Here is a 67,191-nt window from a genome sequence, read left to right as displayed (position 1 = left end):
CAATAAATCAAATAAACTTGTGATTAGGGCAATACTGCCAAATAAATCCATTAAACAAATAAACAATATGGTCAAATACATTGAAATTAACTGAAAATGCATCAGATAAATCATAAAACAAATAAAACCACAAAATAAAAAACAAAAACAAAACAATCTGATGCATTTAAAATTATAACCAAATGGCCAATGTATTTGGCAAAAGAAAAAAAACTTAACAAAACCAACCAAATACCAAAACAAAACAAGTGCATTTAAAATCAACTAATTCTTTAAAAACAATTCAAATTCATTTTTCAAATCATATTTTAAAAACAATTATTCATTAAAAGTGGTTAAAAGATCTTGGACTCGGGCTCCAGCAGGGGGGGATGAATGTCCCCGGAGGTGGGTCCCATCATGGGATCCTGAGCTCCCCCAGATCTTGTATTTGCCAGTTCTTGAAGGCTTCCTCCTTGCCCCTCTAATGGACCTCCAGATTGACGTAGTCCCTGACTAGTACCATGCCCCTCCGCGCGATGACGATTGGGTCCAGCTCCTGCTTGTTGAATAAACAGATGTTCCGTCCCTCCCACAGGGCCTGTTTCACTGCGCAGACAACACGCCACCAGCACCTCAGGGTTGTTGATGTAAGTCCCCTGGCTGGACCATATAGGATCTGCTGGGCGGTCGCCCTTACAGGAACGGCAAACCTGTGGAGGAACGGCAAAAACAGGAGCCAGACCCTGCAGGCGGAGGGGCAATCCCTAAAGATGTGAGCCTCCATCTCCTTCCCCAGGCAACCCTTGTAGGGGCAGATGTCATAAGGGGCTAGGCCTCTTCTGTGCATGAACACTCGGGTGGAGAGACACCGACTCACAGCCATCCAGGAGACATCTTTCTGCGTATTTGTGAGGCAAACGTGCGTAGCGTTAGCCCAGATAAACCGGCAGGGAAATCTTCTATCCGGCTGGTCTCCTGGGTAGATCTCATCTGGCTACAGATGGTCTTATAATCCCAGGAGGCCAGCACGACTTTATGGAGGCCTACTTCGAGCGCAAAGGCTCGGAGCGCCCTGTAGAACGGCGGGGGATCCCACAAGTGCGGCCTGGTGTTATCCATGGCGCAGAGGCAGAATGGTCTCAGGCTGCTGGCAAAACAAAAGCAGTTCATAAAACTCACCTTCTTGCCAGCAGCCTGGATGTTCTTGACCACATATGCCAGCCCCTGCGCTTTTATAAGCCGCACAACGTCCGGGACCCCCCTGCCTCCATCCAGGGTACCCTTCACCATCTGCACTCTTTTCAGCCTCTCCATTTTGCTCCCCCAGACAAACCGACTGATAAATGCACGCATCCCCGAAGGTCAGCGCTAATACTGGTACTACTCCAGTGGAAAGACAATGCCACAGAAATACACAATATCCCTCTGTGTGGACATCAGCCCCCTGCCCTGCTTTGGATAGACAAGTACCTGGGGGTGCAGAGAGAGGGGGGGGGGGTTACCATAAATAGTAGCAGGTAGAGCAGACAGTGTGTAGTCTGCAATGTAGAGAGATCACACGTCACCACTCAATGCTGAGTCTGTTATTGGTTTTGTTGTCATTAAACCTGAGCCCAGTATAGATGCAAACTGTGATGCTGTGCTGTAGGTGTGAAAGCCAACCAGAGAGACTGTGTGAGATATTGATAAACAGCTCATTGAAACTGCAGAGAGAGAGAGAGGGCTGTGGGCTGCAGGCGGGTCAGTGTGATGTTTCAAACTGCAGGGCTGGGGCAGCGCTATGGTTTCATATCCTGTGTCTGGTGTTCTGAACAACCCGGTCACACAGTTAAGTGAGCTGGACCAGTGAGGTTGGTTGAATATGAATTTTCAACTGTATTCCACGAAGAGCAAATACTGAATATCAACCAGGCTGTATAAATATTTATTTACATATGCCAAACTGACAAACTGTCTAGGTTAACTGTTCATCCTGGATGAACTCGACTTTCTTCTCTCCTCTCTCCCCTCGCTGTCCTCACCTACCATCCTCCTGGGAGACTTCATCCATCTCTCCAACCCTTCCCACTGTGCCAGATTTCTTCCTCTCCTTCACTCCTTTAACTTCTCTCTCTCCCCATCTCCCCCACTCACAGGGCTGGCCGCCAGCTAGACCTCATCTTCTCAAGAGGCTGCTCCCCTTCGACACTCTCCATGACACTCATGGACATCTCGGACCACCACTTCATTTCCTTCCCCTTTCCCTTCCCTCCCTCCCCTCTCCACCCACTCCCTCTGTCACCTTCCGCCAAAATCTCCGCTCTGTCTCCCCCTCCACCCTTGCTTCCACTGCCCTCACTCTTTTGCCTTCCATTGATTGTTTTTCAAATCTATCTGTCAACTGTGCTACCTCCTCTTTGTTCTCCTCCCTCACCTCCTCCCTTGATTTTCTCTGTCCTCTCACATCTCGTCCTGCCCGTCCCTCCCCTCCTCAGCCTTGGCTCTCTGCTGTTCTCTGCGCAACCCGAACTAGACTGCGTGCCGCCGAACAGAAGTGGAAAAGGACCAAACTACCAGCCGCCCTCGAACTCTACCGCTCCCTACTGTCCACGTTCTCGTCCTCTCTCATCTCAGCCAAGAAGTCTTACTATCAACAACCCTCGCAAACTCTTCTCCACCTTCTCCTCCCTCCTTGCCCCCCCTCCCCCTCCTCCTCCCTCATCTCTCACTGCTGATGATTTCACCTCCTTCTTCTCCTCCAAGATTGCAGACATCCGCAGGCCCTTCAATACTCCACCCTCATCTCCCATCACACCGAAACCTCCCACCGACCTAGCTTCCTTTTCTTCATTCTCACCGCTCTCAGATGCTGAAGTTTCTGCTCTCCTCCTACGTCACAAACCCACAACATGAGACCTGGACCCTCTCCCTTCTCATCTCTTCCAAGCAACCGCTCCTGATCTTCTCCCCTTCATCTCCTCCCTCCTCAACTCCTCCCTCCTCTCTGGCTTTTTCCCTCTGCATTTAAACAAGCTGCTGTCATCCCACTGCTCAAGAAACCAACCCTTGACGCCTCCTCTCCTCAGAACTACCGCCCTGTCTCCCTACTCCCCTTCCTCTCCAAGACTCTCAAGCGGGCGGTCCACTGTCAGCTCTCTGACTTTCTGTCCCAACACTCACTCCTTGATCCTCTGCAATCCGGCTTCCGCACAGCTCACTCCACTGAAACGGCTCACCTGGGTGTCACTGACTCCCTCAGCCGCGCTCAGGCAGCCTCCCTCTCCTCAGTCCTCATCCTCTCCTTCTCCCAGCACATCACCACGCTGACGCGCACCTGTAGATTCTTCCTGAGCAACATACGCCGGATCCGTCCCTTTCTCACCGACTACTCAACTCAGCTACTCGTCCAGTCCCTGGTTCTCTCCCGCCTGGACTATTGCAACTCCCTCCTGGCCGGCCTGCCTGCATCCACTACCCGCCGCTCCAGCTCATCCACAACTCTGCGGCTCGTCTGGTGTCTCTCTGCCCCGATTCACACACGCTACTCCACTGCTCCGCTCCCTCCACTGGCTCCCGATAGCGGCACGCATTCAGTTCAAGACATTGACCCTCACCTACCGCTGTCTTGACCACACTGCACCAAGATACCTTCAGACCCTCGTCTCTCCATACATCCCCTCCAGACCACTGCGCTCTTCTGCCTCCTCTCCACTCTCCTTCCTCCAGAGCCGCTCCTTCTCATTCCTGAACCCTAAGTGGTGGAACGACCTGCCCACAGAAGTCAAAACAGCAGAGTCCTTGACCTCATTCCGGCGCTTACTCAAGACGCATCTCTTCCGACAGCACTTGTAATATTCGTCCTCTATCCCTGCTAGATAGCACTTCAGCTTATTATGCTCCTCGCGTTCTTGATTGTTTTCCTCCTTGCTCCCTTTCCTGTAGCCCTCGTCTGTGACCCTACATCTTGGCAGCACTTAGCTTTCACCGTCCAGGATGTAGGAAGTCTCTTACTGTACTTGTGTAAATTGTAATTGGAATTTGTAAAATGTATTATTTTGAATTGCTATGTTTTAGCTCAGTTGAATTTGTAATGATTAATGCCTTGTACTTCTCTGTATTTTTGCACTTATGTTGTAAGTCGCCCTGGATAAGGGTGTCTGCCAAGAAATAAAAATAGTAATAAATAATAATAATAAAAAATAATAATACAGTTAGAGAGAAATAAATATTTACCTTATCTCTGTCATTGTTACTTTGCTGGGGAGAACAACTATCTATAAAGAAAAAGGAGATACAGTACCTTTATGAACATCTTTAAACAAAATATAATATGAGATTTACTGCAGCATTCAAAACAAAACAGGAATAGCTTTTTAGGATGTTGTGAAAGAAACATCGTGAGACTGAAGTCTGGTAGTTTTACACACTTAGTGGGTTTGAAAGAGCCATTGTAAATTGTGTTGCATGTATAGTTATGTTTAAGGAAACACAATAATCTGTAAAAAAATCAAATAAACTTGCTCAGAGTTTTACACTTATTTTATTTTAATCAATTCCACTTAATGAGATACATCAACATTTTAGTTTATTTTAAAACTAGAGAAATGAAAAAGCTCTCAGTGTTTTAGTGGTAAGAGCATTGGCAAGTTTTCTCAGGACAAAAACATACAAGAGAGTGTAATGAGTATCATACCAACCTTTTCTTATCTTAACACAACAATATATGGCAATTCCACTGCAGACTGAAGCCACTGCTGATGATAATATGAATCCATACAGATAGAGCTTTCCCTCTAAAACCAGACAGCAGCAATGTTAAAACTACTGGTGCCGGGTGACGTTCGCTTAAAACACCAATCAATCAATCAAGTAATAATGCATGCATTACATAAAATAGGATTAAAACCAAAATGACTTCTAGTTCTAAGCATGTTTTGCAGAGTATTGCAAATCAGTGAGAGCAGAATGGATATGGAGATATTTTTTATTTTGTTCAACATTTCCAGGGTTATAAGAAAACAGATGGGGCATGATAGTTATTCAGAGTTTATAATTGTTGTCATTTTCTTTTTTGAATAATTATTAAAAAGACAAACTATTTGTATATTTGTATAGTAAACCCCTAATAAGCTGACATATTATAAGATTATCAAAACAGCAAAAATCCATGTAAATGTTATTTATTATAATTATAATGAATATTATTATTATATATGGACAATAAATGCAAATCAAATCACAACACAAAGGCTCAGATTAAAATGTAGTTAAATAGTTCACCTTCTGTGCAATTGCCTGTGCAGGGATCATTGCTTCGGCTATTAGCTGTAAATAATGCACATCACTCTTGAACTCAGCCTTATGCTTCAAAACTACATTTAATTTTAAAATTATTTTAATTCCCAGTAAACCCATGTTGCTCCGTTGCCTATGGTTTGTCCTTCTCAACTTATGTGTGTTCAAGTAAAACATATTAAACTGCAGAATGAAGTGTACTGATCAAAACATATATTAGAATTACTGAATTTCCCAAATATTCTGCTAAAACAGTCTAAGCAACGGCCAGTAAAGTCAGTTTATTTCAATGTAGCATTTTTTTCTTTCTTTCTTATGTATTATGATATGAAAAATCCAAATATAATCAGTTCTTACATGATAGTCAATTAAATACATGATATTAATTTCATAATTGAATACTACATTATTTTTTAAAATTTCTCCACTGATCTTATTAAATGTGACAGACCTCTGAAGTTCAGAAGAATTCCTTTCCCGGACAGCAGCTCTCCACTCTCCTCTGTGGCACAGTAGTAAGTTCCTGAGTCTTCCTCTGGGACATTAACAATCATTAAAACTTTAGATCCACCTTCCATGGAAGCCCTGGATTTGGGGTAATTAAACCCACTGTAGTATTTGGGAGGCAGAATAGAGGTAATTAAATACCGCAGGATGGTCTGTGGAGGGTGACCAGGCTTGTGTGGGTACCAGGTCACCACAGAGGCAGGTAGATCACAGGGAAAAGTACTCACAATTTAATCACACTGTAAGGATGAAGAGTGATGTAATCATGTCTGTTTTACTCCTCTGATGCTCCGGTATGACTAGGAATTACAGATGTTTCTACCTCTGAAGTGCAGGAAGCTGTATCAGTGTGACACAGAGCATGTGCGGACTCTTAATGTTGGTTCATCCAGCGCCAGCAACTGTGAAAAAAACGCATATCATGGACACACTGTAACTGGGCAGTTCTATTTGGTCACATACTGTCAGTGTACAAAAATGGTGATCAGACAGACCTTGAAAAACATACTGATTTATTTTAGCATCTGTTTTTTGTACAGGCATGACCGCCCGGTGGGGATAAGTATAAAGTACAATCTATACTACACTGATGTTCTGCAGGAGGGTCGACGAGGATTCTGTGGAGGGAGTTCTCACCCGCCCCATCTCTCTCTCATTATATATATACATACACACACACACACATATGTCCAGACAGCGTTCAGGCCCATGGCCCGGGGGTGGAGCGGGTGTTCAGGGTGGCGCTGTGTGTGGCTGTCGTGGTGGCAGCCTGGACAGGAAGTCCATGAGGAAGTTACGGACACGGACAGGTTCCTGCGCCCTGTGCAGCACCCGCACTGCAGCAGCAGCTGGAGAAGAAGGAGCTGCGCCTGTGTGTCAGCTTGTGAAAACTGTGCAGGTCGAGCCCTTCAGTCTAGAAACCAGTGACACTGAAATGGCAGCTGTAGAGAAAGAACCCAACCCTCACACACTCCACAGTGCCCATCAAAACTAAATAACGATCACAATCAAAATGAAAACCCAGAACAACATTTTCCTTCCAATCATTTGTAGCTTTATTACATAAGTGCATCTAGCATCGGTGAGAAGATTTCATATTTTGTGTGACTCTTTAGTAGATATTTAATATCATTTATTTTCAGTGAATATCACAATTTAAAAATACTCAAATTAAGTGCATCAGAAAAAACTCTCCATCAGAGAGTTGGGGCTGCGGGGCCGGAGAGTCGGGCCGCGTGGAGCTGGGGCCTGTGGTCTCTGCGCCTGGCCTGCTGGGTCTAGTCCTCCGGCACAGCGCTCACTCTGTACAGGTCGTGCCGGCGCTGGCTGTGGATGGGGATCTGCTGCCGGACCTCCGCCAGATACTGCAGGTCTGCGACACAGAGCAGACAGTGGGCCACTACAACACTATACTGAGGCTCACACTGAGACTTTAATATGAGGCCTCACACTGCTATTGTAGCACAAACTGGCTTGACAGTACTTTGTCACTACGACACAGACACTAATCACAGCAGACACACTGACAACACAATGCAACTCGGGGTCAATGCCTGATTATCTCAGTGCACACAGGGGCATCTGCACCAGCCCCAGGGCAGCACGGGAGCTCACCGATATCAGCATACACGATGGTCTCCTCTGCATCTGCCGTTGCAATCACCTCCCCCCTGAGAAACACACACAGTCAGTGACGCACAACCATCAGAGAGAGAGATACAGACACAGACACACAGATAGCTAGTGCTCACTGACCAGGGGTTGACCACGGTGCTGTGACCCCAGGCAGTGTAGGAGGCCGTCTCATCCCGGGCCGGAGAGGCTGTGGCCACGAACACCTGGTTATCCACCGCTCTGAGGAGAGAGAGGGAGAGAAAAGGAGGTGAGGAATGAGAGAAAAGGGGACACCATGAGATTCATTTGCAGAATCTAATTTTCATCAACACCGGCTGCTCTGAGTCGACTACCATGCACTTCTGCCACCGAGTTCAGTGGCCTCTACTGCCCTCAGCTGATCTGCACACGGTCTGCGATTAGAGTTGACACAGACTGTTTGTCACAGTAATCCCAGAAGGACTGTAGTAAAAAAAAAAAAACTAAAAAACACTAAACATCCATACAGGGCTGCCACAGTGATGTTGAGCCGGTCAGTACAGCAAACACAGCGCACACCAGCCACAGACTCTGATAGATAACACTGCGTTTTACTGACAACCCCTCCCCAGGCCCGCGATGGGACAGTCCTCAGGGCACTGACCTCCCCCTCTGCAGCAGCTCCCAGTGGGCCGGGCCAGTGGTCATGTTGAAAGCCCCAGGGTACACCAGCAGCTGGCAGCCTGTGGGCACAAAGAACCAGGGGGGGGGGTCAGAAGGAACCAGAGCACACAGACCTCAACACGCCTCACCTGAGCACAGGCGTGTGCAGAGCGGGCCTGCAGGTCTTACAGGAAGTGCGTCAACAGCACGAGTGTGCAGAACTCTGCAGGGATACCTGGATCTAAGGGTAGTTAACATGAATGCAGTTCCCTCTGGTGGTACACAGCGGTAGTGCAGGAAGGTTGAGCAGCAGGTATAAAAAGGAGCCCATGCTGACTTCTCAAGCAGGTGTGGCCCTTCTCTGCTGTGCCGAGCTGCTCCACTGGGGCCACATGCCCAGGGCCCTCAGACTCCCTTTACACATCTACAACCCCTGAGACTATTTGTATAGAAACACCTCAGCTCCTGCTAGAGCAGATGGCCATGTGATCAGAACCAGGGTGGCCCCCGCTGACCTCCCCCCGAACCTCCACCAGACCCCCGGCGCTCTCACCGCTCCTGGTGTAGATCTGGGCCAGCTCTGCGAAGCGCAGGTCATAGCAGATCCCCACGCCGATCTTGCAGAAGGCTGAGGATCAAACACAGGGAGCAGCTCTCAGACAGGAACCTAACCACCACGCCCCCTTCCCCTCGACAGAAGTCTACTGTGGATTAAAGGTGCCAATGTGACCCAAGACAGACTCTGTGCACAGTGTGTATGTGGGGGGGGTCCTCCGTGTCCGTCCTCAGCACAGCACCTGTGTCATTGTCACGCCACACGACGGATCGGTCAGCACTCACGCGTGTCGAACACAGAGAAGCTGCTTCCTGGGCTGAGCGTCTCCGACTCCTGGAAGCGAATTTTCCCAGGAACATCGATGTCAAACAGGTGGATCTGGATAGAGAGTGTGACAGAGTGAGAGAGAGAGAGAGAGAGAGAGAGAGGCATCGAGGGAAAGAGAGGGACAGAGAGCTGCTGTGTTCAGACAGCGGGGGACTGCACATCTGCCCTGACGCTGCAGGAAGTGTCTGCAATGCAGCTGCGACAGGGAGAGTCCGAGCTTTTGGCAGACTGTGTGTGTGTGCGTGTGTGCGTGTGTCTCTGTTAGAATCGAAGGGCCAACAGTGAGCAAGCGTGAAGAAATGTAGACAACGTGTGTCCTGCAGTAATCAGTGTGTGTGTGTTGCAGCGTTGCCGGTTCCAACCTTCCTGTGTTTGAGTAGCAGGGAGCCGTCGGGGCCGAACACAGGGCAGGTATTGTACAGCTTCCCCCCGTCCTCCTCAGGGATGGAGCCTGAAAAACACACACACACACACACACACACTTCAGAAAGCACGTCAGATCTGTCCTCAGAGCCACTGACACACAAACAGGCAGGAGAGACAGGATGCATCACCCTAGAGCAGGAGGCGTGAATGTGTGAACACCGCCTCACCTCAGCCAGGTGTTCAGTGCGTGAGGGCGGTGTGTGCGCGTTCAGGCGTCTCACCTCCTATCAGGTACACTCCGCTCTCCTTTGCCGCCTCTGACAGCAGCTGGCTGGACTCTCCGGGGATTCGCTCGGCGTACTCGGGGAAGAAGCTCGTGCCATACGGGGAGTTGAAGCACTCCTGAGAGCAGCGCGGACAGGCAGAGGTCACAGAGAAAGACGGACAGAGAGACGGAGACAGCCACAGAGGCCTCCCGTACAGTAAGGCGCAAGGCCTCGGAGTGTGACACTTTGAGAGGATAATTAGTGTTACATTATAGGATCGAATTGCTGTTTACTTTTAAATATGTGTAATTATAGCAATCGATCGTTATAGATTATAAAAACACTTGTGTGTACAGAATCAACGACGATACAATAATAGGAAATGAGTCTCCACTTTGTAAATTCCCTTCCACAGCAGCAAACCAGTACAGATTGACAGAGCGGTTCTCCATATCAGTCAACACTGATCCAACAGATCACCCCCCCAGACACACCCAACCCACCCGCCTGACCTCCGGGTCTGGGCTGACGCAAGTCAGGGCGAAACAGCGGCGCTCACCGGCAGCGTGACGACCTTTGCCCCCTGCCCTGCGGCCTCCTTCACCAGGGCGCGGGCGCGGCGCAGGTTGTCCGTCTTCACAGCGGACACATGCAGCTGCACCAGGGCCAGCCGGAACTCTGCAGGACAACAGCGGCTTCATCACCCGCTCCGGCAGCTGGTCTCAGCCCGGGGCTCGGGTCAGAACCGTCACAGACTACCGACACTCGAGCGCTTACCGAGTATCATCAGGTTAATGAGATCAATGTGAAGCAGTTTGTGTGATAAAATTAACTCTAAATAAACGAATCACTGCAACATTCTATATACATCAGAGCAGTAACGGATATATTTAGGTTTAGCCTTGACCACACTGCTAATGACGTGAATGAGAATGCTCCTATATTTGTCAGTATTTCACAAGACACGGCTGTGGGACAGGTGGGACAGGTGGGACAGGTGGGACAGGTGGGACCAGAGAGTGTGAGCAGAGAGCAGCTGGAGACTTCAGAGACAGCGCAGTGCAATATATAACTCACTAACAGAGGCCAGGACTCACTGACCGCAGCGTCCAAAGGTCCCGAGCCTGAGAGTCACTGGCCTGTTAAACCAGGATGCAGCTGTTACACAACCACAGCTACTGATACACTAGTAAAGGGGGGAGAGGGGGCATTAATTCTCCCAGCATATCCAGGGATCTCGCAGTTCATTACAGTATATCTCAATATAAAGTATTTCCTCACCTCTCAGGATCTACACACAGTCACCGAGAGCTGTGATTGGCTGCTCTCAACAGACTGTGTGTGTGTGTGTGTGTGTGTGTGTGTGTGTGTACATCAACCTGCACACGGCTGGGGCATTAGCCGCACATTATTTGCCCATGCATGCACACAGTTAACGCCTGTGTTTGGCTCCCTACTGCAGAGCCCGTCTCTGTGGGTGTGCAGGGTTGAGCTGATCCAGCAGCAGCTCTACTGTCTAGGATGCATCTGCAAAGGAACCGACAACGGCTCCACTTTACTTTACTGTACCTTTACTGAGCGCATCGGAGCAGCCTGCTGAGCAGCTGCAAACAGCGCCCAGGACTGCGGACCAGCATGTGTTAAACGTGTTTATCTGACCGAGTATGACCCACGCGTATATTTGTACCCTGTAGTTAACATGTGCATTAGGTCTTATTTTGGGAAAGGCAAAGGTACTTACTCGTCATTGCTTTTCCTAACGCAGACATACCCCGACACAGCAGACACTGAACGTCCAAGCCTCTGCCGGAAGTATATGATATTCGGTCGCAAAGCCTTCTGGGTCATGTAGTTTTATTCTCAACCGCCCACAAATATGGGAGAGTGGTGTGCTCCTGCAGGACCAGGGCTGGAGACCCTGCTGCACTGGACGGTGTCTCTCAGGACACAAGAAGAAGAATTATTATGCATGTGTGTTAGAGCGCTGACTTCGGTCAGTCGCTCTCCATCAGGTCCGCTGTGAAAGTTTCGTACAATCCGCCAGAAAGACTCAAATCACTCTCATTGGCTACTGTACAGCACAACCCGCCAATCAGAAGGCTTCCTCGGATTCCATCAACCCATCATTTGCATACCGATATAAATAAATAGGCATCAGTTTCAGCAGGCGACGCACCGCCAGTGTCGCCTCCCTGGGCTCATCGCGCAAGGGACGCAGAGATCCATATTGGTTTTATTTTGACTTTTGATGTGAACAATGCCCGACCCTGCCAAGCTGCCAGTGCCAAAGAAAGGCTCCAAAAAAGCCGTCACCAAGATAGCGAAGACGGGCGGAAAGGGGCGGAAGGGACGCAGGAAGGAGAGCTACGCCATCTACATCTACAAGGTGCTGAAGCAGGTGCACCCGGACACCGGCATCTCCTCCAAGGCCATGAGCATCATGAACTCCTTCGTCAACGACATCTTCGAGCGGCTGGCCGCCGAGGCGTCGCGCCTGGCGCACTACAACAAGCGCTCCACCGTCACGTCCCGGGAGGTGCAGACGGCCGTGCGGCTGCTGCTGCCCGGGGAGCTGGCCAAGCACGCCGTGTCCGAGGGCACCAAGGCCGTCACCAAGTACACCAGCTCCAAGTAGCATCCCCCGCTCCCCCTGCGCCGCCTGCGGGACCTGCGCCTCCCTCTGCGGCTGAGCGCCGCACTGACACCGACGCGCAGCTGCGGGACTGAGATGCACACAGGCGCCGGGGAAGGGGCTCTCGGTTGTCCCTTTAATGCAAACCGAGGACAGAATACTGCGTCGGTGTCCTGTGGGTATATATTGATTTATTAATAAATAAATATATATATAATTTTTTTAAGCATTGTACTTCGGAGACTGAGGTGCATTTTTCGGTTTGAGTTTAGTGCAATATAAACATAACCTTACAACTGAATTGGCGCTTGAATAATTTAAACAATGTAAGCATGCATCGTGCTTTGCTTGTGTATTGCTGTACTGATTCCCGCACCGGCTGTTTGTTTTGCTGCACATAGCGGGGGGTTGTCGCTCGTCTGAGGCTGCTGGCGGTCGGATGTGGCCCCTGCGCCCGGGATGAGCCGAGGCCCGCAGTGAAACTGTGTCTGCACGTCCTTAAGTCCAGGCCACATAATTGAGAGTATAAAAAGTGATTGCCTGTGATGGAGTGAGCTGTGGTTACTGTCCAAAAACTGGAGACTACTTTGTTGCAATTATCTTATTTTGCAATGAAGGCCAATGCAATTACTCCCCACCCCCCACTCCCCCCACCACACACACACACAACCTTCCCTACACAGGCAGAGCAGCACTTCAGCTGAGCAGCTCTTAAGAAAATTAAAAAACATGTTTCAGACAGACTGGGTCCCAGGAACTCACGACAGTGTTTAGACTTCAGCCTTCAGCCCACCGATGTGGTTGAAGAGACAATTTGGGAACATTCAAAATTAAGACTGGATAGGATGCTTGGATCACTTGGTTATTAATGGCAAAGGGTCTCCTCTCCACAATGTTGTCTTAGTCTGTGTGTCCTAAATGACCCAGCGCTGAGCAGTGGCCAATGTGTGAGGTCCAGTGTCCCGGCTCAATAGGACAGGGCTTATTTATCCCACCCTGCTGCAGGAATACAACCTAGATAAACTTAATTTCCCCATCAGGTGGTCCTTTTGTTTTCTGGTGCAGCACATAGTGCCTTAAACCCCCGAAAGGCAACTTGCTGTGTCAGGATGAATGGGCTGTACGCAACACTTCATTTCAGACTTTGTTTTATGCATCTGACCCCTTGGCTGTTTCTCCTGCCAACAGATGCTTGGACCAGTGCCTGAACTGGAGCACAGGAGATGATGGGAGTAATGATATGCGAGAGACCAAGGACTCTGCCAAAAGCGATGCATTTTCTCTGCATGGTGCGCATAAACCCCAGGCTCCCTTCAGCAATGCAAGACACCATGCAACAACTACCATGTTTTGGAGACGATATTGACTAGTTTGAAAAGAACCAGGAAAGCAAGAACAAAATCTGGGTTAAATTGTAGGTTTATTAAAATACAGAGACAAAAAAAAAAAACATAAGGTGCAGTTAACACAAAACAACTGTTATTACTACAAATAATTCAGGTATTTTTATCTCTTTACAGAATTAGAAAAGCTGAAGCATATTAATGAGGTCAATTCAAAAGACATGTTCCAGAGGATTTCCCCGTGTGGCACTACAGCCCCTGCACACCTCACCCCTCTCACCCCAAGTGGTTGTTTCCTTTTCGTTTGCATAGGAGCTGAAGTTTGAAGACCCCCTATAGTCTGCAGAGCGGAGGGGTGGGGGCGGATGGGGCAGCCAGGGCAACACTGTAGAGCTCTGGATTTCTTAGAGGCTATTTGTTGTCACATATGGCTGTGTTGACGTACCGCCTCACAATCGTGCACAAACACACAAAGTAGTGTTCCCGTCCCGAGAGAGAGAGCGTGCATGCGTGTGCGTGTAACAGTAGAGTTCGAGAGGAAGAGAGACAGAAGGTAAACCGCCTTACATGACCCTGTCCTCCGTGCCTATGGGCCCCCGTGCCGTGACCTCCCAGACGGGACAGGACAGCCGAGTTCGTTCCCAATCAGACCGAGACCCCACAGATTCCTCAGACAGACACACTGACCACACAGAGTCACAGGGAGGGGGCAGACCCTGGCAGTAGAGTAAAACACCTCTTACTGCGTCTGCCTGCCATCTCTCTCCCTCTCTCAAAACTGATGGGACACCAGCAAAACCTGCACTCATACCCTTCAGGTCCCACATACTCCAGCTCTGGGCCTTATGGGGTAACAACACAAGCATACGATATTTACAGGAAGTATTTGTAGTCACCGACACCCACAGCGTTTCAAGGTTAAGGCTACAAGCTGAAAATATTATGGGGCGGATATCAAAATAGAGATTTTTAACGAGGACATTGACCTTGGGGGGAGGGGGGGAAACAACAGACATAAATGTTATGTACACAGTAGCCAGACTGAACCGCAGCCATCAGGCAAACACCGAACTCAGATCCTCTCCCTCTCTCACTCATCCGTTTCTACGCCAAAGAGAATCGATACGAGGAAGAGAGACGCAGCATCCTCCACCAGGCTGGAGCTCCTCCAGGCAAAGCTGCCGACAGCATGGAGTCCAGCCCTGGAGGGATCCCAACATAAAGCAACTGAGAATGCGAGCCAGGGGGGCAGCCTGTGCTCTGAAACGCCCGTCCGGCGAAAAGAACCGTAATAAAGAAAAATCAAACCATTTGGTGCAGGCAAGCGCTGGATGTTTCCAATGAGTAATAACACCGTAGTCAGTTTCTGGTGACTGGTCCTATGAGCCGCAGTGTCTCTCAGATAACACCCTTCTGGCGCACAGTCCACGCCTCTCACAGCTGCTCTCATTAAGGCTAGAGGCAAACGCCAAAACAAAAGATTAAACGGGCCTGTAATAACATACTGCATCTTTTTTTAAGTATTTACAAAAAAAAAAAACGAAGAGGAAAAGAATAAAAAGTGGAACAGACAACAACGCGTCTCCGTCCCCACAGTGGCCGCTCTCTGCTGTGTATATCTGCCCCCCCACTCCGCGGCGGGGAGGGCAGAGAGCAGCGCTGCGGGCCACGCCCAGCCACTTCGCCGTCCCTCGGGGAGCGCCCCCCGTCCTCCACCTCCCGGTCATCAGCTCTCCAGGGCGTCCAGCACTTTCATGATCTGCTGCTTGATGGCTTTGGTGGCGTCGCCGGCATTTGGTATCAAGTATCTGATGGGAGGAGGAGAAGAGAGAGGGGTTATTGTGCACTGCATGATTCAGATACGGGTTCATTTCTATATAGCACTTTCAGGACAGGATGGAAATACAGTTCGAGATCGTCTCCCGATCACCTCTCCACGGCCAGGATCTCCACCCCTGAGGAGCTGCTGTTGCCGAACTTGAAGGTGATGAGCTCGGGGTGCTTCTTCTTGGACGTGATCTTCACCACGGAGTTCAGCGCCTGCCGGGATTGGATGTAGGCGAAGCCCTTCCGAGACGCGATCTCCCGCAGGCAGTACATGTGCGTGGCTGTCACCAGGAGATGACTGCGGGGGCGGAGAGAGAGAGAGGGAGAGAGAGATGGTCCTGTGAGTGCTGGGATGTGCTGGGCGAGGCTTACTTTAATTTCACCGAGATATTCAGTGGCACAATAGATTACTTTCACGAAGACACTAGTAATATGGTGGATTTCCCAGTAATTATCCGTAGAAATCTGTGCATATGCGGTTATTTTCTATCGAGTCAAACCCGTGCCAAGAGCGCGTGGCCGTGCCATTAGCCGCCCGTGTCGGGGGTGCGCAGGCTCACCTGGGGAACATGTGGCCCGTCTCCTTGACCTCGCTGCAGGGCACGTGGTGCTTGATGTCCGGCTTATTGATCCAGGTCTGGATGTTCACCACCTCCTTGCGGTCGTCGTCGGACATGGACGAGCTGTCGATCTCGTCTGCAGGACATTTCAGGTCAGGTCAGGTCAGGACAGGACAGGACAGGACAGGACAAGGGACAGACGTCAGTGCCAGCCAGCGTGCGCATTATTATACAGTGCAGTTTAAGGCATAATACATTTTACAATTTCCGAAAGTGTATACGAGATATACAGCTGCTGCAGTAGCTGCCATGTGTTCGGAGTCTAAGGCCGCTGCAGCTACACTGATGTCTGTCCTGCGGTCGCCCTACTGTCACTGAATTAATGCGACACGCTGCACGTTCACAGATCCGCAAGACACTAATTCCAGCTACATTAACGATCATCTGCAGAGCTGCTCTCCTACACCTTTGATTCTTCTTCATTTTAAATTTGACAGAGATGTAATGATTGTCTCGGCGCAGTGCAGGTGTGCCTGGGGGCTGGCTCCATGCAATGGGGGGCGGGGGTGCGCTCGGGGGACTCACCCGTGTCGTACTCCTCCTCATCTCCGATGCTGAACACCGGCTTCACCCCGCGGTAAGGCTTCCCCACCCGGTCACTGCTGCTCACGTGCCTGGACAGAAGCAGGGCAGACTGAGAGTGGGCCAAGAACATGCACTCACACACGCTTAACACAGAGAGCCACATAGAGGCAGGATGGACACAGTGTCCAGCCGGCAGACAGACAGAGCCACACGGAGGCAGGGCAGACGGAGCCCAGAGCATCCAGTTTGGACACTTGTGCCTTGTTGACCGTTTTACAAATGGGATCAGTCATCTTTTGCAGTGTCAGCTTTACTCTTTAGCAGACGCAAGGCAGCATTTTAATTAGGAGAAGAAAAACATTAAATAAATATATAGATGCGCCTCTCTAGGGATTCCCGTTTCAGGCTTGTAACCCACTTGTGATTGTCACCGAGTTACCCAACTCCCTGTCGGAAAGCAGAGCAGCAGGGTTAGAGCAGAAGTCGTGCCTCTACAGGACCCAGCCTAGCCTACACAGCTCCGGCAGGCAATGGGTTAAAGAGACTTGACACCCCCCCCCCGTCCCTGCAGGTGTGAACAGACCACAGACCCCCTCCCCTGGTCGCAAAACGAGGCAGTCAGCGGTTACAGACACCGGCTCTGCTGAGTGAGAATGAATGTTATTCAGCGCAGAGGGAGAAAAGTGAGATGTGTGAGAGGACAGGAAGGAAATCGATGGCTACAGGAAACAAGAGGACAACGGGGGCCCTGACTGGAGAGCTAACAGCTGAGGTGTCTGGAGTCTTTGCAAACCACGTGTAGACCCCGGATGGAGGTCCTGGTTTCCCTTCCCCTTTTCAGCACACCACAGACACACAGAGAAGAGACATTTCTCGCAGGTCCTATGTGAGGTCAGAGGACCTGGACAGCAGTGTAGACTAGACCCTTGGCTGTTACCCCTCCAGCACTACAGCGCTATCGCTACACTAGCAGGGCCCGGTGTGTTAGGGAAGGTGCGGTTAACCAGGTGGCCAGGGGGCACGCTCTGCAGCGCGGGACCTGGAGGTCAGAGGTTAAACACGCAGCAAGCAGCCAGGTCTGTGTTAGTGAGGAGCCGCGGTGAGGCAAGCTGGCGCTGGCACTGGGTCGCCAGGGTGGGCGGACGGACAGTGCCAGGCGGCGCAAGTGCTCATGCTCGGAGACGCAGGGCGGCTGGATGCGCCGCTCTTACCTCTCGGGGGTCTCCTTCTCGGGCCAGGGCAGAGTGAACGACAGTCTAGTGTGACGTGAAGCACACGACACAACCAGGGCAACAAGATCACAACGTTACAGGGAGTTCAGTGAGAGAGACAGCAGACACTCATCAGACACGGGGCACAGACACGCAGTCCTGCTCAGTAGTACAAAGTAAATACATTTTTCTGCAACACTTAACAGTACACACATTAGTGGAAAATAAAGTAACAAGACCCAGAACAAATGCATCCCAGTGCCCGTCCTGCTCAGGTGTGTGGGGAGCTACAGGGCTGTGTGAGAGGGGGCTGAGACCCAGGGCTGCACTGTCACAGGATTCACTGCAGCGCTTGGCCTGCATGCATCAAAACAAAGGAGGGCTGCCAAAATCGAGCAGACGGCCTCGCTCCAGGCTGCGACCTGCGTCAGAGACCGGCCACACAGCACCGCAGAGACGCACCCCCGCAGCAGGGAGCCTGATCCATACAGACACGCATCAGATCAGTTTTTAATTCACTGTCTGCAGACGCCCTTGTCCAAGGCCACTGGAAGGCTGGTGCTGAACAGATGCCAGGAAACCTGATAATGGGTGTTCTTGGGGAGGTTTTAATCTGACTGGACCTGCCCAGGCTTGAGTGGAGCTCGTGCAGCGGCCCCTCAGTGCCGTGGAGTCCGTGCGCGTCTCGGTGTGGGCGAGTGCGTTCGGTTCGGCTCCCAGCATGCCCCGCTCCCCACCCACCGGACCGCGCCAACAGCTCACCTGTCCACAGGTGTGGAGGTGTTCTCAATGAAGCTGATCACCTTCTCCTTCACGTTCACAGACTTGGACTTGAGGGCGAAGGTCATCTTGTTGACGAGGGATTTCACGCCCTTGCCATCACCTGCACCGTTCACAGACTCGCCCTGAGAGAGACAGAGAGAGGGAGTGAGAGAGAGACAAGAGGACAAGGTTGAGGCCACCATTGTAAGTAACTCAGGAATGTTTCCTCCAGGTGGTGCTACAAACGCTGCTGCAGAGAATTTCCCCCCCAGGGTCTCCTACACCCCCCATTGAGCAGGGCTGACACTCCCAGCCTAACGAGATACGAAGCTCTGCAGTCACAATGCCGTCTTCACCGAAAAATATCACTATTAACGCAAAGCCTGGGAAGCAGACGTCCTACCACCCTCCAGCAGGAACCCCCTGCCCCCGCCCAGCCCCGGCGACTCACGTCTGCGGAGCCGATGCTGCCGCGGGGCCCCGAGGTGCTGACGATCCAGTGCACGTACACATTGTCCGGCCCCTCCACGTTGATGTCAGCCAGGTGCTGCTGCAGAGCTGAAACACACGGGGCCACAAGCTCTCAAACTGGCACCGCCCAGCCCGTTTACACACTGGCACACGGCGCCGCGCTCTCAGACTATTTACACACCGACACACGGTACCACAGGGAGGCCCAGCACGGGGGACAGGCGACAGACACAGGGGCCGATTGGGGCGAGACCACAGTGTGAAACTGGGCCGATCAGTGTGACAAGTTAATCAAATGTTCTAATTTTAGGGGGCTCTCAGTTGTTCCAAGTTCAATTAATCACCACCCCCCTTCCCCCTGACAATGTGCTTATTAACACAAACTCACCCATGAACCCTCCTTTGGCGATGCTCACATATTCCTTGTTTTTCTGCAATGGAGAAAAATTAAATTAAATAAGGTTAATTAAGAACAATGTTCAGTTTTCACTGTGGAGAGGAACGTGCTTCTCTTCCCATCCTCCTCGGGTGCATCTTTATGAAGGTAAGTTGAGCGGTGTGTAGGGGGGGACGTTCAGTTTTAAGTGTCCTGACAAAAAGTCCTTCATTACTGACCTCAATCATTAATTAGGATCTTCAGCAGCAGGGAACAATTCGTCAATGGGCCGATTAAAGCTGTGATCAATTAGTCAATCACGGTCCAATTAAGAGAACAAGGCACTGGCTGGACGGACCCTGTGGCCATCTCCCCCCTGCTGTGCTTGAGAACCCCATCCCACCCTGCGTGACCCCTGACCCCTGACCTGCAGGAAGTGCGCGAGCACCATGTTCATGTACATGTCCTCCTCTTCGCGCCCGCTGCCCATGAAGCACAGGTGCTCCCCGCTGGCCACAGAGCCGGACTCCAGGGACTGCTTCTGCGCCTCCAGCAGGGACTTCACTGACAGCGCGAACTCGGAGGGGTTCTGCAGCATCTGCGGCACGAACACAGGGCTCAGACACCGAGGGACACAGACACACAAGGGCTGGGACCCCGGGGGACACAGACACACAGGGACACCTTCAGCCCTGAGAGACAGCGCCGGACACAGGGCACTCACCAGGTCCGAGTCCAGGTGGAAGGCGGTGGACAGGTGTCCGGCATTGTACTGCTCCGCTGGCCGGCAGTCCACCACGAAGAAGCGAACGCCCTCCTGCACCACAGACGGACACGGAGACAGTCAGACACATGGAAAGGCACCACTGTCACACGAGGGCTGGAGTAACTGTCCATCAAGCCCTTTCTGAAGGCAAAATGTGGACGCCTGCACGAGGTTAAGGCCAGGTACACAATGCGGGCTCACACTGTCCACCGTGTCTTCTAGGTGGCACTGTCATCTGGTAGGGATGTAACGTTATTATCAATTTCATGGTATCGCGATAGCAAAATTGTCTATCAACAAGGTCACATGACTGTATGAAACGATAAGTCTTCTGGGCAAAAAGTGTAGTTTTTTCAGTCCAGTGGAGCTGAGCGGAGGGAAGTGGGAACTACAATTCCCATCGACCCATGTGTGCCCATCATCCTTTGCGCTCTGCTGCCTCTACAGATCCAGTAGAGCGAAAATGGCGGATGCTGCTAGTGGCGAAGGAGAAGAGAGAGATTTAGAAATTGCGGATGCTAAAGCGAATTTTAAATCTGAAGTGTGGAAGCATTTTGGTTTCCCCGACAAGAAACGAGAAAGGAGAAAAGGTGACGGACAGACAAAAAACGATATGCAGACACTGCCAGACTGTGGGGGAATACGACTAACATGAAGAGCCACTTGTTAAATCATCACCCCGAAAAGTTTTGTGAATATACGAGGAACAAAATCCAGCCAGGCCAAAAGAATATAAAGGAAGCGTTTACAACCTCACTCCCCCATAACACCGCGAGAGCACAAGAAATCACAAGTTGCATCGGTGAATATACAGCCAAAGACCTACAGCAATTTTCGGTGGTGGACAACAAAGGACTAAGGAGTTAAGTAAATACGCTGGAGCCAAAGTGTAAAATCCCATCACGGCCATACTTTAGTCAAACGATATTACCAGCTCTCTACAAAGAGAGAGGGGCTAAAGTTGCACAGAGCCTCAAACAAGCTAGTGCATCTCGCTCACCACAGATGGGTGGATGTTAGAATGTTAGAAAAAAATAGATGTTTCTGTCAAGGTCCAACTGGTGCAATTATTTTATTTTATAAAAGGGACTTTTAGGTCATTTGACCCATCTCATACTATACCTCATACCTCTAAGCAACAGTTATGATTAGAGGATAAAGAAAAGGACAGGGTATGGCATGGTTAATTTGTACATCATTGTAATGTTCAATCATTGTTTAATAAACACTTCCAAGTCTTCATTTGTCTTTTTTTTTTTTTTTTTAATATCGCAATAAATATCGTACCGTGGACTTTATAGTGAGGTATTATCGTACCGTGAGATTTTGATATCGTTACATCCCTATCATCTGGGCACACGTGCTCATGTGCTCGCTTGGAGGACAGGGACAAAAATATGTTGCCAGACATTTGAGGCACAAAACCATGAAGAATTGCCTGGAAAGCAGCCCTGCCAATCCTAGCCCTGAGGGGGGACGGACAACTCACCGCCTGCAGCTGGTTGGCCTGCAGGATCTCGGGCACGGACACGGGCAGACACAGCGCCTGGCTCAGGTCCATCTCCTCCTCCTTCAGGGCCACCAGGCTGCTGCCAAACAGGTTCTGGTTCTCCTGTCGGGAGAGAGGGAGACGCAGGCCGGCCGGGTCAACACAGAGCAGCAGACCACAGCCCGGCACCGGCCCGGGGCTTTCCAAAGCTCTCCTCTCCGGCTCGGCGTAGGAACTGCTCACACACCTTCCTGAGGGACAGCGGGGTCTTGCTGTAGTAATAGTGCGCCAGGGAGAACAGGTCCTCGAGGTCCTCGCACTCCAGGTAGGCCGGGGAGCTCTCGAGCATCTCTGCAACACACGACAAGGGCCATGACTCCCACACACAGACAGGGGGGAGAGAGACGGAGTGGACACAGAACAGCTCTGTCCTCAAAAGAGCAGAGAAGAACAGGAGGAAGCTAAGAAAATGACTTACTGACGATTTCTTCTTTACCGTCTCCTTCCTGAGCCAGAATGCCATCTCTGTTTGGGGGGGGATCAAAGAGTCGAGACAAATTACATTGAAGACGCATTTAAACACAATTTACAATAATTAACATCAAAGCTAGCACATGTTATGGGCCTTAAGTCAATTATATCCAATATGATCACATGACCGATGAGTCATGTGGACATCATAAATGTTAAGCGTTTCTTTTAAGGGATGGGGGGGCGAGTGAGGGCTGGCGGGGTGCACCTACTTGGCATTGACGAGGATGATGAGCATCAGGAAGAAAATGAGGAAGGGGTCGGCCTGCTGCAGGTAGACGTCCCACATGGCCTGCGTGACCTCGGGGGGGCAGTGGCTGGAGAAAAGGCTGCCCAGCTGCACAGGAGACAGACAGACAGACAGGGGTGTCAGAAAAACAAACAAAATGGGAATCATCCAATTGGAGCACTGCAACCAAGCCCAGCGTAAAAGACTTTTTAAGGGGGGGATATTGTGAAGAGTCCCTTGGATGGATGGATGGATGGATGGATGGATGGATGGATGGATGGATGGATGGATGGATGGATGGACGGACAGACGGAGGGAGGGAGGATTACCCAGCTGATGGCATAGGAGTCAGGAGTGATCTTCTTGGTGTCCAGGAAGGAGCAAAGCTCGGGCTCGTGGTACTGCAGCAGCAGCCTGTACAGGTGGAAGGGCCGGCCCTTGGGCACACAGTCCCTGCAGAGAGAGAGCGCAGAGCACAGGGCACTCAGTCTACTATAGACACACACACACAGCACAGGGCAGTCAGCCTACTACAGACACACACACACACACACACACACACACAGACACACACACACAGACACACACACACAGACACACACACACAGCACAGGGCAGTCAGCCTACTACAGACAAGTAAGTAAGTAAGTTGCCCTGGGGAAGGGCCCCGCCTCCACTGTTGCCTGACCGCTGGAGGGGGTTTAGATGAGCCAGGCTGGTTATGCTTGTAACTCCTGTTTTCCATTAGTGAGACACATTCTGCGCGGCTGTTTGGCGACTCATGCCGGCGGTGGTGTGCAGGCGGGGGGGTTACCTGGGGATGTACTTGTTCATGATGGCGTAGAAGCAGTTGTACAGGTCGCTGCGGGGGAGCTGCAGGCCGAGCAGGGGCCGCAGGAGGTGCGGCCAGTTGAGGTCAGGGGTGAAGGTGATGTTGCGCGACTTGCAGTAGAAGGTGATGACCGCCTCGGTGTCGGCCAGGGCGGCGTCCCGGCTCTCCTCCGGCACGGACAGCTGGTCTGCAAAGCACAGCGGGGGCTCAGCACCAGCGGCCACAGCTCACAGCTCCCCCACACCCCAAAAACACACTGCTCCACTCCCAAGTCAGAGCTCGAAGCATGGCCACATTTGTGTCATCTTTGTGCCGAGGCAGTTTACTGTATTACAACAGGGCTTGGTACGAAAGAATCACAAGACACTCTGCACTTCCAAGAAAAGACAAGGAAGAAATGTCCAAAACAAATCGGACTACAACAACTGCAAAAGCTACATCAACACAGTCTCTGAAGTTCACTTTCTACGAAGACGTGTCAACTGGACAACAACATACAATATATACACACTCCCCCGACCCTCCCTGCTGCACAGCTGGCTTTGTGGGCACGGTTGTTTGTCAGTTTCTAAATGGGAACACATATTAATCAATTAAGGTAATTCTTCCCTCAGGAGGCTGCAGGTGTTGCATAATTGCTCCAATGGTTTCTAAAGGACTGAATTTACCAAACCACCGGCTTAACTGTTTAGAATTACATACACTCAGGTGTTTATAAACTAGTGCAAGAAGGGTGACCTCCAAAACCTGCTGGATAGGGACTCTCAGGGCCTGGGCTGCAGACCACTGCTCTACACTGTACTGTTCCTGTCTGTCTGTGCTGCTGCTGGTTATTTGTATTTATTTATTAGCAGACATCCAGGGCGATTTACAAAACATAAGTAGTGACGCCTGCATGTTGACAGGGTGAGGACTGTCGCCACCCCACCCCAATTGTACCATCGATTATCCATCCTGGATTAACACTGAGTAAAAATAGTTGTGCCCCCTTAGTTATTTCCAATGCCCCCTTGTTGAGTTAATCCTGCCACCGGGCCTGGGGTCAACCCTGGCTGGTTGTTACCGAGAATCGAAAATGTAACGTACTGCACACAGAACAGCACTGCATCATGGGTAACGGGATGGTCACCCAGCAATGGAGGACACTCACCGAGCAGCTGCTGGCACCGGCTGTGAATGAGGCTCTGCTCGGGCAGGTCCAGAGAGCCGTCCCAGGAAGCCAGGCTATCCCCCTTCCCGGCCACGTTTAGTGCAATCTGAACGCAGGCGAGAGACAGAGAGAAACAGAGAGAGAGTTGATACTCTGGTAGATATTGGTTAAGAAAGACAGTGACTGTTTACAGACATGACCTTATGCTGCTCAGCATAAATACTTATTTCCCTCATTAACATGCAAATCAATTTATAACTTTTTTGAAATGCGTTTTTCTGGATTTTTTTGCTGTTATTCTGTCTCTCACTGTTAAAATACACCTACCATTAAAATGATAGACTGATCATTTCTTTGTCAGTGGGCAAATGTACAAAATCAGCAGGGGATCAAATACTTTTTTCCCCTCACTGTACATATGTATGGCTATGTACTGTAGCCTCTGTATATACAATGAATATATTTGTATAAATGTGTTGTTAGGCTATAGATTAAAAGCCGGCTGAAGTACAAGCACAATTCTTGAACAATCAAGATTTAATATGTATTGGAAACCACAACATAATGGCAGTGGGTTATACACTCACCTAAAGGATTATTAGGAACAACATACTAATACTGTGTTTGACCCCCTTTCGCCTTCAGAACTGCCTTAATTCTACGTGGCATTGATTCAACAAGGTGCTGAAAGCATTCTTTAGAAATGTTGGCCCATATTGATAGGATAGCATCTTGCAGTTGATGGAGATTTGTGGGATGCACATCCAGGACACGAAGCTCCTGTTCCACCACATCCCAAAGATGCTCTATTGGCTTGAGATCTGGTGACTGTGGGGGCCAGTTTAGTACAGTGAACTCATTGTCATGTTCAAGAAACCAATTTGAAATGATTCGACCTTTGTGACATGGTGCATTATCCTGCTGGAAGTAGCCATCAGAGGATGGGTACATGGTGGTCATAAAGGGATGGACATGGTCAGAAACAATGCTCAGGTAGGCCGTGGCATTTAAACGATGCCCAATTGGCACTAAGGGGCCTAAAGTGTGCCAAGAAAACATCCCCCACACCATTACACCACCACCACCAGCCTGCACAGTGGTAACAAGGCATGATGGATCCATGTTCTCATTCTGTTTACGCCAAATTCTGACTCTACCATCTGAATGTCTCAACAGAAATCGAGACTCATCAGACCAGGCAACATTTTTCCAGTCTTCAACTGTCCAATTTTGGTGAGCTTGTGCAAATTGTAGCCTCTTTTTCCTATTTGTAGTGGAGATGAGTGGTACCCAGTGGGGTCTTCTGCTGTTGTAGCCCATCCGCCTCAAGGTTGTACGTGTTGTGGCTTCACAAATGCTTTGCTGCATACCTCGGTTGTAACGAGTGGTTATTTCAGTCAAAGTTGCTCTTCTATCAGCTTGAATCAGTCGGCCCATTCTCCTCTGACCTCTAGCATCAACAAGGCATTTTCGCCCACAGGACTGCCGCATACTGGATGTTTTTCCCTTTTCACACCATTCTTTGTAAACCCTAGAAATGGTTGTGCGTGAAAATCCCAGTAACTGAGCAGATTGTGAAATACTCAGACCGGCCCGTCTGGCACCAACAACCATGCCACGCTCAAAATGGCTTAAATCACCTTTCTTTCCCATTCAGACATTCAGTTTGGAGTTCAGGAGATTGTCTTGACCAGGACCACACCCCTAAATGCATTAAAGCAACTGCCATGTGATTGGTTGGTTAGATAATTGCATTAATGAGAAATTGAACAGGTGTTCCTAATAATCCTTTAGGTGAGTGTATACAAGACCCTTGTCATGTGATTTTGTAGGTGCTGCATCTGCGGGCCCCGAGCTGCCTCCTGTGGTCCCAGTCCCAGTTTCACTGAATCTGAATCTCTGCCTCTCCAGGGAAGAATAGCACACTGCAAGATCCACTGGGTATAGCCACAGCCATAGGCCACCCTGTTCTCTCTGTGGCCCCAGACCGCCCTGTGTCCGAGGCTGTGATCTGAGCTGCAGCCCAGGGGGAGGGGGCCAGTGCAGTGCGTGTGCAAACTGAGTTGGGCTTTTGCACCACTTCACTGAGTATTGATCTGCTGCTGCTTGGGGGGAGAGGCCATGTGCAGTGTGGGGGCACTCAGGAGTGTGAGGCGCAGTTAGGGACATTATCACTGGAAAACACTCTCTACACTGATACCACTTACCCTCTATACACTGAAATCGAGACCAGACCAGTCTCACCCCCCGAAACACACACTCACAGCCGGCTGGCCCCACCTTACCTTCCATATCTGGGCCCTCTGCTGGGCAGGCAGCTCCCGGCCCTGGATAATGTTCCTCACCGTCTCCAGGTCACAACCTCCCGAGTCCAGAGCCTCCGCCAGCTCCCGGTCCCTGAGAGAGGCAGGGGATACAGGTCAGTCCATGATGAGGGACAGCCTCAGCCCCAGCTCAGTGCGAGAGGCGTTAGGGCTGGGTGATATGGCCAAAATTCAGTATCACTGTATTTTTCACATTGTTGACGGTATGATGGTATTTTTTAATTATTTATACTGTTCGTAAAGCAAAAATAACTGACATTGAATTGTTTCCCTGCTGTGTGTCAGTTGTCTTGAAACCAAACCAGAATGCACCTTTCTTCGGGACAGATTCACTGGGGTCACTTTGCTGTGAAGTTTCACCACATTACTCTCCTCCATCTCGTCTTCATTCATTGGGCAATTATTACTTCTGTATGTTTATGTCTACACACAATACACATGGAATTATTTTCGATATTTGGCTGAGGCACATTCATTCCAGAACAAGGGTGGCGCTGAGAAGCGCAGTTCCGCACAGAGACTCAGAGAGGCGTGTTCTTGAGTGTTTCTGCGTGATGCCACTAAGCCCCGCTCACAGAAATCTGCGCAGAATCGCACAGCGCAGCTCTGAGAAGCTGCTGCGGGAGGTGAGCTGTGGCTGTGAGACAAGATTATACAGAAATCAAGAGGGACGTGCTAAGCTGAATGAAAACTACTGCTCCCCCTTGTTAGGCGAATGTCAACTTTCACTACACAATGAAGCTGTGAACAGCACTGTCAAAACCATAGATACAGAATTCTAGATTGACACTTGTCAATGCTTTATTAAATAATTACATCAATTATTTTGAAACATATCATGTAAATCTAGGATGCACAATAATTAAGTTGTTACTTAAATGATTGGCAATTCTATTTTTTGTAAATAAAAACTAAAATAATATAAAAACTAAAGTAATCCAATTACATCGATTTCTGCAGGGTTTGTGAAGAAAGGTGGTCGCGTTCTTGTAGCGCAGATTTGCGCAGTTCTGCAGGATCCAAAAGATCCCATTGGAGGAGCCGGGCAGATCTGCAGGATCCAACAGAGCCAATTGATGGAGCTGGGCAGATCTGCGCAAATTTGCATTCACGAACAGTATTGGCGTTCTTTGGTCAGATGCATCTCATGTCAGACAGCGCAGTCTCAAGCAGCCGGTGCAGCAAGTTGTGGGATACGCGAACACGATCCAGTTTATTGGTAGTTGAAAGTGTTTAGACTGAATGACACGGTAATTAGTAAATTATTTAATTTAGCATAGAAAACTTTAAAATACCGATATGAAGCTATAGTAAAAGTCCAAACCAGTCCGGTATACCGGCCAGCCCTAAGAGGGGTTGGGGTTAAACCCATTAAATCGCAGTTCTAAGTTCTCACAATTCTCATGCCCTTTCTGCATTTCCCAAGAGCCACATCGTAATAAATACTCTCTCTAATAGTAATTAATGTCCAGTTTCAGTGTGTGATCTCAGAGATGCACATATGTAGGAATCCTTGAGAGCCAGGAAGGACCAGTCAGCATGCAGTACATGACGTATGTAGGAGGGAGGCGTATGAGCAGACTGAGGAGAGAAGAGCGGGGGTCAAAGTCTCTGGGCTCTGAAGTCCCTTTGCACTCTGAACTCTGAACCTGAGCTGCCAGCTCACACACAGGAAGTCAGTAATAAGGCCTGTTATCTGTGGGGCAACATAGCACTCAAATGATCATATAAATACAACCTTTGACACTGTACTAAACACATTTTCATGGCACTGAAACATTACGATGACAGTCGTTCAAAGAACACAGGACCAGCTGAGAACACCCTCGTTATTCCTCAGCATGTGACAAGGTCTTGTTCTCTTGTGGGGACCTTTATTATTGTAATTATTATTTAAAAGTAAATTTTTCCCCTCTGGCTCATGGTTTTTAGATGCAAGAAGCCTTTCAACTTTCTAAATTGTGTGTTAAAAAGAAAGCACTACAAAATGCTTTTTATTCTGTTCCACTTTCGCCCGGCTCTGCCAAAATGAACAGAAGCTGGTTGATTGTACCCTGCTGCACTGTGTTGGCACAGTCGGATGACTTACAGAAATAAAGATGGCAACTCTACTCCTGTCCTGGTTTTCTGTTTTGCAGACTCCTTTAAAAACTTTAAATACTGGGAAGCTCCTCTCTGTAGACTGTACCATCGACCAGGACATCCAATACAGAATCAAACATGCCTCATCCTCTTTTGGAAGACTGAGAAAGAGTCTTTAATAACAACAATCTGCTCTTTCAGACCAAAGTTTCTGTCTGTCAGGCAGTGTTGTCCACCGTACAGTACAGATGTGAAACATGGACGCTCTACACCCGGCATCTGAAACTGCTTGAAGCCTTTCATATTAAATGTCTGCAATGCATTCTGACGTTAACCTGGTGTGACCATGTTCCACACTGAGATCCTACAGAGAGCCAACACCAGGAGCATTGAGGGCACCATCACTCTCCGCCAGCTACAATGCCAGTGGATCGCCTCCCGAAGCAGTTATTGTATGGACAGCTGCATACGGGGAGTCGCTCGGCTCCACAGGATCAGCAGTCACTGCCTTGATGGAAACTGCTGCAAATCGCTCTGCCTGTCGACAACAACAGTGCCATGAAGGGGTCCAGCTGTCTCAGGAGCAAAGGACCGAGAAACAACTGGTGTAATGTCTGAGGAGGTACATGGCCAGGGCTGCACCCACCCAAATGACTCGGCTCTTTGTTTGCCCTGTCTGTAGCAGACAGTGTGCATCCCACATAGGTTTATACAGTCATCAAAAAACTCACAAGCAGTAGTGGAAGTCATCTTCGGTTTATGAAGGACATACTAACATGGTCGCTAACCTACCCGGCTAACCTTTCCAGTGTTTGTTTGCGGTTTCGTGGTAGGGGTTTAGGCTTAAACCTATACACAATGATGTAGTCCTAAACTAGGAAAACTAGACATGGAGACGTGTATGCACTGATGACGTGTTTAATTAGTATTAAAGCAAAACATGGCTTGATTGGTGTTGTCTCAGTCCAAAAACGACTCTCCTGCTTTGCTGTATTGAGCCGAGTAAAGACCCTGTTGTTTAATTGCACTGCCACGTACGAGCAGAATTATATTGAAGCAGAATACGCGTTTGAAGCCGGATACAGCCAACATAGCCTGTGCACTGTACAGCACAAATCGGCACAATTGTAGCATAAAGGACATACACCACTCTTAAGTGATTAAAATATAAATGTGTAATATCTCAAGAATCATGTTGGTACAAACAATTATTTTTGCTACACAAACCAGCACAAACATAGCACAAACGAATTACACCACTTCGGATCGATTTGGAGTTTGATGGGGTGCTAGGTGACGCCATCGCTGATAATTAAAAAATGAATATCTAAAAAACTATAACTGCACTGATGAAAACAAATACGGCACAAACCAGCACTAACGTAGCACAAACAAAAGAGACTATCTTGGGGCGATTTGGACGTTGATGGGTTGCTGAGTGACGTCACAGCTCTTAAAATATAATCTTTAAAATCTCTGGAACCATACCGGCATAAACAATGATTTTTGCAGCACAAACCAGCACAAATGCAGCACAAACGAATGCATACATTTTTATTCATATTCTGAACACATGGGGTGCCAACTTCACGGAGGTTAATTTCCCTATTGTCCCTATTCCCTATAGGAAAATGCCAGAGTGAGGGTCTCCAGACGTGGGGTCTATTAGCTCTGTCAGCTACATTAACCACTCATGAACAAGTACAAGAGCCAGGGAACTAAAGTGCCACGCAGAAAACATGCCGGCCGTTGCTTGTCTGGGGAAGCCAATATATCACAACAAATCAATAAACGAGCACAATAACAGCCATGCCCATTCAGTCCCAGGTAGAGTTTTAGTAGGACCAGTTACATAATTCAGTTAATTATGTTGTTAACCAAATAATGAAAAGGACAGGGGCTGGTGTTTGAGAACAAGGTGCTCGAACAACACTTGCCAAAAGCTGCAGCAAAGAGCGCAGGGCAGGACAGAGGGCACTTTGCTGCAGGTACATGCGGGTGCACAGGGGCTTACAGTGGAGGTAGTGTTGCACAGGAAGGGGATTCTGGGTACTCCGTGGGCCGTCCTGACCAATGCAAAGACCAGTGCAAAACCTCCCTCACCAGCAATGTTCGTGTCAGCAGTTATCCTTTCAGAAATCCAACGTTCACAATCACATTTGTAATTCTTCCCCTGCCTCCAGCAAAAGAAAAAGACAACACTAATACAGCAGCATGCGTGAGATTCTTCCAAGCAACAAATATGCCAACCGTCCCAGCGATCACATCTCACTAATACGGTGCAGAAGAGTGTGAGTGTGTGGCAGAGATTCATGTCCAGTAATCATGGTAGCACAGACACAAAGGAGGGAAGATGTGGGCATTGCACTGACACACTGTCTGCCTGCTAAGTGATGGCTCCGTCCTCGCCTCATCGACCCGAGAGGCATCGAGTTACCTCTCTAATGCAGCATCCCCCTCTGCCTCTCTCAGCGGGGGCAGTGCTGTACGCTACACACTTTCATGGAATTGACATGATAAAGCCTATAGGCACAGTCCTAATTTAATAATTTAATAACATGTCCTATATGAAATATGCAAATAACATCCATTCCCACCACTATAATCAATTAAGCATTTTATACTTCAAATTACTACAAACAGAAATGCCTACAACTAGTGAAATATACACTCACCTAAAGGATTATTAGGAACAACATACTAATACGGTGTTTGACCCCCTTTCGCCTTCAGAACTGCCTTAATTCTACGTGGCATTGATTCAACAAGGTGCTGAAAGCATTCTTTAGAAGTGTTGGCCCATATTGATAGGATAGCATCTTGCAATTGATGGAGATTTGTGGGATGCACATCCAGGACACGAAGCTCCTGTTCCACCACATCCCAAAGATGCTCTATTGGCTTGAGATCTGGTGACTGTGGGGGCCAGTTTAGTACAGTGAACTCATTGTCATGTTCAAGAAACCAATTTGAAATGATTCCACCTTTGTGACATGGTGCATTATCCTGCTGGAAGTAGCCATCAGAGGATGGGTACATGGTGGTCATAAAGGGATGGACATGGTCAGAAACAATGCTCAGGTAGGCCGTGGCATTTAAACGATGCCCAATTGGCACTAAGGGGCCTAAAGTGTGCCAAGAAAACATCCCCCACACCATTACACCACCACCACCAGCCTGCACAGTGGTAACAAGGCATGATGGGTCCATGTTCTCATTCTGTTTACGCCAAATTCTGACTCTACCATCTGAATGTCTCAACAGAAATCAAGACTCATCAGACCAGGCAACATTTTTCCAGTCTTCAACTGTCCAATTTTGGTGAGCTTGTGCAAATTGTAGCCTCTTTTTCCTATTTGTAGTGGAGATGAGTGGTACCCAGTGGGGTCTTCTGCTGTTGTAGCCCATCCGCCTCAAGGTTGTACGTGTTGTGGCTTCACAAATGCTTTGCTGCATACCTCGGTTGTAACGAGTGGTTATTTCAGTCAAAGTTGCTCTTCTATCAGCTTGAATCAGTCGGCCCATTCTCCTCTGACCTCTAGCATCAACAAGGCATTTTCGCCCACAGGACTGCCGCATACTGGATGTTTTTCCCTTTTCACACCATTCTTTGTAAACCCTAGAAATGGTTGTGCGTGAAAATCCCAGTAACTGAGCAGATTGTGAAATACTCAGACCGGCCCGTCTGGCACCAACAACCATGCCACGCTCAAAATGGCTTAAATCACCTTTCTTTCCCATTCAGACATTCAGTTTGGAGTTCAGGAGATTGTCTTGACCAGGACCACACCCCTAAATGCATTGAAGCAACTGCCATGTGATTGGTTGGTTAGATAATTGCATTAATGAGAAATTGAACAGGTGTTCCTAATAATCCTTTAGGTGAGTGTATTCTGATTACATTAATGGATAAGGGCGTCTGCCAAAAAATAAAAATAATAATAATAATAATTAATGGTTTAAACCAAAGCAAATCTAAAAGTGAACAAATTATAAACTGCATGTCTGAATGTCGAGAGGGAGGTATCATGGCTGGCGTGTCCAGGGAGGTGACCACCCCCAAGCATGCTGCGCACGCCAGCAGTGCTGAAAACCCATACTAATTGCCCGATTGTGTCCTGCGGGCTCATTACATGATAAATGGCCTATAGAAACAACAACATAAATAAAATCTCATCACAGTACTGCTCTCCAGTCCCTGCTACAGCAGCTGGTCTAACGCTTTGCTCTCAGACACCTACATTAGCACCAATGGGACAAAACCCATGGCTCACAGTGCATCAATTCCCTTTACTACCCACATCCAAATCAGTGTTACAGTGGCATGCTTTCCCACACCCTTCATATTAGAGATTTGCATGTTTCAAACCTCTCTTAAGCACTAACAGAATAATAGTAGTAGTAATACAGGTGCACCTGTTTGGGGGTTTATATTATGTGAGTTGATTAATTCGTTGTATTCAGTACAGCGTTACAATTCAGAAAAGTGACTAAATAGTGCGTCAAGAAGAGCGAAATGTGATCTGAAGGGGGAACTTCAATGATTCCCTGGGCTGGGTGGGAGTGACAGACAGCTCTGTCGGTGGCCAACACACACAGCACGCTTTTCGCTTGAGATTAGTTGCAGAGCCCTGTTGATTTGTGTGTGTTTGCTTGCTTACCCGTACCAGTCCTATTTTAACTGCTATACAACAAACTTGAAAAAGAGGAAGGATCAGATTCCCAGCTGAAACCCGTCGTGCTGCGCAAACAGGAAGTGCAGTTCTGCAAAGTTTGCAACAAATCAGAATCGGACTAATCCGTCTAATCCCGGTTTAGTCCTGGTATGCACACTGGACAGCAGTGTAATAATGTGTGCCCGACACAAAGTAGCGGCTTTACATGCGTACAGCGGCGTGCGCACACACAATGCAACTGATATAGGACCAATAAAAATCAAGATATTATCCAGCACTCGTGTGTACTATTTCAATGTGTTAGATCCCGTTTCCAGTTGCAATGGCTGTGTTATTGTATCTGTGCTCGAGGGAAGCCAAGCAGACAACAAAAGAGGCGCAGTTGCGATAATAACGCACCGGTGGACATTACTGCACCCCATCGCCGCCGGAGAGCACTGACTGACCCGAGTGAAGGCTCGGTCTGCGGCCGGACACACGGGCCATCGGCACCGCTTCTCACAGCCTCTCGCCTCTCAGGGCCGAGGGAAGGAGCATTAATAACCCCGTCCCGTCCCCACTGGGCTGGGCTGCTTCGGGAGATACCGACACAAGGAGCCGCCGACCCTGCGGATCCATCCCCTGCCCGAGCCGGACCCGGGCAGCACCACCCGGCACACTCGCCGTCCTCCCGTAGGCCCATCCCATCCCGCCCCATCCGACCACCCTCGCCCCCGTTGCCTGTTTGCCGCAGAGACGGGCTCCCCAGGCCGGCTGTGCGGACACCCTTACCAGCTGCCCTGGAGCACAGCCTCCTCTGTCTCCGCCATTGCTGTTGACGTCCACGTCAGAGCTGCCGTAAATGCCAGCGCTATGTCGCGAAGCCACAGCCGCAAAGATGGTGCTTGGCAATGGCACTTGTTGAAATTATTATTGTAATATAATGAGCCTACTACCACTTAAACAATAGTGATAGTTAATAATGCTTTACTGCACTCAAAGCTATAGTTATCATATATAGTTTATATCAAACAGCTCCTTCATCATTGGCATGAACCTGCGTGCTTTAACAAATACTTTCCACTTCCCTGGATCCGTTTCTGATTTTCTTTGACTGACCACAGAAAGGCTTGGATGCCCTGTGAAGAACTCAGATGCAGTCTTCAAAGTCCTATACATGCATTGGCTTTAATGTCAGTTTTAAAGGTTTATTGTTTGCATCTTGCCCAAAATAATAATCACTAACGCTCGAATATCAACATTTTCTCAACAGAGATATTTTATGAAAGTGGACCTAGAATTTTAACTGAGCTAAAACACATTCAGATGTTTACAAATTGGTAAAAACGTGTTTAATCGTGGTCAGATCATGATCAAATCATGGTAACCACATAGTAAAAGCTTGGTAGAAAAATGTTAAAACAATGGAAAAATTCTACCATAAACACGGTAAAATCATGATGAGGTACAGTGTCCCATTGTAAAAACATGGTAAAATATGATAGTGGACTGTGGTGTGGCGTGGTAAGAATATGGTCAAGTATAATGTAGTCACAAAAACATGCCTGCATTTAAATAAAGGGATAGCTAACCAATGACTAAAAATGAAAAGGTTTAACGTCACCTTTATTAAAAGAGGGACTTCAAAAACTATTTAAAATGTTTAATCCTAATTGACAGATATAAACAACAAAAACTACCCTCTAGAATCTTAAAACCAAACTATCACTAATCTTCTTTATTACGCACATCAAACAGCAATACAAATAAATACAGGTGTCTCCAAAGGCTAAATCTGGCCCTGTAGGGCAGACATTTGTTTTTTTCTTTGCCTCTAAATTGGTTAATTGAACTTAAGTGAAGCAGTCTGTACTCTTTCCAAAGGTATAAGACAGGTGATGTTTTCAAGAGAGATATGACACCATCTGGAGGGGGGGCTCAAGCACTGAATTTGGAAGAATAGGGCAAGACTTTGGTGGACAGAGAGGACTTGTATGTCAAACCAGGAAAGTGCTCTCTGGATGTGTCTTATAGCTAAAGGAGCACAACATTAAAACTACCACACAATTCATCAGTCTTAACATGGTTTTATTTGGTGAATGTACATTGTTACAATCCATTTACAAAATCAAAAACAAAGTCCAGATTCTTTTTTTCTCATGAATTCTTTTTTCAGTGCAATTGGTAGCAACAGCCAACAGTCCAACAAGAGGAATGACAGAAGAGCAGAGCATGCATTCTTCTCCAGAATCTCCACAACGTGATTTCCAGGGCAAAGGTTGACTAAAATGAAATAAACCCACACCCCATTTGCCCCCAGCCGGAGGGCTCTCCATGCCACATGTGAAACGACCCCTTTGGTTTTTTCCCCAGAAACCACACTAGTAATCTGAGCACACACTGTAATCTGCTCCTAGCAGGTTTCATATCCTTGTAAACAAATCCCAATTCTGATTAAAACAAAACACCTTAAATATGATCTGCAGCCACAATTCCCCTCGTCCCAGATAGTGTCGAGTGCCCAGACATCCCAGAAACACCGGCTCGGCCATGAGGTGTGCTTGGGTCAAGGAAGCTCGTGGGTCACCGCTGTCATCCTGGCAGCCGTCCTCTTGCACACACAGTTACAGGTGGGCTGTGCAGACAACCGCAGTGTGGAGTGGCCGCTGTGGATGTCCAGCCCGGGGTGCCCGTCTCCAGTGTGGGAGCACCACGGCGAGGAAGGCGGGGGGGGGTTCCTCCTTTTCAAACTCTTAATTTCCAGAGCTAATAAGTGACTTCATTGTACCGCTATTACCCTTGTGCCCACTGGTATCGAATCCTGCACTGGGCCTAGCACAGTAGTGTCAAACCTCAATAGATGCCCATCCCTCAAAAGTTTTGGGACAGAAGCTCTCTGTGCAGCGCTGCACCCCAGAGCTCACTGATAGCTCACTGACTTCGAGATAGACGTCCTTGGGAGAGTTAGTTAGATTGGAAGGTGCCTCAGACAGAGCTCAGTGAGAGACTATAACATACACACCGCTGTCTAGAAAACCAGCAGTAAACAGGTCACACCCACCCCCCCGCCCACAGATGACCACACACTCACGCCAATCGTCACAGGAATGGATTCCACCCATTGGCTGTTATTTTCTGTTTATAATGCAGGGTTATTAAAAAAGTAGACAATTTCAAAACTGTATCGTGACCAACAGATTGGGGGGAACTTGGCAAATTAAGTTTCCATTGACAATTTGTGTGAGAAATATTTAGTTTGATCACAATACATTTTTGAAATGGTATACTTTAACAATAACCATTTAACAACTTGAGCTGATCTCTAACAGACTCATCATTTTGACCTTTTCGATCCTTCAGCTCAGCATTGAAAGAAGCCTTAGAAATACAATCCTGCAAGTGCCAGCCCTTTATCTTTAGAGGCAACCAGTCATTAATTTGTTTGTAACCCCTTTACAGTGCCCAGAGGTTATGTAGATGCTGTATTTACTTTCCAAAAAAGCATTTTAATGTTAAGCACAAACTGATATGTAACAATGAAACTAACCCTCCTCAAATGGTATTGCCACTGCCAAAACACCACAAATTGCATCCAATCTGTTCCATGCCATAACGGCGCACAATGGCACGCTCGGGCACAAAACTAGTCTCTTTAATAGCCTCGTACAGCCTCTAGTCTCTGATCATCAGCTGCTGTTCCCCGTGCCTCAGTTAAGTCACCCGTCTCTTGTCCTGATTGGATCCCTGCACACTTTTTCAGTCCAAACCTTTCAAATACAGCTTAATATACAAACACTCCTGGAAATAATGGACTCATAACTTCAGCCCCTGGCTCTCACTTCCCCACTCCAGGCAGGAGCCACACGCACGTCCACATTAACAGACTCGACTGCAGCCGCGTCTTATCGATGGAGGTGGCCAACTGCAGCCTGCAGAACAGACGTGGCAAAAGCCTGCACAGGCAGCAGTGGCACACAAGGCTGATCTTTACACACCTGCCCTCTGGAAAGGGCAGCTCGTCATACAATTGACAGGGAATTTTCAAGAGATGCAGGCAGCTGAATGAGTAAGTGTGTGTGTATGTATGCGTGTGTATGAGCAGTTAAAGCCCTCATCTGCAGGGCTAATGACATGACACTTCACACATCAAAAGAGCGTCTGAGATCACGCATACAACAAACTCCTCCTCTCTGCAGGTCCAACACTACCCTTTCAGTACAACTTTCCACTGCTCGACCGACAAACGCCACTCTGCACGGTCCGATGCCATCGTGCATCCGTCGTGGCCGACCGTCGTCTTCTCTGCTCTGCCTGCCCTGTCCCCGGGGTGGGCGTGTCTAGAATCGTCTGCAGAACGTGGCAGAAACTCATTACCCTATTCTCCTGCTTGCCAGTCGAAGCCCATGCCTCTGACTATTCCCCAAAGCTACAATGCATATAAAAAAAATAAAAAGCACATTTTAAAAATAAACTTTAATGGTTTCTTCTTCCCCCCCTTTTTGCAGTTTCCTCAGAACACAAACAATGGAGAAACAACCAGAAAGGAAATAAAATGTCCTAATCTTCTAGAACTGGACTGAGTCTCCGGGGTGAAGGCCAGCTCTGACCAACAAAATTTATAAAAAAAAAAAAAAAAAAAAAAAAAGCTGGATGGTCGAACAGGGTTACAGCACTAGAATTATATTAACATTTATTTATAAAGAAAATTCCACACATGCTGTACAGAATATAAAAAGAAAACCTAAAATAAAGTAACAAAAAAATAAACTGTACTGCCTGTTTTTCATTTTAAAGCCCACTTTTCCCACGCGCGTTTCCCGAATCCAGGAGAACATTACACATTAATACAATTATCATTCATATTATTTTACTTGTAATTGACTAAAACAGTTTCCAGCTCTGTGGTGCCTCCACATCACTTCACAAGTATCAGAGGGTGTGTGTGTAGGGGGGACGGTCAGACAGAACAGACCGGCAGGACATTCGAACAGACAGCTCATCTGCGTGTGAGTAGCTAATGAAGGCCCAGACCCGGCTAGCCGCGCACAGTACGTTGGACTGTAGAATCCGTGCATCGCCTCCGCCTCCTGGGGCAAAAGTACCTTGAGCACCTGACCTATTGCCCCCCCCCCCCCCCTCCCAGATGAGCCAACACTGTGCGCGGAAACTATTTTTAGTATTGTTGTGGTCTTGTTTCACAGTAAGCAAGCAAGTGGTCATGGTCATTCTACAAATAAAACTAGCAGATTAAAAAGGGGGGTTTTGAGACAGGGGCGCCCGGACACTAATTTAGCGGCTTGTCTTTCTGTTATTGATCCGTGAATTAGTGTTTACATTCAAATGCAGAAAAGGCTCCTCCCGACGTGCGTGTGCGTGTTTGTGTGGATGAACAGCACCGTTCGGGTTTTGTGACACTGTGGGGAGCGTTCACTCTATAGGAAGACAGGATATTGGGCGGCTCTACAAAGGCCCCCACTGGTATGGTGGAGCTCTCTGACACCGGGGGCAGGCTGGAGAGGGAAAGGGGTGGAGGGGGGCAGGGGGTTTCTGGGTCTTGGCTCTGTGTTTGGATGTGAGTCGGAGCTCCATAGGGCGGGATCTTAGGACAGCCCTCCCCATCACGTCTCCTGACTGTGGGGTTGTGTGTCATGTGACCTAACTGGGCCAGGGTTAGCCAGGGGGATTAGGCAGGGCTGGGAGATGGGGACAGGGAGTCGGGGGACACAGGTAAGAGGCTCAGCACTGAACTGTGAACGCGGACGTTGCCATAAGCCTCCTGAACACACACTCGCTCTCTGAACACACTCACACGGCAGAACCAACATCAACAAGACGCACGAGAATACAGAAACAGCTCATATGACTGTGTCCCCCCTCCCCTGTCTGCGTTCAACATCGTATTCCACCCAAAAAAAAAAGAGGAGCAGGTTAGTAGTAGTAGATGTCAGGGCCAGGCTCAGTAGTGGAAGGGGGCCGGGGTGGGGGGGTGGGGCAGACTGGGGGGTGGTTGGAGGGTGGGTGGGGAGGGGTTACAGTGTCGGGGGCTTCAGCCCGTATTTCTTGGCCACCTCCGTCTGGGCGTAAGCGGCGTCGCACAGGGAGTACAGGTGGGCCATCTCCATCTCCGACTTGGCCAGGTTGATGGCCTTGTTGAACATGTCGATGGCCTTGTCCAGGTTACCCCTGCGAAGAGAGCGATTGGGGGGAGAAAGAGAGAGGGAGGGACAGAGGAGCCAGAGAGGAAGGAGGACATGAGAGATGGGAGGACAGGGGTAGGGCATGAAAGGATGGGAGAGAGGAAAGAGGGAAGAAGAGAGGGAAAGATGCATTTATTAGACTGGCAGGAGGCTTCACAGCTTACAGTGTCACATCAGAAACTCCTCTTAGTGGCCAACAAGTAGCGCTGGGTCCACAGACGAAGCAGAGAGGCTGCGTTCCTGATGCAAATACCGCAGGAGAGCAGTGTCCCAGTGCTACTGCACCCTGGCACATTAAAATGAGCTGGACTCTTGCGTACAGGACACAAACTGAAGGTCGTGCTGCGGTGCATCATTCCAAGCGAGGGTGCGGCCCCAGACTGCAGTACAGCAGGCTATTTACCTACATACAGTACAGGAAGCCTGGCAAGTGGCTCGCTTGGGTGGGGGGTGCTCACTGCTCTGCGCAGAGAGGGGCGTCTCGGGGGAGGATGAAGTTCTCACCTCTGCACCTCGATGGTGCCCATGGTCTCGTAGGCGAAGTCGCACTTGTTGTCGATCTCGATGGCCTTGCTGATGAGCTCCAGGCCTTTGTCCAGGTCCTGCTTCCACTGCAGCTGTAGCAGCCTGGAGACACGGAGAGATCAGGTCTTAGGGTCAGAGGACACGCACAGAATGAGACGGAGATGCAGAGACAGGCACAGACAGAGAGACACACAGAGACCGAAACACACACACAGACGGGGCTCACCCTTTGTGTACGTATGTGGTAGCATTGTCCGGCTCCAGGTCAATGCACTTGTCGTACATTTCATCAGCCTTCCCAAACTGCTGCTGGTCTGTCAGAGCCTGCAGGTCAGAGAGAGAGACAGCGAGAGAGAGATTCAGGTTACAGGTTCCCAATGTAGGTCTTCAATTCTTTCAGTGCACTGTGGAATTTATTAAAGCTTCAGCCCATGTGGGCCCACATCAATCACAGGTATGTGGGGACGGTGTAAGGGGTGCTCAGACGGGGGCATACCTGTGCGTACAGAGCGTAGCCCTCAGCGCACTTGGGGAATCGGCGGATGACGTCCTCGAAGCCAGACATGGCGGTCTGCACCTGGGAGGGGTTGTTCCCGGTGTAGGCCTGTCGGTACTGGGGACAAAAGCCGCAGCACAGAGTGAACCACAGGCACACAGACGGACGGACGGCACAGACAGACAGGAGACACACAGCTGTTGGACAGTACATTCGGGGGGCAGTGCGCTCTCAGCTCACCAGGGCAAAGCACTTCTGGGCCTGGGCCAGCGCGGAGTCGGGACGCAGCCGGATACACTCGTCAAAGTCGCCCACCGCCTCCTCCACCTGGTCCAGCAGGATCTTCAGCTGCGGGGGGACGGACAGACACAAATCAGGGACACGGAGACAAATTCCGTGGCACGTCCTTCTACCGTGCCAGAGTGTCAGTCAGGGCGTCCGTGTGCGAGGGAGTTGGGGCCGCGGTGTCATAGAGTCAGTACCTGTCCGCGGTGGTGGTAGACGTCGGCATTGTGTGGGTCGATCTCAGCTGCCAGGTTGAAGTCCTGTGTGGACAGCTGGGGCTGCTGCTGCTGCATGTACATACTGCCCCGCTTGATCAGAGCATTCGCCCGCAGCTAAGGGAGAGGAGGGAGAAAGAACAGAGCACAGGAAGCTCAGTCACATCCTGAGGCAACAGGACTCAAGGGACGGTTCAGTCGCTTTCCCTGGAGCCTGCGGTCGGCCTTGGGACTGTCTGTCCTTCCACAGCAGGACACAGAGACAGACAGTCTGTCCTGCCCTAAATACACACAAATCAGAGAGACCTACTGGCCACAAATTAAAAATAAAATCCCTGAATTCAGTCAGCTCCCCGATGGCTGCAAACTCCCCATCCTGCTGAGAGACAAGCAACGCACTGCGGCCATCGCAGACCAATATGTGTCCACCTGCCATAGCCTGAGGGACAGTGTGTGACACCGGCCTGCAGGACTCCATTGTAAAACAAAATCAAAACGGTCAGGTTCATTGCCTTTTTTGTTATCATGATTGTCATGACAAAGTTTTTGATACATATACCAAATATGGATTATATTTCACTTTATTTTATTTTAAATATATATGGTATTTGTTCCAATGCATCTTGTCATGTTATCTTTGTCTTGTTTGAAAGTACATCTGTATCTGCTCTGGCTATACTATGATCGGTCATGCCAATAAATCACCTTTTAATTTGAATTTGAATTGAATTGAGAGAGACACAGACCCAGAGAGAGAAAGAGTGAGAGATGCTCACAGGAGGTGCTGCTCAGACACTTTAACCTCTATATAATATTATTACGTCTGTGTGAGCAGCAACCTGGGGAAGGTGTTCTGTAGCATCATCAACGCCCGGATACTGGCCTTCCTTACTGAGCACAATGTCCCGAGTCAGATTGGCTTCCTTCCAAAACACAGCATATCCGACCATATTTACACCCTACACACCCTAATAGACGCATGTCCACCAAAAAAATAAGAGGTAAAATATTTGCTTGCTTTATTGACTTTAAGAAAGCATTTGATTCAATCTGGCACAAAGGACTACTTTACAGGCTCCTACAAAGTGGTGTAGGGGGTAAAGTCTATGACATCATAAAATCAATGTACTCTGAAAATAAGTGCGCAGTGAAGACTGGTGATAAAAGATCAGAGTTCTTCGCTCAGGGGCGGGGAGTGAGGCAGGGCAGAGTCCAACCCTGATCAATATCTACATATTGGCCACAGTGTTGGAGCAGTCTGACGGCCCCGGCCTCACTCTCCACGACACAGAGATCAAGTTCCTGCTCTACGCAGATGACCTGGCGCTGCTGTTGCCCACAGAGCAGGGGCTGCAGCCGAACCTGGCCCTGCTGGAGCAGTACTGTCAGAAATGGGCCCTGACAGTCAATCTGGACAAGACCAGAGTTATAGTTTTCCAGAAGAAAGACAGATCTCAGTGACACGGAGAGTGCCTCATGCTGGGCAGCATGGTGCTACAGCACAGCACCAGCTACAGCTACCTGGGCCTGACCCTCAGTGCCTCAGGGAGTTTCAATCAGGCCACCAACACTAAAAGAAAAAGCACTTCCAGCTTTCTACGCCATAAAAACACAATTCGGCCAAACAAAAATACCCATACAAATCTGGTTGAAAATTTTCCAAGCAATTATCCAGTCAATCCTACTCTACGGGAGACCTATACAGTCTGGGACAAAAGCCCAATAGAAAAACTGCAACTTGAATTCTGTAAGCACATCCTGCAGGTCCACAGAAACTCCCCCAACACAGCCTGCTGATCCACATCCAGAAGAGGGCAGTGAAGTTCTGGTCCCACCTAAAGCAGGCAGACCCCCAGTCCTAACACCACAAAGCACTACTGAGACTTGCAACCCCGAGCTGCACGGGCTGGGGGAGAGCCCCAGGGCCAGAGCTCCTCAACAACCAAAACAATCGACCTTAACCTGAAGGAGAAATACAACAAAATTTGAGAAAACTAATTAAAATTAATAGATAAACTTGAATGTTACTGGGCCCTAAACAGAAATATTACATTTTCCATTTACCTAAAAATAAAAAAATAAAAAGAAAGGCAGACATTAACAAGGTACAGACTTGGTGAGCACTGGCGATTGAAACGGGCCGACACAGACGGTCCTGGGTCGCCAGAGAGGAGTGGCTGTGCAGCCACTGTGAGCAGGGAGAGATCGAAACAGAGACACACTTCCTGCTGTCCTGCTCAAAATAAACAGACATACAAAAAGAATACACCCCCAAATTTCGGAATATAGCATAGCAGCCAAATGCATGTCTGCCTGCCACAGCCGGAGGGACAATGTGGACAGTGTATGGACGGCCAGCAACCGCACGGGCCTACTGCTACAGGGAGGGGGGGCAGCCACACAGCCTGTAGTCTGATATAGGATCAGCATATCAGAGGGGGAGGCAGTGTTAGAGCTGCTTTCTAAGGCGGGGGAGGGGGGACTTTAATGGGAATAAGGACCGTTTTATCGATGTCTAGTTTTTTTTCCTTCATAAACTTCTATGTATTGAAATGTACCTAATCATACTAGTTTCAATGATTATCTTTTTATTTATTAATTTAATTATTTTAATGTTTAATTGATGCATTTATTTTTGTTAAATTGTTTTTGTTTAACTTTATTTTCTATAAATCTATATTTATGTTTATATGTATCAATTATATCACATGCTTTGGCAATACTTATATACAAATGCCATGCCAATAAAGCCTACATTGAATTGAATTGAAATTGAGAGAGCGCCGAGAGAGACGGACACAGAGAGAGAGAGAGCGCCGAGAGAGACGGACAGAGAGAGAGAGAGCGCCGAGAGAGACGGACACAGAGAGAGAGAGAGCGCCGAGAGAGACGGACACAGAGAGAGAGAGAGCGCCGAGAGAGACGGACACAGAGAGAGAGAGAGCGCCGAGAGAGACGGACACAGAGAGAGAGAGAGAGCGCCGAGAGAGACGGACACAGAGAGAGAGAGAGAGCGCCGAGAGAGACGGACACAGAGAGGGGCCACACCTACCTTTACGTTGGCCGTCTCCATGTTGATGACCTGGTCGAGGTCAGGCCGGGCGGCCGCTGCGTTGCCAATCAGCAGGTAGAAGGTGGCGCGCAGCAGCAGCGCCTCAGCCAGGTGCTTCCCCCGGGACTCCACTTCCTTGCTGCACTCGCTGATGATCTTGTCGTAGTTCTCCTCCTCCATGTACTGCTTGGCCTTCAGGTACCCGGAGCTGCGAGAGAAGGAAGAGGAGGGGAAAGGAGGGTGAGGAGGGTGAGGTGGGAGGAGACTGCAGAAGTTTCAGGCGCTCGGCCACTGAACTACCGCTAAAGAAACGCACGTCTGACATCCGGTGAACATGTTAAGATACACGAGTGCTGCAGTGCTGCGGTCTCAGACTGTCCCAATCAATCTCTTTCTGAAGCTCCCACTGCCTCCTTCCTCCGTCTCCTTCCTCTCCCCTCCTCTCTCACACTGACCTCTCAGTGACCTCAGCGGCCTCCCCCTCCTTGTCCTTGTCCTCGTCCTTCTTCTCACCCTTCTGCAGCGGCTGTGAGATGATGTCGTCCGTGAAGGAGCTGAAGTAGGACTTGATGAACTGTGGCGACGGCATTAGGGGCTCACGGTTCTGCCGGGAGAAACAGACAGACAGGGTCACTTCAGAGCAAGGAAGTGGCGGGACAGATGGACATTCAGGGCAAAGCGAGAGAAAGAGCAAGACTAAGAGCAGGGACGGATGGAGGATCGGGGATCAAAGTGGTCTGCTGCAATTACCTTGTATTTCTCCTTTGCCTTCTCCTTGCCCAGCAGCTTGAGCACCTTGTCTGCCAGCAGCATGCTCTGCTGGTTCTGGAAGGCTTCTAGAATGCACACCGCTGTCACATCTGTGGAAGGGGAGAGGCAGGGTCAGCGACTGTTCATAAGTAAGGAAACAAGCACACACACATGCACTGTAAACACACTCGGGCCAGAGCCTGTATTCATCGCCTGTCCTTCAGCCTGAAGACGCTGCCTGGAGCTTCACACACGCTATTCCAGTGAAGGTGTGACTGCGCTTGGGTGGAGTTGTGAAGCAATGTCTCATGACTTCTGTAAACTGTATGCATTGTGCTGCATGAACGCAGCAGATCGCCGTGGGGCGCAGTGGCCACAAGGGGGCAGGACGGGCCTCACCTTCCAGACACTCCTTCTTGTTGTCCAGCCTCTCCTGGGCCTTGGCCCGGCGGAACAGGGCCTTGACGTAGCGCGGGTTCAGCTCCACGGCCCGGGAGCAATCCTGCACCACCTCGGCCCACTTCATCTGCAGCACAGAGAGAGCCAGTCAACACACACACACACACACACATCACTGACAACATAGTCCGTACACACTGAAAAAGACACTGAAACCAGTGTTGAGTGCGGCCCAGTGTGTGCAGTCACTCAGGGTGCTGACCTGCTGCTCGTAGGCCGCGGCTCGGTTCTGGTAGAAGGTGGACAGGTCTCCCTTCTGCTCTTTGGGACACAGGCCGATGGCCTCGGTGTAGCAATGGATGGCCTGCTCATACTTGCCAGCCTTGAAGTACTTGTTGCCCTTGTTCTTGGCTCCCTGGGCCCGGTCCAGAGGACTCTGTGGAGAGAGGGACGTACCATCAGGACGGATTGCATGAGAGACCGAGGGAGCGACACAGCGCAGACCCGCACACCAGGACACAGGGACACATGCACACTCAGAACATAGAGCTCTTTTCATACCACTTAATTATCCTAAAATATGGTGTGAACAGAGATTTGCTCGTTTTGGAGCATGAGCAAACCAACACATTTCAGTGTAAAAATACAAAACACCATGTAGTTCTGCACTGGTTTAATATCATGCCACTCTTAAGACAAGCCAGCTGAAGGGAAGGATGTAGGATTCAGTGTCAACACAGGGCTCATATGTTGGTACACTGTAAGTAACTATCAGACAAAGTAGAACAGTTAATTATTAAATACAAGGCAGCAGTGATAATCTGAAGCAGCGGACAGTCCTGTTCCTGCAGAGCCCCGATCGTGCAGGTTTTACCGGTCCCTGCAAGTCACCCGTCACCACATAGATACCTCCAACTCCAAATTTGACTAATTAAGCAATATATATATTAAGTACACACATACATATGTATACATATATACACACACTTTGGTTTTTAAATTAAGAAACCGAGACATACTTCAACAGATGCACAGTCACCTCCCAGTTCAGTCAATGTTTTGTAATCTGCTGAATTTCCCTGATGTGTTTTAAATATATAGGTTTGCCATCTTGCTGCGTGTTTTTTATTTAGTGGAATGTTACTGTAAGGTTCCAATGACTCTGGAGGTTCCGAGGCCATATCAGACACCCTCCTCTGCGCCCAGTACAGACCAGTGAGGAACCATGCAGTGAGCTGATGGGAATTAGTGCCAATCCCATTACATTACAGACTAATCACTCTAATGCCAGAGATCCCAGCCTCCCACATCCTCACAACATTTCCCCTCCTCCCACAGTCGAATGAAAAGCTCCCACAGACAGAGAAGTGACACTATCACTTCAAAGCCAGGCTGTTTACTACTAATGTGGCTTTGGCTTTTCTAATCTAGGTAACAATAACAGCAGCATCATCATCTCACAGAGAAACTGCTCCCCCACCCAGGCCCTGCCATCAAACCATTAGGTGAGTAACTGATCAGAGCAGCCACTCAGCCAGCATTGGACAGCAGCCTGACAGGAGGCCAGAGAGGGCAGTCTGTCAGTCACACAACACGGGCCAACGCAAGCAGCGTTGTCCTCCCCAGTTCAGAGAGAGAAAGAAGAGCACCACTGCACCACTGTCTTGAACCTGGGACACTCAGACCGCAGGCAGGCACAGTCCCGGCACCGGTACCCACACTGACCTTTTCTGACCACCCAGTGGGTGCAAACGCTGCTGTGTCACCACAGCTGCCATTACTTTACTGCAGTTACACTTATTTATTCTCCTAAGGGAGAGAAGCTTCTTTCTCTTTCGCCTCCTTGTGACGGTGCAGCTCAGCCTGGTGTCTGGACCCCGCCATGTGGGACAGGGCTCCTCAACCCATTTCAACAGCACAGCCAACAACAGCACTGGGGAACACAGCCTGATGCACATGGGTTCCCACTCTGTGTCTGGGCTCTGGATGCTGACAGTATGGTGCTTCACTTCTGAAACCCCAGATACAGAGCACTGGCCCACTGTCCATGAACAAGCAGCGCTGAGTGGGTCACTGCAACTCTGACTTTGGACCTTGCACAAGTCGACAACCACAGCACCGATCTTCAGCCAGTGCAATAAAAATAACAGGTTCCTTCCAGACAGAAACTGCACATTAACTAGGAATTGCCATCGATTAAACAGAGAGACCATTAAACACCTGCGGACATGGGCTGAAATAATTTCGGAGTAAGATACATACTTACACTTACACATACAACCACACTCACTCTCTCTCACTCAAACATGATCTCCCACACACACTAGAAAAACAAAGGGAATATAAATAATCAGACTCCCTGCTGAATATTTAAGCTCATTCCCTTACTCCTGAGAAACCTGCACAGACTCAGTTATGAATAGCATCGCTTATGATGCTTTTCTAGTTCATTAGTAAAAAATACTAAAGTCATAAAACTTGACTGGGACCAAACTGCTACACAAATCAAGTTTTGCATGTTATCCTGTCATCTCTACAGAGGTCACTTTATTCTGCATTCTGCCAGGAGTGCTGTCTGAGTTTTAGGGAAGTGACTGCGTTTCACCAAATCCACATTTGCTAAAAGGCAGTGCCAGGATGTGGATTCCCATAATGCCATTCAGTGCAATACTCTAGCGCGCTGCCGGAGCTAAGTTTCGGGCTGTCCTCACTGCAGACACGTTCATGGACGTCTCCAGGCCAGGACAAAATAACGACACCCCTCTGACTGGCAGGTCATGCCACTCCAGGTGTGAAGAAGTTTGGCAGGTAATGTTAACAAGCAGGTCCATCAGGCACAGGATACATTTGTGCTTGTTAGCGTATTCTGATTAGGGAATGCAAACCCGGGATCTCAGAATTTTCTAGTCCAGAAATACCGGGATTGAAAATGTGAAATACCCGTATCACAGGACTGTGGCTAATGAAAAATGTGACGGCGCACTAACTCTTGGATTCCGTGCTGTAAGCTATTTATTAAAACAAAATTGCAATTAATACAGAGGTTCGTCATCTGTTCAAAACGTGAATCTGAAGTGCAACACCCGCAGATTCAGCCCGAATTCAGCCGATTAGTATAAGGGCACAGCTGAGGTCCCGCGGACTCCAACTTTGAAGGGGCAGCTGAAGTTCATGAGCTGTGTGAGCGCCGCAGCAGCAGCATGGTGTGATGAACTGCATCAACACAGAACTGTTCCTCTTTGAAAGCGCAGGGGGATGGGGGCTGAACCTGCAATTAACATGAACATGTCAACTCCACCAAACCAGTGTGGAGTCCGAAATCGCATTTTAGCCGCATGTGTTCTGTACACAACATACGCAAAGGTCTAAAACAGACAACTGACTTTAGCTTTCTTCGTTCTTTTTTTGTTAATTGCTGTATTAAGAAACGGATAATAGACAAAACCTAAAAACCATAGGCCTATCGTATATAATGTTTAACTGCTCAGTGTATGTTTTAGTGTAGTAGTAGTAGCAGCAGTCTAGTGCTTGTGGCTTCTTTGTGCGCAAATGTGCATGTCTAAATTCATGCCTTAACTATGTTTTCTTGATTGTTACATAAACAGCATGGTTTATTCTAGTACATAATGGCTTCTATATACAATAATGTAGTATATAGCCTACATTATAGTTTGTCTAATGTGTAGTACAACTGTTAAACATTCAATGTGATCCATGATGTGATGCATAAATAAAAACACTGAAGTATTAAGAAAGCAATAGGCTATTAGTTTTGTTGTTTTCATTGATTCTATTGGTTGCATTATAATCATTACTACATTTGAAAATGACCCAGCTAATAGACAATGTTGCAGCAACATACTAATGTGCATTAGCTGGGAAGCTCTTTTTAAAAATAACAATCCCGAAATCCCAGGATTGGATTCCCTAATTCTGATCCTATCTGCACGGAGATCAGTTAACCCAATCTCTGTGCTTCTGTACAGCAGCGGGCAGCTCCTAGAAACCGAAACAGAAGCTGAACCAGATGTCTATCCCATCCAGCGCTGTGGGGGAGCCCTGGCCACACAAGAGCATCTCTCTCCCGGCTGCCCCAAGACCTCAGCACTACTACAGGAGCTGCAAGCGGAAAAACATGTACAACACTGAGAAAGCATGCATGCGTCCCCAGACATCAGTAATAAGTGCATGTGACTGAGGCTCTGACAGGCCCGTGTGGGAGAAGCAACCAGACCCAACCTATTCGCATACCCAAAACATATACTAAAAAATACATATTAAAGGGGTGTTCTTTGGTTTTGTTTTTAAGCAAAACTGAATCAAGTGCACATGGATTCAAGCAACTCATCACCGCGCAGCTGACAGGCAAGTGTAGGTGCACCAGGACCGCCGGCCTCCCCGCCCCGCCCCCTGGCCGCTGTCCCCGGGCACACATGGCTCGCACCCGGGCCAGGTGCTTCTTCACCGGCGCCACCCCCTCCCGAGTCCGGTTTGACACTGAGCCTCAACTGCGACCGCGACCGCGACCCAACCCGGCGCCAGTCCTGCCACGATACTCCCCGCCTGCCACACCGTGTCCTTGAATGATCTCTGCCGGGCGCTGGCTGCTCACAGCCCCGGCGAGGCCGCACACCGGGGCCGCCTCTCTGGAGGGGTGCTGGGGGAGGGATTCGTGTCGGGCCGGGCTCACCATTTCCTCCTGCTCTCGGCCGGCTCGGTTCGCGGCGCCGTCCTGCTGCGGCTGGCCCGGGACGGGGCTAGCGCTGCCTTCGGGGGTTTTCCTCTCGCCGTTGCGCTTGCCTTGGTTCTCCTTCCTCCGGCTGCGGTTCCACAGGTACACGGCGCCGGCCCCCAACACCAGGGGGGTGCCCACCAGGAGGGCGAGCTGCCAGCGGGGTAGCCCGCCGCCGGTCTGCGGCTCCACAGGCTTTGAGGCCGCCATCATCTAACAAGCAACAACCGACGAGCACGCAACTGCACTGCCGACACAGACACGGCGAGGTCAGGGAGGAGCCGGGTGCATCATGGGACACTAGTGGCGGTGCAGCAACCGCATCCGGGTCAGTCGCGCTTGGGACTTCCTGTTTGTGCACCAGGCTGTTGTTTTATTCTCCACACCGCTGGCTATTATGCTGTGGAGAGTGTATTAAACAAAACAATCCTTATGAGCAAGAACCCTCGACTCCGGCGACCATGCAATGTGTTCATCAAAACGGGTGGGTTTTGGAAAGGAATAAAGTTTTAAATATGTATATTGCAGCGTCACATAGTTCAGGGTTACAGCGCCACCTAGCGCCAGGGAGCAAGCACGAACGCTCCACACTACTCATAAAGGAGGAAGATATAACATTGTGATTTACAGTTTTACCCAATTTTTTACACACTAAAAAGTGGAACTTGAGGCACAATGCCCAGAATCTGTAACTCATTTACCAGAACCACACACCAAATCTGCAACACTACTGGCACAGTCTCTGCTTTCCACTCAAGTCTATAACACGTTTGGCAAAACACAAAGCACAATTCTCTACATTTGGCACAACCTTTACAACCAAAATCTATGGTGTGCAAATGAAAAGCAAAGCTGTTCAACAAGCTTAGCTCAATTACCCATTGATCACATCCACTCGTCACATGTGCAAACACTAACTGTGCAAGAGTTCACTTTGCAATCAGGTGGATATATTTGGAAAACAATGGAGCAAACTCGGCAGAGAGAGGTAGAGGTAGAGGAGAAGAGGAAGGCCCATATACACTTGTAGGCCTATTTCCCTTCCTTTGCATATGTAACATAATTTACTTACATATACTTATAATTTAATGTAATGTTTAATACGTACCATTAGTGTGTTGTGATTCATGTGATTGTGTGTGTGTCTCGTTTTGATGCAGAGTTGCATTGTGAGGTATATGATTTTGATCGAAGTGTTTCATTTTGCCAGATTTCTGTGTGGTGTGTTGAAGTTGGCTGACTGTTTTGTGTTTAAAGTTTTGAATACATGTGATATAGTTTCAGAAAATGTGTGTTAACAATGTGTGTGGGAAAAACTGTATCCTTAAACACTCTTTTCATTCCTGACATGCTGCTGCGCTTCAGAGCCTAATTCAACTCATCTGCACATTTCTAACAGTGCATGTTGTGAAGCAGCAGTGAAGCAATAAGATACACAGTCTGTTGTGTATATTCTGTACAGTATTATTATTATTGGGTAGCTGTCTGCTGGACATGCCCCCCCGTCCCTGTAACTCTACGTGCACAGAGACATGTCTAGCAGCCTCTCCGTGTTTCTCAGAAAATACACAGCAGGTTCACCACACACACACACACACACACACACACACACACACATGGTGTCAGGAATTGCACTGGTCTGTTATTTAGGGCAGAATTTGTTAGTTTTTAATTAATGCATTTTTTTGTTTGCAAATTGTCTATTATGTAACAGGTTTAATGGAATTCAATCGATGGGGTTTGATGGGGCAGGGGGGTGGCTTTCTTTGCTCACAAGAAACAGTTTGTTCCTGGTTTCGAAACTGTAAACAAAAAGCTACCACATTTCTGAGATTTTATGTGGCAAGAGTAGAAGTGAAGCTATAGTTTGGAACCTGCACCGTGTGTGTGTGTGTGTGTGTGCCAGCTTTATTCAGGCCAGCCCCCTGCTGCAGGACAGGAAGAAAGGGAGAGAGAAGAGAGAGAAGAGAGAGAGGAGGTGAGAGAGATGGGGAGAGAGGCTGGGTGGTGACTGTGGACTGAGAGTGAACCTGCTTGCCTCTCGGCTGTGTTGCTGGACTGCGCTCTGCTCTGTGCCTGGGCCCTGCTGTGTGTCGCTGTCCTGCACTGTGTTCAGTAACACGAGTGTCAGAGAGTGAAGGCACGGTGTGACAAAGCAGTCTGCTGCTGTTACTTGTGCTCCCCTGAATGCTATGCATTGAATGCCTCTCATCCAATCAATCATTAACAGCAAAGGGTGTCAGTGGCTCTGCTGTTGGGTGAGCTAACCAGTCTGTCCATAGCATGTGAGCTCGGGCTCCAGGCCATAGTGTGCACACGCAACCCTGTGTGTTGTGTGCTGTGCTGCGACATGGGCCGTGTGAGCCCTGTTGTATGTGGGGCTTTTTAAGCAGCTGTACTTTAGCTTGTGATTTGACTGTTGGCCTAGGGAAAAGGAAATCTGTAATCACACAGGGGCTTGTGTTGTGTTTATTTAGGGTACCATATTTCTAAAAAGAGGACACTCCAAGAGGGGGGTAAACAACAAAATGTAGCTTTTTACATATTAGAACATAAGAAAGTTTACAAATGAGAGGAGCCCATTAGACCCATCGTGCTCGTTTGGTGTCCATTAATAACTAAGTGATCCAAGGATCCTATCCAGTCTGTTTTTGAATGTTCCCAAATTGTCTCTTCAGCCACATCGCTCGGGAGTTTGTTCAGATTGTGACGCCTCTCTGTGTGAAGAAGTGTCTCCTGTTTTCTGTCTTGAATGCCTTGAAGCCCAATTTCCATTTGTGTCCCCGGGTGCGTGTGTCCCTGCTGATCTGGAAAAGCTCCTCTGGTTTGATGTGGTCGATGCCTTTCATGATTTTGAAGACTTGGATCATGTCCCCCCGTAGTCTCCTCTGTTCCAGGGTGAAAAGGTTCAGGTCCTCAGTCTCTCAGTAGGACATTCCCTTCAGACCTGGAATAAGTCTGGTTGCTCTCCTCTGAACTGCCTCTAGAGCAGCGATATCTTTCTTGAAGTGTGGAGCCCAGAACTGCACACAGTATCCAGATGAGCTCTAACTAGTGTATTGTACAGTCTGAACATCACTGCTCTCGTTATAAATTCTGCACTTTTGACAATATACCCTAACATTGTGTTTGCCTTTTTTATTGCTTCCCCACATTGTTTGGATGGAGAGAGTGAGGAGTCCACATAGACTCCTAGGTCTTTCTCATGCGTTACTTCATCTAGTTCTATTCCTCCCATAGTGTAATTATAGTGGACATTTTGGTTACCTGTATGTAATACCTTGCACTTGTTCTCATTGAATTTCATCTGCCAGGTGTCGGCCCACAACTGAATATTATCCAAGTCCCTTTGAATAAACTGCTGCCGAGATTGTATCTGCTGAGCCACCTATTTTAGTATCATCTGCAAATTTGACAAGTTTGCTAACTATCCCAGAGTCCAGATCATTAATATAGATTAGAAAGAGCAAAGGCCCTAGTACTGATCCCTGTGGAAGTCCACTAACAACCTCACTCCAGTTAGAAGTGACTCCTCTAATTGACACCCTCTGCTTCCTATACATCAACCAATTCATAATCCATCTACTTACATTGCCCTGAATGCCTACAGCTTCCAATCTGAGGATCAGTCTTTGGTGTGGAACCTTATCAAAAGCTTTTTGACAATCTAAGTATATCATATCATATGCTTTCACCTGATCTACAGCTGCAGTTCCATGTTCAAAAAATTCTTATAAATTAGTAAGACATGATCTGCCTCGTCTAAACCCATGTTGACTATCTCCAAGAATATGCTTTTCATTAAGATGCTCCTCTATTTTCTGTGTAATCATTTGTTCCAACATTTTACAGGTGATGCAGGTGAGACTGATTGGTCTGTAATTTCCTGGCTCAGTTTTGTCCCCTTTCTTGTGGATTGGTGTGACATTTGCTGTCTTCCAATCAGTTGGCACATCCCCTGTTCTAAGTGTCTTTCGGAATATTTGAGTTAGCGGCCTATAAATAATTTCCCTCATTTCTTTAAGTACTGTTGGGAATATCCCATCTGGCCCAGGTGATCTGTTTGTTTTTAATTCTGCTAGTCCCTTTAGTACCTCCTCCTCATTTATCCTGATCTCTCTTAGGGTTTGACTGGACTGATTGTCAACCTGTGGCATGTTATCTGTTTTTTCTTTTGTAAAAACCTCTGTGAAATACTCATTCAGAACATTTGCCACATCTCGTTCGTTTTCCAAGATACTTCCATTTTTGCCCTTTATCTGTTTCACTTCCTCCTTTATTGACCTCTTGCTTTTGTAGTATTGAAAACAGCTCTTTGCATTCGTTTTTTCCCTTTTTGCTTTCCTGATCCCTTTCTTAAGATCTGTTTGCAGTTCAACATATTCTTTGTATTTTGTTTAGTCTCTATCCCTTTTGTATGCGCTATACAACATTTTCTTTCTCTTGATATTTTTTTGCATACCTCTATTAAACCATTTTGGCCAATGTTTTTTGGTCCTCAATCTGCTAAGTTTTGGTACAAATTGCTCCTGAGCCTCAATTAGTATATTCTTAAAATATAACCATCCATTTTCAACTGAATCTGATCCAGTGTGCTCCAGCCTAACTCTTCTAAGTGCCGCCTCATACCTTCAAGGTTTGCTTTTCTAAAATTGTAGACAATTGTTTTAGACTTAGTCCTTGTTTTTTGAAAGTATTATTATTATTATTATTATTATTATTATTATTATTATTTAATTCTTGGCAGACGCCCTTATCCAGGGCGACTTACAAAATATGAGTTAAAAAATACAGTTCAGTACAAGTCATAAAACATTACAAATTTACATAATACAGTGAAATTCAAAACGTAATACATTTTACAAGTTCCAATTTACACTAGTGTATACAATATATGGGTCTTACATCCTGGATTGTAAAAGCAGAGTGCAGACAAGATGTTAGGTCACAATCAAAGGCCAAGGGAAAGGGAGCATAGGGGAAATCAAAATAATTCAAGTACTAGTAACGCAAGGCAAGAAGTATAATAAAACGTTGTTAAGTGCTATCTTACAGGAGAGTAAAGGACTAAATTACAAGTAGAGTCTGAACAGATGTGTCTTGAGTAAGCGCCAGAAGGAGGTCAAGGACTCTGCTGTTTTGACTTCGGTGGGCAGGTCGTTCAGGTATGAGAAGGAGCGGCTCTGGAGGAAGGAGAGTGGAGAGGAGGTAGACTTAGTCTTCTGGCGCTGGAGGAGCGCAGTGGTCTGGAGGGGATGTATGGAGAGACGAGGGTCTGAAGGTATCTTGGTGCAGTGTGGTCGAGACAGCGGTAGGTGAGGGTCAATGTCTTGAACTGAATGTGTGCCGGTATCGGGAGCCAGTGGAGGGAGCGGAGCAGTGGAGTAGCGTGTGTGAATCGTGGCAGAGAGACACCAGACGAACCACAGAGTTCTGGATGAGCTGGAGCGGCGGGTAGTGGATGCAGGCAGGCCGGCCAGGAGGGAGTTACAGTAGTCCAGGCGGGAGAGGACCAGGGACTGGACGAGCAGCTGAGTCGAGTAGTTGGTACTGAAAGTATGCCTCAAAGCTAACCTTATTGTGATCACAGTTTGCCATTAGTTCTCTAAATTCAGTGGTTCTCAAACTTTTTTGACCCAGGGATCTCTTTGCCGCCCAGATTTTGGCTGAGGACCCCCACCTACCAAAGTATGATGGGGGGTGCTGACGGTAGAAACTTGCAAGAGCGGGGGGGGGGCGTTTACGGTAAAAAAAAAAAAAAATGTGAGATCGGGGGTGGGGGGTGTTGACGTTAAAAACTTGTTAGAGCAGGGGGGGTGGGGTGGTGATGGGCACCCCCTACGACTCTCTCACGGACCCCAGTTTGAGAACTGCTGCTCTAACTTGTGTCTCTCTGACTCTATCTTGGTCATTTGAAAAAATCAAGTCAATGCATGCGCTCTCTCTGACAAACTGAGTTAGAAAGCAGTCATTTACCATCTCAGCCATTTCTATTTCTGCTTCTGTAGTTCCGACTGGGCTTTCCCAGTCTATGTTTGGGAAATTGAAATCCCCCATTATAACAGCCACATCATTGCTACATGCAGTCCTGATTACATTGTACAATGCAACATCTTTCTGAATATCTGAGCTGGGTGGTCTGTAACACACTCCTACCACTAATCCTCCAGATCTCTTGTTCAAAAGTTTGACCCACAAAGATTCTGTTTCGTTACTGGGATCTAATTTGAGTTCTTCTGCCTCAGTGTCATTTTTCACATATAATGCTACCCCACTACCTCTTCGATTTTGCCTGTCTCTCCTAAACTGTGTGTATCCTTTCAACTTGTATTCATCCCCATCATTTTCTGTAAGCCATGTTTCTGTCACACCTACAACATCATAGGCACCCGCCAGCACTGTGGCTTCTAGGTCTAACATCTTGTTTCCTACTAGCAGTTTCCCTTGGTTTCCTTTCTTTAGTGGAACATCTCCCATTATTCAGAACTCCCTGCCCCCCTCATCCCTAGTTTTTTGTTAGTGAGTCCTTTCCTCCTGTGCTTCCTCCTGATGTGTTCATCAAATAGCCATAAAATAAATATTCCTTTAGTGTGTCCATATTTTACTGCACAGTTTATTTATACTGTAACATGCCACCACACCATAAGGAGTTAATGGAGTGAAGTGGGTACGGTGGGGAGGAGTGTAGTGAGAGGTAGTTTGTGTACTCAGCCCTGAAGCTGCGAGTTTAGTGCTGAGTTAATAAAATAAAACATCTTTGTTTTGCACCCACATAAGCTCTACAATACTTTACAACAATTCAGCACAGACTCTGTATAAACTCTGACCAGTTATCCAATCATCTTGAATGATCTCTATGAACACTTCCATTGGCTAAATTGGTTAGAGTCTGCGTGGAAGGATCCCTGTGAACTGTTTTGTCTTACCTGCACAGATGTTACAGGCCTCTTCTGAACGCGAATGGCTCACCGTTCTTCTCAACACACAGGCCTGTTTTAAACATGCACGCCACTATTAGACTCATACGCACACAGATAATTGTAGTTGTAATTGTAAAAAGGACAAGCAAAGGCAAATCCCAGACATTTTTATTTTTATTTCTATGTGTGTGCGAGTGTGTGTGGGGGGAGAGTCATCAGCACTGCTGCCTTGTGTACTGATTGCCTTGTTTCAATCTATACCCAATCACATTTTTATTAGGGGGCAGAGGCAGGCCAGGGCTGGACAGGTCGATCTGTGCCTGGGGGTGGCTGTGCCAGTGAGCGCTATGCTCGCCACAGCACAGTACAACATAGTACAGTACAGTATAGCACTGCATAGTACAGCTCACAGAAATGTGAAATTGATAGTGTATTGTGATTCATTTACACCAAGTTGACATTTCAACACTCTTTAGCGAACAGTAAGCGATTCCAGTACTTGTCGGCCACGTGGGATTTCTGATTTCATTCCACATCAGGTCTTAATTATTTTAATTAACAGGATAAGAAATCAATCACCTGATTATTACAGGTCTTAATCAGTTGCTAATCGACTGGCAAGGAACCTGGCCCTGGTCTTCGCAACCTGCTTCAGCAGAGACCGCACTGTCAAAACCAAGACTTGGAATAAGTAGACTTTTCAGATTGTCACAGGGTGTGCAGCTCATTTTCGCTCTGTTTTTTAGGTGTTGGCATCGACCTTGTCAGTGTGCACCTGAAAACTAATTGAGTACCTTATTTTGACATTGGAAAAGTGTGAAGGTCACACCTGCATTTACGAGCGGACCAAGGCTGTGAGGGCACCAGCCGGATCCCGCCTCCTCTGCTCCGCTCTCCCCCTGGAATCTGAGCTCATCTCTCTTCACTGGACCTCTCCTCCCCCAGCTGAGCGAACCAGAAATAAAACTGCAAAACAACAACAACGGGTTATTCAAGAACATGCCGAAACACATCAATTAGCCGTGGCTTCAGCCTTAAGATTTCCCAAAGAATTGTCTCATGAAAGTGCCCCTCTTTGATCCCCTCCTTGGTGCCTCAGCTGCAGTCTCTGCCGTGAGTTTAGGGCCCTCTGTGATTGGGCCACAGCTTGTCCTGGGTGGGTGGCAGGGTGGCGAGGCGGCGGTGGCGGGGGGGGCGGGGGCATCTGTGAACACTGAACTCTGTGTGTGGGAGTCTCTGTCTGTATCAAAATAACACCACGGTTCCTCAAAGGCCTGAGGACAGGGTGGTGTGGGATTGATTTCATGAACCAGATTGGGATTGCTGTCTGCTTCTTGCCCTATTTGTTGAATTTATATTTCAAAATAATTAACTGTCACTGCAGTCTAGGTCACCGTGCGATGACTGTGTGGTACATGGGGGCAGAAGCGCTGTCTCACGCAGCCTACATTGCAGTGTGTGGACGCCGGAGGGGCTGGGACTGTGCCGTTTGCAGGGACACCTGCGTGCGATGACAGGCGCGGGGACTGGTATGTCTGAAGTACTGCCCTTTAATGCTAAAGTGTCTCTGGTGCTGCTGCCAGCAACAGTAAAGATCAATGCCTCAAGAATCTGCCCTCGCTAAAGACTGCCACCTTCATTGTACAGAAATCAATGTTATTTCCTTAATTCAACAGCTATTAACACTGGAGACGTGAAACTAACATCCACTGTGCCAAGGTTTCGGCTGTTCCCAGGATCACAGACACAACTGACAACCTTCTGGTTTCAAAGGTCAATCGAAATGAGTAGATCATCATATCGGTCACACGGACCTTTGATAAACATGTAGAACTATTAGACTTGGACTCCATAATGTTCTGGGGTTATGGGTAAAAACAAACCAGCAGATAAACAAAGACTGCAGCAGGACCCAGTTCTATTCCCCTGTCACTGTGCCATGGGCTGAGCTGCCAGGTTAGAGTGCCGCCAGGCCACTGCGCTCTCTCTGTCGCCCCGCTGCAGGTGCTGACAGCAGCCCTGGGGCACCATGGGAAGGTGGTTATAGGGGACGTCTGTGCAGAGAGTGTCATTGCAGCAGCGCCCAGCCACGACGGGTGACAGGACTGAGAGCGCCTAACTATAGACGTCCCTGCTTCTGTAAGGTGCTTAATGCTCTTTATAGCTTCTGCACTCTTTCACCCCGCTTCACCCCGTCTTACTCACTCTCTCCGACTGAACCCGTCACTTGTCACTTTACACCCTGCTCCAAATCCTTCCTGTGTTTTCTTGCTCGTTTCCGTGCCTGTTGTTCCCCATATGCTTTGGACCGCAGGGCGAGATAAGGGCTGAGTTTTTAACATCATGCCTTAACCCTTCAGCCGCGGCAAGGCGCTTGTTTTCCTTTCTATTGTTGGGCTCGTCCGTTATTCTTCACTGACATATCAGTCGCACATGTTTACCGATAGAAGAACTGTCCCCCTGTGTGTCCACACTGGAAACACACAACAGAAATTCAGTGTGGCGTTGCTGTGCACAAGGTCAAGTTACTCCTTAAACCAATTTGTGACAGCCATGTTCAGTTTCACTTTCAATAGAATAATGTGAAGCAAAAAGTTGTTGAACTGAACTGAACTGAAAAGTTGTTGAACTGTTATTGTCATAGTGGTCACTGATTTCATATTTCATATCATTACATCCACACTGAAATCTTTTTCAAGCAGCGGATCTTGAAATCACATGTGTTGTGAAGAATTTTCCTGATAATAATTATAATTACTAAGTGCTAAAGACACCAGCATGAATCAAATCTTTGCCCAAGACACCCAACGCTAATCATGTTATTATGAACAGGTTCCTCAATACATCAACCACAACAGCAACACACAAAGAGTTGAGTGTTCAGAGTCAGTGGTCTGCGGTCTTAGGAAAGAATTGGGTCTATTGCCCTTGTTTTCTTCTCAGTATCCAATGTTTATTTCCCATGTGACCTAAGTGTTAATGACCCTGGCGCACGGCTCCTCAGGGGATGATGTAAATTGCTCTCCCAGCTTCACGTGTTGGGGTCGGAGCTACGGCCGGAGGATCTGGATCTGGCCTACTTGAATAGCCCTCAAAGCAGGTTTCATCATCTCTGCTGCCCACGTGGCTGACCTGTTTACACACATAGCACTGCCCACTCTCACTAACACACACACACACACACTCACGCACACACACACAAGCAACTGCTCCGCCCTGCTCTGTTACCCTTGTTTATTCTCACCAGCTTTTCAATCTGCCTCCTGCCGGGCTTGTCTGTAATCGGCCTCCCCCCGTTCCCTTTCCCTGCTGATTCTCAATCCCTTTCTCACTTTCCAGATCATCCCCCCACCCCTGGCCGCTCTGTGCCCCTTTACAAATTAGCACTGAGTCATTAGGCCAGATCCAGGGGTCCACATGTATTTGTGTAGGGTGTGTATTTGTGTGTTCGGGGATAGGGGAGGCACGGTGTGTAACTTAGAGATAACGGGACATTAGAAAGTTTCCAAATGAGAAGTCCCGTTCCTCTTCCTTGGTCGCTGGCCGTCCACTCTGTTCGTGAAGGAGCTCAAACATATCGAAGTCTCCTTCCACAACATGGCTGGGGAATTCGTTCCAGAATGCCACACTTCTCTGCGTGAAAATAGTCTCTCTGTTGTGAAAGCCAGCGGCACTCAGGAGCTGGTATTTAGGGTGGGGTACCTCTCCTGTAATTACCCTTATTAAAGTCAATCATAGTCATATTATTCTGTATTTACTTAGTAATTAGTCTGCAGGGGAGAAGATAAGCACCAGCAAACAGAAACGATATGTGTGTGCACCTGGTTGCTCAGCAGGGTCGCTCGGCTCTCGGACCGCCTGCAAAGTGTTGGCACACCAGCCACATGTTCATGAAAGAGAAAGGCAATAAAAGAGGAACACGATATCAAAGGCACAGCAATTGATTCTGTCTTCTCGTGTGGAAATCTCTCAGCTGACATTGATTTCCTGAAGGATCACCGGATTGTCGCTGAATTCTGCCGTGGAGTGGAAAAGAGGCAATATAATCGTATTGTATTAAGTGTGTTTTAGAAGGCAAATAAAAAGTGTTCGGCATGTCAGCGAGGGCCTCCACGGGCAGACCCTACTTGGCCCGGTCAACACGCCCATCCCCTGCTGTCCTCTCTTCCCCTCCCCAGCTCACAGCGACCCTCTTCGTACAGGCAGAGGACAGAGGGAGGCTCCAGGCCTTCGGGAGAGAGAGAGAGAAGGGGACAGAGAGAAAGTAGACATCGCTCCATAGTTATTGACACATTTGATGTGCTCAGCCAGTGGAAAGTATGGGACAGTGTGCTGGGCGCTGACTCCCCTCCAGGCCCTGGCTGACATGGCAAAGCTCTGTAATGGAAAGATTAAAAGCACGCCGGACCCCCACACCCTACCAACAACGGCCCCCAACCCACACGCCACCACATACACACACACACACACACACACACACACACACACACACACACACACACACACAGTCACCATCTCCATCTCCTCTCCTCCCTCCTACCCTCCCTGACTCTAAACTGATTACGGAGGATTGGCTTATATAAAGACTTCACCAAAAGCTGTGGAGAGTATTTTTGGTTCAGCTTAGAACTACAAACCACACCAACCGTCAGAGCAAACCACAGGGGGAAGCAACTGCCACAGCGTCAGTCTGAACACAGTGGAGCTACAGTGCAGCAAGGAGCACAGCACAGAGCAGCACAGAAAAGTTGCAGTGTAGAAAGTTGCAATACAACAGCCTAGTGCAGCACATAAAGGTTACAAAAAACAGAAAAGACCAGTTCAGAAAAATCTCAGCGCGGTTAACATAGGCGCAGCAGTCTGAGTGTCTCTTGTGTCTCTCTGCGTGGTCGTGTCTGGCGTCCCGGACGTCTCTCTTCCTGCGGGAGCGCGCCTTGTCCACCACAAAGCTGTTTCCCACAATCTGCATGGACCACGAAGAGGACGACGATGTTAACTTTGCCAAGTGGATGAGCAGCTTCTGGGGCCACAGCGTGAGCGAGGAGCCGGCACGCGAACGCAGGGCCAGCTGGAGACGCCCTGCCCGGCCCATCTCCGACCGCAGAGCCTCCCTGCCCTGCCCGGTAAGAGTCCCTCTGCCCAGTACCCGCATGCCGGTCTCTAGGCTAATGTCTCTAGTGATGCTTCCACACTAATGTCTCTTTACTAATGTTTCTATAATGCTGTCTCTAGACCAGTGCCTCCCTGGACCCCTCTGTGTATCTGTCTGTACTAATGTCCGTCTCTGTGAGTTGTGAGGAGCAGAGAGCTGTGACCGGGCCGGGCTCATTGGGGTTTTTTCATCTGCTCTGTTGCGGGCGATGGGGACTCTACAGATCAATATTATATCACATCAAATTATCTGTTCCTGATGGTTTGGATGGATCAATTATATTTGTCTGTCAGCTGCGTGCAGAGCCATGTATCTCCCAGCCTGCCCTGATCCGCCTGTAGGGCGGGCAGAGGTTAATTTGATAATTGAGCTCCTGTGAATTGGGCAAATTAATTCTCTGGCTGTTTATGGTGAGCCAACTAGGTAAGGACATCTGCTAACAAATAAATAACAACAAAAACAACTACAATAATAATAATAATAAATGAGGGTTCGATTTTACTTTGTTACAAATAAACAAATTCATGAGAAATACAGAGCAGACAGAGCAGAACTGATATGAAGCAAAGTAGCTTTGGTTGACCAACACCAGTGAGACGCGTCTTCAGTGAGAGAGGCACAAGCGACACATAAACGCTGTGGCAGGGCACACATTCAGAGCGTGTTCGGTGTGACAGTCCTCCAGTCGAGAGTGTTTTCTCACACGCATGTCCTCGGAACTCTCCTAGATCCAGGCAGCCGGCCTCGTGTTTAGAGTCCGTGTAAGATCACAGCAGAGACAGAGTTCGGCCCTTCAGCTGTGAAACCACCCTCTCCGGTCATTATCTGGAGACTGAGAAGCTGCAGCAAGCAGAAAAGAAGCAGAAACGGAAAAAGAGAGAAAGGAAGAAAGGAAGACAGCAGGGTGCTCGGCTCGGCAGATCATGAAGTGTCAGTGGTACACTTTACGTCAAATGCAGCCCCGGTGCCAGCCAAGAGGGGCATTGTGTGGACAGAGCAGGGAGGTACCGGTGCGTGGCACAGCAGGGAGGAGGCTAGGTTTGGGCTGGTTTGGGCTGTTTTGAGAGAAGGTGGTGTGGTGAATACATAAGAATATAAAGTGTCCATACAAGAGGAGCCCATTCTCCCCATTGTGCTCGTTTGGTGTCCATTAATAACTAAGTGATCCAAGGATCCTATCCAGTCTGTTTTTGAATGTTCCCAAATTGTCTCTTCAGCCACATCACTGGGGAGTTTGTTCAGATTGTGACGCCTCTCTGTGTGAAGAAGTGTCTCCTGTTTTCTGTCTTGAATGCCTTGAAGCCCAATTTCCATTTGTGTCCCCGGGTGCGTGTGTCCCTGCAGGCCCCACATAGCTTGACACAGATGGATATAGGACCATTGTTTCAAGATATATAAGCTATACAAGAGCTTCACGATCTTCACGCTGCCTGTTTATGTTACATTTGCTGGAGGGGAGGCAACCAGCTTGCCTGGGCCTTTAGCCATGGTCCCCCAGAGATATTTTCTCCTATAAATGTCTATTAATCCTGTTTTTCTCTCCTCTGTGGCTGATGGTTTGATTTTACATGTATTGATCTCAGTCTTGTGTTGTTGTTTTAATGTGTGAAGTGCTCTGTGGCAACCTTGCGATGGGCACTATACCACAGAACAATGGATGTGTGGATTGATTGATTGAGACGTTACGAGCTGCAGCCATACATACGGAGCCGGGCAATGTGTGTTTGTCTGCCTATTATTAGAAACACTTGCATTGAATTTCCTTTAATGTAACCCACAAGCCGAACAAACTAATCTTGTATATTTTGAGAAGCTTAAAAAAGGATTACAAGTCAGTCTGTAAACAAACCTAAAATAATTCCCTCAAGACAAACCCTGTGCTCTTCTCTGCTCTCTGGAAAGTGTTGAAAAATCATATCCTGAGACTCCAGACTATCTCTGGAGGTGTTTACAGCAGCTGAGAACAAGGTAACACTTTTATGTTTTAAAAGCTACAAAAATTATAGAATGGAACAGAAAAATCACAGATACTTTTCTGATAAAGTCCTTCTAATACAGGAGTCCATATCAACCCATAATTTTAGGGGCTGCGAACAGTATTTGAGGGATATTTCACTTGCAGGTGTCTTAACTGCAATAATTACCTCTGGAGTTGCAGTAACATTTCTGTCAGTGCAGTGTCACTCCAGATGGCGAGTCCGGGGGTCTCCAGGCGGCAGTATGGGGTATCTGCAGGTGAGGTGGGGGTAGAAGCTCGTGCCTCATCTGTTATGTAATCAGCTTTGTCACTGAGATCAGATCTCACTGGAAGCATGGAGAACACCTGCCTGGGGACACAGCACACCACCAGGGGGAGTGTGTGTGGAGAGCAGCCTGCCTGGAGTTACACTGCTCACGTGTGCCAATGTTATGGTGGTAGTGAGAGTGGTGTGAGGGACATCCTCCTCTCCTGTGTTCCCTGACCGGTCCAGAGTACAGTGTTATGGCCCTGTCCAGCAGGCTCTCTTTGGCTTCAATATACAGATCAGGCTGTATGTACAGCCGATTGCCTCATTCCCTGCCCCTGTGAGCCACACACAGCCCCGCAGCACGCACCTGCTAACCAGATTAACCATGAGCTCATTATGCAAGCCAGGCTCTCAGCACTAATCCAGCTGCTAAATTTACTAACTCCAACACTTCGGACGGCAACCTGAAAGGGCTGCAAGGGGATTCTGGGCTCAACCCTCTTGCGATGGCGACCCCGACACCCCGCATAGAGACACTCGGTCAGGATGAAACGTTTTCTAAACCCCAGGGAGAAGCAGAAACAGACAGACTCATTGACCACTAATTTAAATTTATAATAACATGATGGGAGTACACAGCCATGATTCTGCTCACTCACCTCCATCCAATAAAGTATAAATATGCAGTCCACACTACCAGGGGTACAACAGCGCAGAAGTGTGTCTGTTTGTGTGATGCCAGAGCGGGTCACAACACCCAACAACCTCCCTGATTAAAATATCTGTAATACCAGACCTTGGCACCAGGGGTCAGTGTTTCCTATGGCTGCCAGGACCGGAGATACAGTCTTCATGTTCAATTATGTAGATCATTGTGAAATGTACTAGTTCAGTTATAATTCATAAATGTAAGTAAACAGAGACACTCAGACTGCTTTTGTAAAGATAGTGCCGGATTCTCATGGCAACTTCAGAGCTAATGATACCGTGAAGAATCCTGCAATTGAATTATTCCCTCGGTGAAGCCCAGCGCCCAGCAGCAACAGCAGTTAATGAAAGGAGCTTTAACATGCAACAAAACACTGTGGAGGATCATGGGGAAACTCACAGTATTCTAAAGAAAGGCGACATCACTGTAAAGCATGAAGAGCTACAGTAAACCATTATGGAAAAAAACTGGAAAATATTAAAGCACAAGAGTGGACACACCAGGGGGGAAAGTGCCAAATTACAGTGCAGATACACTGTGGGAAACTTGCATAAGGGTCTTGTCCTGCGTTAATGTTTGTCATGTAGTAATGAGCTTCTGCACCCAGTGTATTTAGAGTCACTTGCTATTTATGTATATAGAGGACAGAGGTGTCTCAGAATTACGCGTCAGAGATTATAGGCCAGGGGGGAATTTGTACACAGCCAAGAATTGGGGAAAGCAGGGAGCTGCCCAGGTGAGCCCAGGTCACTCAGCACCACAGTCAGACTCTTATGTATATGTGTGTGTCTTTAAACGTGTTTGAGGAATTTTCATCTCTGTGTGTCCCCAACTCCCTCACTCACTGTGTCCCTGTCTCCCGTGTCCCCCCCGACACACCCCCAGGCCCAGCTCAACGCCATGCACCTGCGCCGCCTGCATGCTGCCAGCACGGCGCCCTCGTCCGCGTACTCGCAGTGCCGGGAGGACAAAGAGCCGCAGACGCACCAGAAGGCCCGGCGCGCCTCCTCCTCCGACGACAACCGGCGCAAGTCCTCCGGGCCCGACGCGCACTTCCTGCCCATCCACGAGCTGGCCGAGTCCTTTGAACGTCGCCTGTGCTTCCGCGGCCGCCACACCGTGTCTCTGGTGGGTGCGGCTGCTGAGCCACGGGTTTGCCTTTGGCCTTGTCGCTGTATATACATGTTTTTAGAAGTGACATGTTCCGCTCCTGCCCCCTGGATTGAAATAGTCAGTTTATAATTATTGGCATATTAATAAGAACAAAACATGATTTAAAACAGTTTATCTTCTCTTGCAACATGGATGCATTGTCCATACATTGTCATAATTTTTAAGAAAAGCAAAACTGAATACATTTAATTTCAATATCTGATCTTGCTTATCATAAATCGTAAATCGTTTATCTTTGTTATATATTATTTGTACTGTTGTAAAAAAAAAAAATTGATGGATAAAGGAGTCTGACAAATTAAACTCCAACAACAACAATAATAATAATGGAAATGAATGAAAAAATAATTTGGAATTCATTGCTGGTCTCTCCTCTTCCTGTACAACCCCCGCCACTGTGTTACTTTAGAGGAACTATGTTTACAGGTCTGCATTGAACTAGTTTCCCACTTAGCTCAGCATGTAATTCTCTATTATACTTATATTATTATATATATATACAGATAGATAGATAGAGAGAGGCAGACACACAGTCAGGCGCAGTGAGGGAGGGTCCCAGTGAGCCGTGGTGTCGTGTCTTGCAGGGCAGCACGGATGACGTCTGTGTGATCTGTCACGATGAGCTGCGCGGCAGAGGCGTCAGGGAGCTGCACTGCACCCACCGCTTCCACAAGGAGGTAGCATCCCCTGAGCACCCGCACAGAGCCGCCCGGGCCCCCCACCGGGCCCCGCGCCCCGCAGCCCCGCCTGTGTCCCCGCTGTGCCTCCCTGCTGCCTCTGCCTGCTCCTCCCCCACACCCCTGAGTCTGCTGCCAGCTTCCCCAGCCCTCTCCACAAGCTCCTCTAGTCACACACGTGCATGCGCACACACATGCATAATCCACCGAGGGGCGAGAATGTGAAGCGCAGCCCCGTTAATGATGATGCACGAGGAAAACAGGATGGCATTTACTTTCCAGAGCATCATTTGCACCACTTCATCCGCCCCCCCATCCCCCC

General features: G+C 48.4%; 5 protein-coding genes across 9 annotated transcripts in view; 2 read left to right on the top strand and 3 right to left on the bottom strand.

The window, feature by feature from the left end:
* Window positions 1–6,794: 6,794 nt before the first annotated feature.
* nit2 (nitrilase family, member 2) lies at window positions 6,795–11,512 on the bottom strand. The gene is made up of 10 exons (XM_066706036.1): window positions 11,276–11,512; window positions 10,094–10,212; window positions 9,550–9,670; window positions 9,265–9,353; window positions 8,860–8,953; window positions 8,573–8,647; window positions 8,021–8,099; window positions 7,519–7,617; window positions 7,378–7,433; window positions 6,795–7,135 (listed from the first exon to the last, which is right to left on the bottom strand). The coding sequence occupies exons 1-10, from the start codon at window positions 11,301–11,303 to the stop codon at window positions 7,041–7,043; spliced, it is 855 nt and encodes a 284-aa protein (XP_066562133.1). The 5' UTR covers window positions 11,304–11,512; the 3' UTR covers window positions 6,795–7,040.
* A 146-nt stretch (window positions 11,513–11,658) lies between these two features.
* LOC136750889 (histone H2B type 2-F-like) lies at window positions 11,659–12,400 on the top strand. Its single transcript, XM_066706037.1, has one exon. The coding sequence runs from the start codon at window positions 11,792–11,794 to the stop codon at window positions 12,167–12,169; it is 378 nt and encodes a 125-aa protein (XP_066562134.1). The 5' UTR covers window positions 11,659–11,791; the 3' UTR covers window positions 12,170–12,400.
* A 1,167-nt stretch (window positions 12,401–13,567) lies between these two features.
* Window positions 13,568–34,257, bottom strand: tbc1d23 (TBC1 domain family, member 23). Of its 3 annotated transcripts, XM_066706034.1 has the most exons (19): window positions 34,152–34,257; window positions 26,584–26,695; window positions 24,299–24,404; window positions 23,131–23,335; window positions 22,646–22,769; window positions 22,300–22,424; window positions 22,035–22,081; window positions 21,804–21,907; window positions 21,557–21,679; window positions 20,026–20,118; window positions 19,729–19,899; window positions 19,314–19,356; window positions 18,906–19,012; window positions 18,455–18,597; window positions 17,693–17,737; window positions 16,482–16,570; window positions 15,897–16,032; window positions 15,440–15,634; window positions 13,568–15,317 (listed from the first exon to the last, which is right to left on the bottom strand). In XM_066706034.1, exons 1-19 carry the CDS (start codon window positions 34,187–34,189, stop codon window positions 15,236–15,238), a joined length of 2,088 nt encoding a protein of 695 aa, XP_066562131.1. In that variant the 5' UTR covers window positions 34,190–34,257; the 3' UTR covers window positions 13,568–15,235. The 3 variants fall into 3 exon arrangements, with proteins under 3 accessions (XP_066562131.1, XP_066562130.1, XP_066562132.1); XM_066706033.1 differs by having other exon boundaries at window positions 19,729–20,118; XM_066706035.1 differs by lacking the exon at window positions 17,693–17,737.
* Window positions 34,258–37,813: 3,556 nt separating this feature from the next.
* Window positions 37,814–50,289, bottom strand: tomm70a (translocase of outer mitochondrial membrane 70 homolog A (S. cerevisiae)). Its single transcript, XM_066706032.1, has 12 exons — window positions 49,969–50,289; window positions 45,541–45,714; window positions 45,279–45,405; window positions 44,880–44,989; window positions 44,585–44,733; window positions 44,130–44,337; window positions 41,060–41,194; window positions 40,818–40,925; window positions 40,578–40,694; window positions 40,308–40,405; window positions 40,061–40,183; window positions 37,814–39,542 (listed from the first exon to the last, which is right to left on the bottom strand). Exons 1-12 carry the CDS (start codon window positions 50,221–50,223, stop codon window positions 39,389–39,391), a joined length of 1,758 nt encoding a protein of 585 aa, XP_066562129.1. The 5' UTR covers window positions 50,224–50,289; the 3' UTR covers window positions 37,814–39,388.
* Window positions 50,290–58,996: 8,707 nt separating this feature from the next.
* Window positions 58,997–67,191, top strand: part of lnp1 (leukemia NUP98 fusion partner 1) — a 10,026-nt gene continuing 1,831 nt past the window's right edge. Inside the window, exons 1-4 of one of the 3 annotated variants that reach the window (XM_066706030.1) lie at window positions 58,997–59,069; window positions 61,880–62,053; window positions 65,905–66,147; window positions 66,777–66,869. In XM_066706030.1, the coding sequence (XP_066562127.1) occupies window positions 61,898–62,053; window positions 65,905–66,147; window positions 66,777–66,869 (492 nt within the window). In that variant the 5' untranslated portion in view covers window positions 58,997–59,069; window positions 61,880–61,897. Of the gene's footprint in view, window positions 59,075–61,879; window positions 62,054–65,904; window positions 66,148–66,776; window positions 66,870–67,191 lie in introns of all 3 variants that reach the window. The other 2 variants (XM_066706029.1, XM_066706031.1) reach the window with 2 other exon arrangements.

This window comes from Amia ocellicauda, chromosome 6 (genome assembly GCF_036373705.1).
Source record: "Amia ocellicauda isolate fAmiCal2 chromosome 6, fAmiCal2.hap1, whole genome shotgun sequence".
NCBI classification, from domain to species: domain Eukaryota; kingdom Metazoa; phylum Chordata; class Actinopteri; order Amiiformes; family Amiidae; genus Amia; species Amia ocellicauda.
The sequence above is the reverse complement of the archived record's forward strand: the minus strand, read 5'-3'. Positions and strand labels throughout refer to the sequence as shown.

Coding starts and splice junctions, on each gene's coding strand:
- nit2 (XM_066706036.1), bottom strand. CDS start 11,303: ATGTCTGCGTTAGGAAAAGCAATGACGA. Junction 9,671..10,093: donor CAAAGGTCGTCACGCTGCCG/GTGAGCGCCGCT, acceptor CGCTGCTCTCAG/GAGTGCTTCAACTCCCCGTA. Junction 7,434..7,518: donor AGCACCGTGGTCAACCCCTG/GTCAGTGAGCAC, acceptor TGTGTTTCTCAG/GGGGGAGGTGATTGCAACGG.
- LOC136750889 (XM_066706037.1), top strand. CDS start 11,792: ATGCCCGACCCTGCCAAGCTGCCAGTGCCAAAGAAAGGCTCCAAAAAA.
- tbc1d23 (XM_066706033.1), bottom strand. CDS start 34,189: ATGGCGGAGACAGAGGAGGCTGTGCTCCAGGGCAGCTG. Junction 23,336..24,298: donor CCGGTGCCAGCAGCTGCTCG/GTGAGTGTCCTC, acceptor TGTGCTTTGCAG/ACCAGCTGTCCGTGCCGGAG. Junction 19,013..19,313: donor CGCCAAAGGAGGGTTCATGG/GTGAGTTTGTGT, acceptor CGTGTGTTTCAG/CTCTGCAGCAGCACCTGGCT.
- tomm70a (XM_066706032.1), bottom strand. CDS start 50,223: ATGATGGCGGCCTCAAAGCCTGTGGAGCCGCAGACCGGCGGCGGGCTA. Junction 40,926..41,059: donor TCTACCACCACCGCGGACAG/GTACTGACTCTA, acceptor GTCCCCCCGCAG/CTGAAGATCCTGCTGGACCA. Junction 40,184..40,307: donor ACCACATACGTACACAAAGG/GTGAGCCCCGTC, acceptor CCGTGTCTCCAG/GCTGCTACAGCTGCAGTGGA.